The sequence below is a fragment of the Prenolepis imparis genome, unplaced genomic scaffold (assembly GCF_030444845.1).
Source record: "Prenolepis imparis isolate NDT839.2.m4 unplaced genomic scaffold, iyPreImpa1.0 SCAF_11, whole genome shotgun sequence".
NCBI classification, from domain to species: Eukaryota; Metazoa; Arthropoda; class Insecta; order Hymenoptera; family Formicidae; genus Prenolepis; species Prenolepis imparis.
The window spans coordinates 14839474-14911562 of NW_028141169.1; the positions used below are offsets into that span (position 1 = coordinate 14839474).

Genomic DNA, 72089 nt, shown 5'->3' on the forward strand with positions numbered 1-72089 from the left:
AAACTCGAGTTCAAGTTATCGGTACAATATTTTTTAATATATTGGAATATATAAAAATTATAAAAAAAATAATTTTTTAATAAAATATCACTTATTTTACAATTACACATACATTGTATGTGTCAAATGCAAAATAATTCCGTTAATAAATTAATGTATCCTGTAATAAATCAATATATATAGCAGCTATATATATATATGTGTGTGTGTGTGTGTGTGTGTGTGTGTGTGTGTGTGTGTGTGTGTGTGTGTGTGTGTGTGTGTGTGTGTGTGTGTATGTGTGTATGTATAGTACTGATTTAGAGAGATATTTTTATTGCTAGATTATTTTTATTTACAGAATTTTTTGCATTTATATACAACGTGTGTGTATAGTTGTAAAATTATTAAAATATTTTTAATATAAATTGCCTTGAAAAAAAATATTTTTAAATAATTTTTATATATTTCAATATATTATAAAAAAAAAGAAGAATTATTATATTGATAGACTTGAACTCGAGTTTTCTGGGTGATAGAATGAACATCTTTGCATTCAGCCATCATACGTTACTCGTAAATTCTTTCACGTTATAAGTATTTATGAAGCAGGTTATACAATAACATCAATAATCGAAAAGAAATCAAGATAACGATTGTCAGTCATATGTGTGTGTGTGTATATATATATATATAAAAACTTATATATTTTATATTTTATAAATATTTAAAAAGTGAATGCATATAATGTAGACAATGTACAAGATGTTCAGTCTATGCCATGCTATATAAAAGCTCAAGCTTCAATCGATAATTAATAATCCAATGAATATAATAATCAACAATTATTTTTATATAATATAATAGTATATTTGAATATATAAAAATATTAAAAATATTATTTTACAGATTATTGAAATTGAAAAAGAATATATATATATATATTTTTTTTTATTATATATATTTTCTATTTATAATAAAATTTCTTTCTTTTAAAATATTAAAAAGCTTTATTTAAAGCTTATTTATTAAAAAGCTTTATTAGAAAAAAATATCAAAATTATTACAGATAAGAGAAAGAAGCTATATAGGGTGTCCGGAAAATCGCTTACAGTATTTTGGAAAGGAATTGGGGACCCAAAATGAAGAAAAAAAAGCTATATAAACATAGGTCCGGAAATAAGTGAACATCTTATTCAATTTAAATATCTATTCATGTTTATCCTTGATTTTTAAAATAATGTAATCGTATTCACAAATATCAAAAAATTGAAAAAAAATTAAAAAATAAAACTAAAAATTAAAATTAAAAATTAAAAATTAAAAATAATTTTAAATTTAAAAAAAATTAAAAAAGAGGGATGCCAAACGGACTATAAATTACAATTTTTTTAACATAAAAGTGGCTATAACTCGGAAATGACTTATTTCCGGACCTCAGGTTAGCTTTTTTTCCTTCTTTTTGGGTCCTGAATCACTTCCCAAAGTATTGCAGGCGATTTTCTGGACACCCTGTATATAATTAAAAATAAATGTAATTTATATGTTACTTTTAATTATTTTTATATGTGTTATAGCCCGAACTATAACCAGTAGTTATTAGAAATTAGAATTTACTGAATATCTTTATAGAATACTGTAAAACATTTTTGCTTATAAAAGAGCGCTCTCGACAAACGCTCGTCGCGTGAAAACGCTAACGCAGCGAGACACGCGCGAAGCACCGGAAACCGCGAGATGCAAGCGAAGACCTGCGACTTCAACCTGCTTCGCTTGCAGTTAGAACAAAAACGCGTGAATATTACTAACCAATCAGAGACCTGTTTCCAAGGACCTTTCCCGAAAGAAATCCAAGAAACAAAGAGGATATAGGACGGAGAGCCCGCCCGCGAAGGCAGTCTCGAATACAATTCCTAAACATCAAGACGTGGTCGCTAATAAGAAACCAGAACATCAGAACGAGACTCACTAACAACGACCTGAATTATTGAGAGGAATACGAATATACGCTCATCGAATGTTACGCGAATATATATTTAAAGAAAGGACGAGAAATAAAGCGAAACCATATTCAATCCGAAATAAAAGTGTATTTTAAGAGAAAGAAAAGAGTACAACACTCCTAACTTCCTACGAAGTCCTGCACGACCCGAGGATCCTCATCCTTAATTCGGCGCAACCCCAGTGCCTTGTTCGAGGCACACAACAAAATTGGTGGCAGCGATGGGATCGCGCCGACGGACCGCCAGGACCAGCAGGAACCTGAAGACCTGAAAACAATACAAAAGTATTAGAAAAATCAGGCACGTCGAAATAATCGACGGACAACACAGAAAGCAGCATACTAAAAAATAAGACCCGCAATACACACATACACAACGTGTGGAAGCAGGCACGTCAGTTAGAAAAACAGCTGACGGAAATAAGCAGAAGTCACAGTGCAGTGAAAGTGAAGGACGGACAACGCAAGCAGTACGAAGAGCGATAAGCAAGCAGCTGAGAATCGAGTAGGATCGCCAACGTCCCAAGGACAACGCCGACCTGCGACAATCTCACGGACAACGCATCATCACCGAGCGACGACCTGCCGTATCAATCACGAGCACCGAGCCGCCAGCCGTTATCAGCCCACGAGCGATCGAGTTGCAGTAGCAGCAGCCAAGCCGTAGCGATAAAGAGCGTAACGATGCGAACCGTAATACTGTAAGTCCGATCCTTATAATATTTCTGCGTGAATGTCGGAAGGGAACAAGACATCCCCGAAACCGATAGCGAACAAATCTTGGCTACATAGCGACTCAGCCAAACGAGCGATTCAAGCGTTACCCTTAACTGTAGAAAGACTCGAGCGAGTTCGGAGAAAATTAGAGAACGAATATTCAAGCGAAAGCGAAAACGAATTACCCGCGAAAGTCATTGTTAAACGCGAGTTCCCCTTCGATAGTTTTGACGAAAGTATACTAAAGACGCGAACAGACGGTAATAACGAAAATATAAAAGAAATTAAAATACGCGCAAGCAAAACCCCTAGCAACGCGTCACAGAAAAGCGGATGGTCAACTACGTACGATAGTAGCGATTTTGACTCTAACGAAGATAACATGTCGGTAATGCACACCCCACCAAATGGTGCAGCGGACGTATCCGTGGGTGCTGTGGACCGCGAAATTGGTCGCCTACGCGAAACTATAGAGCGCGGAAACGTACATCGCGTAGAAGTCGACGTACACAGGACACCCGCCGAACATAGGACACCCGTCGAAAACAACGCGAACGAGGAAAATCCTATGATGCGCGACGTATTGCAAGGCCTACGAGATTTACAAATCGAAATGCGGACAGAAATAAATAAAATGTACGATTGGAGGTCACGAGGAGAGAGATCAGACGAGAGTCGTCAAAGCTCCCGCGAACGCGCACGCAAACGGGATGCAAATAGGCACCGCGATAATCGACATCTCCGTGAACACACCCGTAATCAAGATGCGGAAGAGAGATGCGACAGTCGGCAAGATCTACGCGAACTCACTCCCGAGCGAGACAGAAATAATCAACGTGATCACCGCGACTACCCTCGCAATCGAGACGCAGAAGATCGACGGAATCTACGCGAACACACACGCGAACAGGGAGCGGATAGGCGCTTAGACAATAGGCAGATTAGATCCCGCGAACGCGCTTATGATCGAGATTCGGACGAAGAGCACGAGCCTCGTATGGCTTACGGACGAACCGAGCGTGACATCCGAAATCGGCGGAATGCCTCACAACGGTACATGTCACTAAAGGAGGCGCGAATAATGATACCGGAGTTCGACGGCACAACGCGAACCCGATTACAAGAATTTCTAAACTCCTGTACGTACGCAATTAAAAATATTCACCCTGATGACGAGGAAGCGTTAATTCAAGGAATATTATTTACTAAATTACGGGGAAAAGCCATGCAAGATTTCGAGACACGAGACATTCAAACGTTCGAAGAATTGAAAGACCAACTAGAAAATTCTTATCAAAGTAAGCGGAGTACAGCGCATTTACAAATCGAGTTCAATTCGCTCAAGCAAAACTTTAACGAACCGGCACAGAGTTTCGGACAGCGCGTCGACAAACTTGCCAGGAAATTATATAGCTCAATGATTGAGGGAGAAAAGCGTTCGAGCACCTATAAGCGTGCTATTTTAGAAACCATACAAAGCCAAGCATTATTAAATTTCCAATTCGGGTTACGTAACGAATTGAAAATATTCGTGCGATCACAACGATACACAACACTCCAAGAAGCGATAACGGGCGCAACCGCAGAAGAAAAGTTAATAGGATCTAACGCATCGCGAATGACAAATGCATCACAAAGCAAAACTGGGCAACAACCGCGACAAGGTCAACATAAAACCACGCAATGTTATAAATGCGGAAAATCGGGACATTACGGACGCGATTGCCGCAGCAGTAAATACGCGCTCCCAAAACCGGACAAGCCCCCTCGCGCAAATACCGTAGAGAAATTCTGCAATTATTGCAAAAAACGCGGACATAATCGCGACGAGTGTTGGACTCTAAATGGAAGGCCGAAAACAAATACACCGGACCGCGATAAGGGAACCGATAATAAAAAATCGCGAAGCATAAATAAAATTGAGAACAGTAAGAAACCGAAATCGCGAAAAAGAGATACCGACTCCGAGTATAGCAGTGACGAGGAAGAACGGCAAGAAGAAAATAATAAAAAGACACGCGCGATAGAATATCAGGTGACTCACGTGCGACAGACGCCTCGTGGAGCAGCGAGCCTGAATTTAATAACTCTACCTATACGCGAAGTAAAGAACGGCAAGATTAACATGCTCTACGATTCTGGAGCTACTGTCTCTTTAATAAAAGTTAAACACCTGAAAGGTGAAACCGAGATATACAACGACAAAATTACTTTGATCGGCATAACCGGGCATAAAGCGCGAACAATAGGAAAATTCTACGCGACTATCGATTTAGGCAGCCGAAAAATCAAACACGCGATTTATGTCGTAAAGGACGACTTCCCAATGGAATATGAAGGGATCATAGGAATCGATTTTCTACAAAAGCAACAAGTCACGTGCGATTACAAAAAACAGGAGATTCAAATAGGAAACGCCGTATTAAAATTACGACCGTACAATAAAATTCAATTAAAACCGCGTAGCGAAACGATAATACAAGCGGCAACGAATCGTAATAAGATAGGCGTGATAAAGGCCGAAGAAACAGCACCGGGAATATATATCGGACGATGCCTGGTAGAACCAAAAAATTTTGTGTGCCCCGTCAGTATAATTAATACGACCGACGAGACCGTAGAGATTAGTACGCCGCTCGTAACCGTAGAAGACATATGTGAAGATAACGCACACAAAGTATACACGATACACACGGGCGACACTCATAACTCGTCAACGCGCGACGAACGAATCTGACAATTATTACGCACGGATCATCTAAACGTCGAAGAAAAACGCTCAGTACAACGGATATGCGAAGAATATAGCGATATATTTCATTTAAATGAAGAACCACTGACATGCACCGCGACGATAAAGCACGAGATAAACACGCGCGCCGACACCTCGCCCGTCAACGTAAGACCATACCGCCTTCCCGAGAAGCATAAAGCAGAAGTAAATAAGCAAGTGCAAGGAATGCTAAAAGACCAAATTATTAGAACAAGCATGAGTCAATGGAATGCTCCATTATTAGTAGTGCCGAAAAAAGCCGATGCGTCAGGAAAACAAAGACTCAGGGTAGTAGTAGACTTCCGGAAAGTTAACGATTTAACTATAGGCGACTCATTTCCTCTGCCTAATATTACCGATATATTGGACCAGTTAGGGAACGCCAAATATTTTACGACGCTTGATCTAGCATCAGGATATCACCAGATACCGATGGCTGAGCGCGATAAAAACAAAACCGCCTTTTCAACCCCCTATGGACACTACGAGTTCAACCGAATGCCGTTTGGATTAAAAAACGCGCCTGCGACCTTCCAACGATTAATGAATTCGGTACTAACAGGGATACAAGGGCTCAGATGTCTCGTTTATCTCGACGACATCGTAATATACGGATCCAGTTTGGAGGATCATAACAAAAGACTCGTGGAAGTACTACAGAGATTACGAAAACATAATTTAAAATTGCAACCGGAAAAGTGCGAATTTTTACGTAAAGAAGTAATATACTTAGGGCATATTATTTCCGAGAACGGCATATTACCCGATCCGTCGAAACTAGACGCGGTAAAAAATTTTCCGACGCCACAAAAAATAAAAGACATACAATCGTTTATCGGACTAGCGGGCTACTATCGCAAATTCATTGAAGATTTCTCGCGAATCGCGAAACCGTTAACAAAACTAACAAAAAAGACGGAAGTTTTTGTATGGGGAAACGAACAACAAATCGCGTTCGACACCCTAAAAGAAAAATTAATGACCGCGCCAGTGTTAAAATATCCGGACTTCATCGAAGAATTCAACGTGACCACCGATGCCTCCGACTACGCAATCGGAGCCGTGCTGTCACAGGGACCGGTAGGCAATGACCGACCTATCGCTTACGCCAGCCGAGTGTTATCTCGGGCAGAGCAAAATTATAATACGACCGAAAAAGAATTGTTAGCAATCGTATGGGCAGTTAAACATTTTCGACCATATGTCTATGGAACAAAATTTAAAATAATAACCGACCATAAACCTCTAATTTGGCTATTTAACGTCACGGACCCCGGATCAAGACTCATCCGCTGGAGATTAAAATTAGAAGAATACGATTACGAGATAATTCACAAGGCCGGACGAGCAAACGCGAACGCCGACGCGCTAAGTCGACACGTAACTCGAGATACAAGCGAGAGAAGAAAGAGAGAAATCTTCAAAGTAGAAGAAGAGGAAGAAGAGAGAGAAGAAAAACTCGCCGATAACGCAAGAGTATATACCGAAGAGGAGAAACAACAAATACTCTACGAATATCATGATGCACCCACAGGAGGACATCAGGGAATCGAACGCACAATAAAAAGAATTCGATTAAAACATAACTGGCCAGGATTAACAAGAGACGTCGAAAAATATATCTCGAAATGCGAATCCTGCCAGAAAAATAAATTATCGCGACGAGTAAAAGCACCCCTCATTATTACGGACACGCCGAGTAAACCATTCGAAAAATGCGCGTTAGATATAGTCGGACCGTTAACAATTACTAATAACGGAAATAAATATTTACTAACTTTCCAAGATAATTTAACAAAATTTAGCAAAGCGATACCGATCGCAAACCAAGAAGCTAACACGGTCGCGAAAGAATTCGCCACGAAAATAATTTTCGAATACGGAATTCCCGAAAAAATTCTAACCGACCAAGGAACAAATTTTGTAAGTGAAATATTTAAGAATACGTGCAAATTACTTAAAATCGATAAAATTCAGACAACAGCTTATCACCCCGAAAGCAACGGAGCATTAGAGCGTTCACACCGTACGTTAGCCGAATATTTAAGACACTATATAAATGCCGACCAAACAGACTGGGACGAGTGGATTCCCTACGCAATGTTTACGTATAACACGACCCCACACACGGCTACGGGGCATACACCTTTCGAATTAGTATACGGGCATCAAGCGGACCTACCGACAGCTCTAGCGAGACCGCCCAAACTAACGTATAGTTACGACGACTACTCGCAAGAATTAAAAGAAAGAATACGGGCGTCAAATCAACTCGCGAAAGAGAATATTAAAGAAGACAAAATAAAAGCCAAAGGGTACTACGATAAATCCGCGAAAGAAACAAAATTTAAGATAGGCGACAAAGTACTAGTATACGACGAGACGCTCCGACGGGGACGATCGAAAAAATTAGATGCACTATGGGCAGGACCTTACGTAATAATCGAAAAGAATTCCGACGTAAACTACACAATTAAAAAAGGAAGAAAAGCAGTGCGCATGCATACGAATAGACTAAAGCTATTTATAGAAAACTAATACTTACTGTTATATACTTACTGTGATCCGACAACAATATATACTATTTTGCGTTTCCCTTTAATTGCGCAACCGACCTATGATATTGTAAAAGTAATAAAATTCCCCACACCATCCTATAATAATGTATACAATTATATCAAAATAGATAATCAAATAATTGTTATAGATAAAGAAAAATTAACGTATGCGACAATGACGGAAAGCGAATTACGAAACTGTAATAAAATTAATACACAATATGTATGTAAACGCAATTCACCTGTACACCGCGTAGATTTAGACGCACCATGCGAAATTCAAATGTATACGCAGCGACAACATTATCAGAGCAAATGTAATGTAAGACACCATGTCTCGACCCACATGTTATGGATAGCATTACACCAAGAGCACACTTGGTTATACTCGACGGACGCCGAACAAACGATAACCATACAATGTGACGGTCAGCTCGAAAATAAAATAATAAGAAATACCGGCGAAATTACGCTAAACGGGAATTATAACTGTACGTAGCATTAGAAATAATCTTAACAAAAATAAGATAAGAAAGCGAAAAACTTCGTACCTCCGTTTTTCTTTTTTTTACGGGGGAGGAATGTTATAGCCCGAACTATAACCAGTAGTTATTAGAAATTAGAATTTACTGAATATCTTTATAGAATACTGTAAAACATTTTTGCTTATAAAAGAGCGCTCTCGACAAACGCTCGTCGCGTGAAAACGCTAACGCAGCGAGACACGCGCGAAGCACCGGAAACCGCGAGATGCAAGCGAAGACCTGCGACTTCAACCTGCTTCGCTTGCAGTTAGAACAAAAACGCGTGAATATTACTAACCAATCAGAGACCTGTTTCCAAGGACCTTTCCCGAAAGAAATCCAAGAAACAAAGAGGATATAGGACGGAGAGCCCGCCCGCGAAGGCAGTCTCGAATACAATTCCTAAACATCAAGACGTGGTCGCTAATAAGAAACCAGAACATCAGAACGAGACTCACTAACAACGACCTGAATTATTGAGAGGAATACGAATATACGCTCATCGAATGTTACGCGAATATATATTTAAAGAAAGGACGAGAAATAAAGCGAAACCATATTCAATCCGAAATAAAAGTGTATTTTAAGAGAAAGAAAAGAGTACAACACTCCTAACTTCCTACGAAGTCCTGCACGACCCGAGGATCCTCATCCTTAATTCGGCGCAACCCCAGTGCCTTGTTCGAGGCACACAACATATGTTACTTTTAATTATTTTCGTTTCATATATATGTATATATATATATATATATATTTATCTGTTTCTGAAATTCAATCATTTAGAGAGAGTTTATTTATTTATATAATTTATGTGTAAATTTCGCTCGTGTTGAGAGACAAGGATAGCACACGAATATTCGGTGTTGTGTGCTTACACGGATATTATACATATACGGTGCAAGAGAGACAAAGACGACGCAATCTTCTCTCCTTGTCACACGGTCAGTGTGCTACCACGCAATATTCCCCAGATTCAGCTGTTAGCTGCACCTTAGATACAAACCTAGTCATTTCGTACTTTTCATTTTATGCTTCAAAAAATTAATGTTTCTTCATGAAATTTGTTTTGACGTATTCTTTATATTGTTATAATTATGCGTACAACGTAAAATTTAACAATTTGACTCTTAAAAATTAATAATAAATACAATACGAATTCAGGCGCAGCTACACCTGATCCGTGGTTAGCTGTATGTTGCTTGTCTATTTTCGAATTTTTATTTTGTCCATTTTTTCCAAAAATTACTTTGTAGCCATAGAAATACGATGCTACGGATTACGAATATTGTAATAAAAATAAGATTTAAGGTGCAGTCCCATGGAGCAGCGTACCGGCGTACGGCGTAAAAGAGCTTGGCCAATCACAGGCTTTACGCTCGTTTTCGTTACGTCAGTACAAACATCGGCTGTCCCATGGAGTGTTTTACGCTGGCGTAATGATCAATAAGCCAATCACAGTAGCTTTTACAAAGTTTATTTTCAAAATGGATATTTAAGGTGTCTTGTGATTGGCTTATTGATCATTACGCCAGCGTAAATACGCTCCATGGGACAGCCGATAAAAAGATTTTAGCGCAACTTTTTAACATATATTTATATAAACAAAGTTAAAATTTAAGTGTGTATAATCTCGTTAAAATGTCAGGCTCGGAATTTGCATTAATTAATTTAATAAAATACTTGAAAATTTACAAATGTCCGAAAAATACACTATGCAAAGAAGCTATTCGACAAAAATTAGTTCAAATATATATAATTTATAAATTGATGAAAGCTGAAGAGAAGAAAAAAGACTCCCGAATTAATGGATGTAATGGATGTAATGGATTGTATGTAATGGATCAAATTTTATTTCTTTTACTATTTATTTAGTAATTTATGAAGAGAATACATAAAAATACATACTGTGCATTATCTAATGGATCATCGATGAAGTGCATAGGCCGGTATTCATAGTCGGTTCTTATATTTAAGAATGTCTTAAGTACAATCTTAAGATGTGATTAACCAATCACAGAGCCGTATTTGCATCTTAAGACATTACTTAAGACGGTCTTGAAATAAGAACGGACTATGAATACCGGCCATAATCTCATAAAAGCGGAAAATTTTCTGCTTCTTCGGTTGTGCACCGGATCCACTTGGAACATATGCATTTATTTGACGTTTGTAACGCACGTAACAGTCTCTTAGATACTTCCATCTCTTCATTGCATCATCCGCTGTCATGAGTCCTGTAATCATAAAATTAATTTGTATTCTTAAATAGATTGTAACTTGAACTTCGCAATTTTATTTATATAATTATCTTGTAAATATTTATATACAAACCTCCTAGCATATTTTCCACCTCTTTCCATAGTGCTTTTTTTCGCCTTTGTGCGTTCGTTTAAAGGAATTTGAAAATTCCATAGTGCTGATTTTGTTTGCACTATGTTTATTAAAGCTTCATCGCGATGATCTGTTGAGGACTGATGTTCATCGCAAGTGTCCTTAGGTTCTTTATTGCTGTTTGAAACTTTATTATTCATTGTTAAAATATGTGCATTGCTAGAAAGCTTCAAATATTATTACTACAAAACTTACTAATTGTTACAACGAAATCTTCATCGATGGATACAGCATGCATACTCTCATCATAATGTTGAAGACATTTATGATTAAATATTTCCTCCTGTACAGTAACAGCTAAAGTTTCTTCGCAATAACCACATTTTATGTTCTGAAATAAATATATTTTTTGTAAGGCCCTGCGCATAATAGAAAAAAAATATTAGGAATAGGAATAAATATTAAGCATTAGGCTTACTGTACAATACAAAAGTACAAGCAATAGGAACAGAAAATAGAAAATATTCATCAATAGAAGCAAGGAATATATATTGTTATCCCGTAATATTATGTTGATGCATGGATATTTTTATTCTCTCTCTGTTCTTATTGTCTATAGTTTGTATTGTGCAGTAGGCCTAATGCTTAATATTTATTCCTATTCCTAATATTTTCTCTATTGTACGCAGGTCCTAAATTAGTGTACCTCCTAATATATGTATTTATCATGTATTATACTTACTAAAAAATTATCGGTTTGCTTCTTTCCGCTCATTTTAATTTAGGTTAGGTAAACTAAACTTTGGTAAACACCGGAACGTCGCACAAATCAGCGTAAAATATGTGCTGGCGTAACGAAAACGAGCGTAAAGCCTGTGATTGGCCAAGCTCTTTTACGCCGTACGCCGGTACGCTGTACGCTGCTCCATGGGACTGCACCTTTATTCTTTATTTTTGTTTTTATATGAAAATTACGAATTCGTAATTCACGGCTCTCCGCTAAAGGTCTCCATCGTGTCTCCTGTCGACTCTTAAGCAAGGTTAGAAAATCTGTCATATGTGCAGTAGGAGATGTAGAAAAATGATCCATTAGAATATTTTTATTATTTAAATAATAAATTATTTTTTAAATAGAAATAAATTATTTTTTTATTTATTTTTATTTAAATAATATTCTAACAGAGCGTTCTTCTACAGTGCCTACTCCAGATATAACAGGTATTCTAACCTCGCTTTCGTTTCTGTTTTAATGTCATGTGTTTCTAATATTAAACACGTGTAAGTTTACGGGATATTGTCCCTTTTTACGACATGACGCATTGGATAGGCAATTTTCCTAACATAAAAGAATTCGAGTATTTTAGCAACATGAAACAAGTGGATGTTTCCTAACAGCATATCCAAAAGACGTTCAGAGGGCATCCAGAGGATATCCTAACATCCTTTGGATGTCCCTTGAACGTCTTTCGGATATGTGTGCTGTTAGGGTTGTATAAGACACATTTAAGTAAAAGTGAGTATTGCGGTTATATTTTCATAATTTATAGATAATAAAGAGTAAGTAATAGAGTATGCAACATAACTTTAATCATTTTTCAGTTAATCAATTTTCTTCTATTTACAGTGGACTTTTTGCTACAAATAATGCATGGTGTAAAACACATATATGTGCTGAGATAAATATGGTGCAATCACAGTATGAAACATTTTCACTTTATTTTCTTATGGTTTGTTAAACCTAAATTATTATAATAACAATTGTACAGGTAAGATTGCAGTACACACAAAGGATCTTCAAGTCACGATGCTTATTAATATTATATTATATTTATTTTCATTTTAGCAGAATACAACAATAGATGAATGATAATTTGCATCTTATCACAGATCCAAGTTGCATCGAATATCAAGAAGGAATCCATTACAAAACAGGAGAATCTTTTATGCGAGAGCTTAATATTATAGTCTCCGCTAATAGAATCTTGTGATCTGTAATGGAATGATCAACGCTTCTTCACTAGCTTGCAGTATCTGTGAAAGTGTCTGTTGAATCAATAATAATTTCATATATTTGACATGTTAGAAGATTGAATAGTATTTGTATTGCTATTTAATTACTGAATACATCAGCGAAGACAGTGCTTTAGCATGACACACCCAAATACAGAATTTTGTATATTATTTATATCACAAAAGAAAAATCTTATATATTTTTTTAACTGATTCATTACATTTATAATTACATTGGAATGTACATATATGTATATACTATTTGTCAGAAAAATAATATTGTATCAATGTGATAATTATATTTATACATTTTAATAATTATATTTAAATGTTTATGTACTATCTCAAATAATGCATATATGTAATTTAAATAAAGAATTAGCATAGATATATTATAAATTTGTATATTTGTTTATCGGTGTGTTTTGTATGGTATGCTGCCGTAAATAATTAAGAACTGTACTGTACTTTTTTTGTACTTAAAATCTCATGATGCACTGACATGTTAAGATTTTTAAGTGCGAAAGAGTACGGTACAATTCTTAATATTGTTTACGGGCAGTATACCATACGCAAAATACTGATATAAAAATATACAAATATTTAAATATACCTATTCTAGTAGAATTTTTAAATATGTATATGCATTATGCGAGACAGTACATAAACATTCATGTATAATTATTATAATATGATTATCATACTGATACAAGATTATTTCTCTGATAAATAGTGTATTCACATATATTCATTCCAATGTAATTGTAAATTGGTTAAGAATAAAATATTATAAAATTTTCTGTTATTACAGATAATATATAATATGCTGTATTTAGGTATGGCATGCTAAAGCATGCATTTTATATTGAACGACTTGTGCTGATACAGGTGTGATTCAACCCATTAAGTGTATGCAGTGATATACTAAAATCGTTGTTTCGATTGATTTTCTGAACTTAACGCATATACTTTTTCCTTTTTTTCTTTCTCTCCTTCTTTTTCACAATATATATATTGTATATTTATATTGAATAGTAATTGTTTATTTATTTTATCTTTATTTCTTCAAATATAAAATATATAATTATAAATGTAATAAACAGTTTGTTGTTATCACAATTTTATTTTAGTGATTTTAGTACAATAACTGATCTCTTGTAACAAAAATATAATGAATAATACGCAAAGACGCTAACGTGTTACAATCAAGAAGAAGGGAGGAGGTTTGCGCATGCGTCAAAACGAAAAGAATACTTGAGCTAGTGTTGCCAACTAAAACATTAATCAAAACTAAATTTAACACTCCCCCTCAACACGAGCATACTTATAAAATTATATTAGAGTTAGGCCCATGCCTTGTACGCAGGTGATATGATTATGTTTAACAGAACTTTTTGTCAAAATATCAGCATACATGTTCTCTGTCGGAGTATACTTAACATCTATTTCACCGTTTTCATATTTTTCGCGTACAAAATGATATTTTATATCTATATGCTTTGTACGGGAATGATGCACGGGGTTTTTCATTAACGCTTGGGCTCCTAGATTATCGCAGTGTATAATTATTTTATCTACTTTTAAACTAGCTACGTCTAATTCTTGCATCATGCCACGCAGGTACACAGCTTCTTTAGTTGCCTCTGTTAAGGACATGTACTCGGCCTCAGTACTAGATAATGCCGTCGTTTTTTGTTTCTTTGACCCCCAAGTTATTGCAGCATTTGCCATCACAAAGAAATAGCCTGATTGTGATCTTCTATCAGTTGAGTCCGAGGCCCAGTCTGAGTCTGCGTAGCCTAAGATTGGTTTTCCAGTTTTCTGAAAATGTAAACTTTGATTTGTTGTTCCTTGCAAGTACCTGAGTACATGCTTCGCAGCAAGCCAATGTCGTTTTTTGGGATTTTGATTGAATTGGCTCAAATAACTTACGGAGTAGGCCAAATCCGGACGCGTCGCTACTACTAAATACATTAAACTTCCGATTAACGATTGGTATTCATGTTTACTTACTTCAACGTCCTCTGTTATACTTATCTCGTTTGATAAATCAAGTTTCGGTATCAACGGGGTTGCTTTAGGTTTTGATTCTGACATACCGAAACATACGTAACAATAAATCCTGCGCATACTTTTGTTGTTTCATAAAAACCGATTTTGTGGATTGATTTTGAATAAACTCAATGCCCAAACAATAATGTAATAAGCCCAATTCTTTTGTTTGAAAATCTTGATTTAGGCATCGTACTAATTCATGATAAAGTTTTACATCACTTGTAGCAACCACCAAGTCATCTACATAAACTAAAACAAACAAAATATTTTGATTAGACCTTTTTACATAAAAACATTTGTCGCTGTTTAATGGATTCATGCCGTGATTCTTAAGTTTCGAATCTAATTTTTTGTGCCATTGTCGTCCAGACTGTTTTAATCCATAAATGGATTTCTTGAGTAAGCAAACTAAATTTTCTTCGCCAGGTTTCACAAAAGCTTCGGGTTGCTTCATATATACGCTTTCTTCTAACTCTCCGTTGATGTACGCCATTTCTATGTCTAATTGGTACAAAGTGAGATCTAATTCTACTGATAGAGCAACTAAGATTCTCAGCGAACTTAATCTTCCAACCGGAGAAAATGTCTCGACGAAATCAAGTCCGGGTCGTTGTGCGCAGCCTTTATCCACTAAACGGGCCTTTCTTCGACGGATCCATCTTGACGATATTTATTTCTCAATACCCAGCGCCAATCGATGGCTTTAGAGTTTTTAGGAAGTTTACAGAGCGTCCAAGTATTATTACGTACTAAAGCTTCGTAATCTTCAAACATAGCCCTTTTTCACTCTTGTTTTTGGGATCCAGATAATGCTTCTTGCACAGTGATATCTATTGCACTAAATGCCATCTGTACATTATGTTGTATAACGTCAGTTTCTGTGCTATCGGAATGTTCGACACAAGGTTGATAAATTTTTCGTGGTCTCCCCCTTTTTCCTGTTTTTAGTAGTTTTGGTCTACCGGAGCCACGTTTTGGCGTTATACAATTCTTCAAGTCTGAGTCCTCTTCTCTATTTGTGTCCATTTTAGGGCCAGTCTGTTCTTCATCTTCTGAGTCGTTTTCTTCTTGATTGCTTCCTATATTAGTTTGACTTGCATCGTCTTTAATGGGTTCATCTTGATTCATACTCTGTCTATCTTGATGCATCTCTTCGACATAATCTTCCTTTGCCATCGGAAACTGATCTGTTGTGGGAATAAGTTCATCTATCACTTTTATGTCTCTGTTTTTAATTACTTTTCTCGACTCAGGATCCCATAGCCGATATGCTTTAGCGTCAGTTGCGTATCCAAGAAAAATATGTTCTTTAGATTTGGGTTCAAGTTTTCCTCTTGTCGGAGCCTTATTTAAGACGTAAGCTTTGCATCCAAAAGTTTTAAAATGCGAGACATTTGATTTTCTCCCGAACCAGCTTTCATAAGGAATCATGTTACTCAATACTTTTGTTGGACATCGATTCCTGATATATGTAGCCGTTGAAACGGCTTCTGCCCAAAATTCGTTGGATAAATTTGCTTGGGACAACAAGCACCTCGCCATTTCTACGAGAGTCCTGTTCATTCTCTCGGCGACTCCATTCTGTTGTGGAGTATGAGGTACCGTATATTCACGCTTGATTCCTGCCTTTTCGAGTGCTTGATCGAACGAGTTTCCGCTATATTCAAGGCCGTTGTCGGAACGTAAAATTTTAATCTTGCAATCCTTCTGGTTTTCGACTAGCGATTTGTACTTCATAAAAGCTTCTTTAATTTCGTCCTTTGACTTTAAAAAATAAACTGTTGTCCATCTGGATTTATGATCGATGAAGGTGGCAAAATATCTAGCGCCACCTATACTTTTTGTTCTCATCGGGCCACAGAGATCAGATGAGACAATTTCCAATAACCTTTGACATTTGGTGTTTGACTACTTTGGAAATGGGTTGGCAGTTTGCTTATTTTGCACGCAAACTTTGCAAGAAAAATTCTGCTTAGAAAAATCAGGAGTGCCAAGGACTAATTTTTCGGACGATAACCTTTTTAAGTCGAATATGTTCAAATGACCATAGCGTTGATGCCACAATTTCATTTGTCCGACATTTGAACTGGCACTGCCGGCAAAATCCGAAATTGATTCTAAGAAATAGAGACCTTTATTTGTCTTGGCCTTTAATATTTTGTTGCCTCCTTGATTCAAAATTGTAGCAGCATTTTCTGTCAATAGAATTTTGCGCCCATTAGTTGTAGCCGATGCTGAAAAAAGGTTTGTGCTTAATTCAGGGACGTAAAGTGTATTTTCCAATTTTATTCGATGGGTTCGTGTCCCTTCTGCTAATGACAAATAGACGGTACCAATTCCCTTTATGACTGTTAATTTATCGTTTGCGAGTCTTACCTTTTGATCGATGACTTTTTGCAAATCGACAGACCTGTTGCGATCCTTGCACATGTGGGACGTCGCTCCGCTGTCGAGACACCATTTATCTGTCTCCTCTGACTTTGCGTTGAATGCATTTATGACATTTCCTTCATTTACTATATGCTTGCGATGAGTATCTTCATTGATGGCATAAGTAGTGATACTAGACGGGTTCTAACCCATGGGGCAATGAGGGAGGGGGCGAGGGGAACCCATGGCGCGGGGGAATGACGTCACGCGGGGAGGGGGAATGACGTCACGCGGGAGGCGTCCGCGATGTACGGGAGGGGGCCGCGGGGAGGGGGAAGCGTCCGCGATTTTAGGGTCCGCGAGGGGTCCGCGGGGAGGGGGAGGCGTCCGCGAGGTTAGGGTCCCCGAGGGGGCCGCGGGGAGGGGGAAGCGTCCGCGATTTAGGTGACGGGTCCGCGAGGGGTCCGCGGGGAGGGGGAGGCGTCCGCGAAAGACCGCATGAAGCTTTGTAGGTGAGGGGTCCGCGGGGAGAGAGGAACGCGAAGGAGAGCGCGAGGCGAACGTGAGAGAGATGTCGTGAGAGAGACGTTCGCGAAAGAGAGATAGCGGTAGCGAGATGATGCGGTGATGGAGAGCGCGAGGTGTTGCAGCGAGGCGTATATGCAAGAGCGAGAGAGATAGCGCGAGATGACGAGAGGTAGCGAGATGACGCGAAGGAGAGCGCGAGAGCTGATGCAGCGAAGGAGAGCACGAGGCGCACGCGAGAGAGATGACGCAAGCGAGGCGTATGTGCAAGAGCGAGAGAAAGATGTTGCGAGATGATGCGGCGATGGAGAGCGCGAGAGCTGATGCAGCGAAGGAGAGCGCGAGAGGCGGACGCGAGAGAGACTTTTTTTATAATATTTATAGTAATTTTAATTAATAAGATTTTAATAGGAGGAAAGGAGAGAGGACCTATTCTAAAATAAACTATATTTTTAATATTTAAAAAAATTTTTATTTATAACTGTGTGTGTGTATTTTACAAAATGTTTGTGTAAATTTAAAAAATTTAAAATATATAATATAAAATAAAATGTAATATAAAATATATAATCAAAAATAAAAGTATATAAAATATAAAATATAAAATATGAACTTTAAGTGGCTGGATAATGTTGTTGGGCGGCCGAATGCGAGATGCTGCGAGAAGCGGCGGCGACTGCTGGGCGGGGACTCCTGCATAACAGAAAATTTTTTATTAAATATATTATTTATTTTATTAATCATTTTATTATTTTAATAATTTATAATTGAAAAGAAATACTTACATGTATTGCACACTGGACACATATTCCGTGTGAACATTTGGTCCAGCGGGCTATTGCACTCGCTGCACCATCTCCCCAAAAGTTGTTCAAATCTCCCGGTCCTGTGAATGCGGACGACGTCAATCTCCACATACAGATCTCGCAATCTAATGAAACACCTTGTACACAACATGAGTCCATCCCATGGACAATAATAAATATGTATCGCACACATTCTAGTACTATCATCCATGGCGATGATGTCCGCTGTGCACAAGCTGTGCACTCTTGTATCGCGAGTAACGTCGTCGCACTCACTATCATAATCGGAATCGTTCGCGGGCTCAATTTCAACGTCCGAGCCCATTTCAACGTCTGATATATCATCAACGTCTGATATATCATCAATCACTATCATCTCATCATCATTCACCACATCATCATCATCCACCACATCTTCTCTATCTATCACAACTTCTCTACCCATTTTACATTCAAGACTATCAGAAACTTTATGATGGGACACATATTATAATGTTGCTCCCCTCTTGATTTTAATTCTACATCTCTCTTGTTCTAACTGGAGTATCATGTCTCAGCTAGCTCATCACTTTTTAAATCTCCAGAGAACGAAGAAATAGTTTTGTTAGCTATATCTTATTGGGAAAGAAATAATTAAACATAGATTAACAATAAAAAATATTTTATTTGTTACAACATCGTGAAGAATATCATTTACAGCACATGTTAATATTTCACAATCTATGAGTGATTCACTATCGCATCACTTTCGCGTATCGCTTTTACAGCATCACATACATTAGTAATATTATTGCGTTGTAAAATAGTTGCAAATTGTTTAAATTTTTCATTCACAAGATAAGTATTTTCACATAGCCAGAAATACACATGATCTATACATTTTTCAAACTCAAATAAATGTAATAGAGTCGATGGCTTCATATATAAAAAATTATTGGATAATGTTAATTTTACAATTTTTGAATCCGATATTTTAACAATTTCTATTGTTAGATCTCGAATCCGTAATGGAGTTTGAGATGATTGTAAAAATCGTTCAATGTCCGCACGTTTCCGCATTAGTGATATCCATGTTTCAATAGGCAATATTATGTTGCCTCGATTATCACCAAGAGCTAATTCCACATATGATACAGCTCCAACACTGATTCCTATTTCCAAATATTTATAGGATGTTGCGGTTAGAGCATATCTTCGCCCAAGTATACGAGTCGCACGCTGAATGCTATAAAAATAATTAGAACAATATTTCAAAAATTATTTAAAAATTATTATTTAAAAATCTTTATTTTGACAAAAAAAGAATCGAAACTTACTTGTCACTTGTATTCCTAGACATTTCTTGTATTGGAACGTAATAATTCATGCTGGCGGAGTACATTTTTAAAAGAACCTTTCACATAAGTGATTGATACAATATTAAATCATTATTACAAGTTTTTATTGATACAAAGCAATGGGGTGGGGATTATTGCTGACACAAAATTATTTTTAACCAATCATCAAAGCGCCGATGCACGGCTGCTATGACATCATCCTCAATGAAATATTAAATGTAAAATAATGCAACATATCCAAAATTTCAAGCGTCAATGTACGACTGCTATGACATCATCCTCAATGAAATATTAAATGTAAAATAATGCAACATATTCAAAATTTCAAGCGTCAATGTACAGCTGCTATGATATCATCCCCAGGTGTTCAAAACGTACGTAACAAAATCACAAGAAAATGCAACATAATTAAAATTTTCGAGCGCCAATGTACGACTGCTATGACATCATCCTCAATGAAATATTAAATATAAAATAATGCAACATATTCAAAATTTCAAGCGTCAATGTACGGCTGCTATGATATCATCCCCAGGTGTTCAAAACGTATGTAACAAATCACAAGAAAATGCAACATAATTAAAATTTTCGAGCGCCAATGTACAACCGCTCTCATCTTGAGATGAATCTCGCGAAATGTACAAAAATGTATCAATTTCAAGCGCCAATGTACGGCTGCTATGATATCATCCCCAGGTGTTCAAAACGTATGTAACAAAATCACAAGAAAATGCTACATAATTAAAATTTTCGAGCGCCAATGTACGGCCGCTTTCATCTTGAGATGAATCTCGCGAAATGTGTAAAAATGTATCAATTTCAAGGTCGATACATCATTCGTACGTAACAAAATCACAAAGTGCAACATACTCGAGTGCCAATGATCTCTACGATTAAATAAAAAGGATGGTAAAGAGGCATACTATGTTAGTATCATTGTCAGAGGTTCAGCAAGAGCATCTCAAAAATGGCACAATTGGAAGCAAGTTTGTTGGAGCAAGCCGCAAGGGTGAATTCGGTGGAAGAATATATTGTGTGGGAGCAGCAATGTGACGAATACATCGAATCACTGGAAGAACAAAGTCGAATAAAACGTCCACGATTACCGATCGGAGTTCGACAATCGCTTGTCTCCCAAATCGCACGTCTCGAAGGGTTGAAGAATTCGGTACGCAGACGTTTTGTACACGCAGGTGCCGGAAGCAGTTCGCGAGACATCGGACTCATATGGCGAGAGATTGATACGGCGTTCGAGAGCCGCATCTTGACTGGTGCGGTGATAAACAGCAACCACATCGAACCTCGTCAATTTCTAGAGGATGCCAAAGACATTGTGATCGTACACGTGCAAAAAGTGTTGCAAAAACACATTAGTGTAAAAGTGAACACTATATTTAATGGTGAGTTTGTGTCAGGCGATAAGCGCGCTAATAAAAGTGTCAACACTAAAAACTTTGAAATCTTTCGCACCTCCGATTTACATGATTGGTACAAACGCCGCGTTATCGAGCCCACACTAGCATCGCTAGAAGAATTTCAAGAACGTGATAGTGGTTGGGCATTGTCGCGAATAATCAATTTGAATATAAATATAAACAAGTATAATCCAATGCGTGCGGGATGTCACATTAAATTGCCGCGAGAAATAATGATGAAGAGAGCAGTGGTTAATGTGCAATCTAAAGACAATGCATGTTTTGCATGGGCAGTTGTCGCTGCTCTGCATCCAGTTGCAAAATATAGTGAGAGAACGTCGTCATATCCACACTATACGACGGAGTTGAAACTCCAGGACATTGAGTTTCCAGTGACTGTGAATCAAATCAAAAAGTTTGAACTATCAAACAACATTTCGATAAATGTGTACAGCATCGAAGAAAAGAACATTGTCTCGATACGTCTCAGTGAGCAGAAGAAAGACAGACACGTCAACTTGCTGTACGTGGAAGACAGCAACAACATTGGACATTTCGCATGGATCAAGAATCTCTCCCGGCTCGTGAGCTCACAACTGAGCAAAGACAAATGTAGAAAATATATCTGTGATCGGTATGTATATTTATTGCAAATTATATATTAAATAATCATAAAATAATTATATAGTGTTTATAATTGCTATTATCTTTTACAGATGCTTACACTATTTCCATTCGGAAGACAAGTTGCAATCACATACAGTAGACTGCGGAAAGATGAATGACTGCGCTATCCGATTACCGAGCGATAAGGACAAGTGGCTCGCGTTTAACAACTTTAATCGCAAAGAGCGACTTCCTTTTGTCGTATACGCAGACCTCGAATGTGTGCTGACAAAGACAAATAAGAAGGAAGAAGAAAAGAATTTATATCAACATCACGAAGTATTTAGTATAGCATATTATGTACATTGCTCATATGACGATTCATTATCCGAATATTATTCTCGTCGTAGTATAGATTGCGTTTCGTGGTTTTCCGAACAACTACAAAATTTGGCGCAACGCGTAAAGAATATTTTAGCAACTAACGTCCCCATGGTAAATTTAACATCAGACGAGCGGGAAAAATTTCATAGTGCAACGCATTATCATATATGTGAGAAACCATTCATGCAAGATGACGATACACGCGTATGCGATCATTGCCATCTGACCGGGCGGTACAGAGGTCCCGCGCACTCAAATTGTAATCTAAATTATAAAAATTCTTTTTGTATTCCAATTGTATTTCACAATTTATCCGGTTATGACTCACATTTCATAATTAAGGAAATAGCTACAGCGTTCGAAGGGGGAATCGAATTACTTCCAATAACTAAAGAAAAATATATATTATTTACAAAAAATGTTCAATTTGCAGAAGACAAATCCAGAAATATTAAATTACGTTTTATCGATTCATATAAATTTCTCACAACGTCTCGACAAATTGGCATCTTTTTTGAATAAAGATAAACTCAAAAATTTAAAATTAAAATTTCAAAATTTATCCACCGAAAATTTCGAATTATTAACACGGAAAGGTGTCTCCATACGAATACATTGACTGTTTTGAAAGGTTACATGATACATGTCTACCACCGCGCGAATTATTTTATAGTTCCTTGACCGGCAACACTGTATCCGAGAACGATTACGCGCACGCCGAAAACGTATGGGTGCGGTTCTCCATTCGAACGCTGGGCGAATATAGCGATCTGTATTTAAAAACTGACGTCTTGTTATTAGCTGACATTTTTGAAAATTTCCGGGATAAATGTATCGAGAGTTATGGGCTCGACCCCGCGTATTACTATACTCTCCCCGGGTATATGTGGGATGCCATGTTAAAACATACAAATATTACGTTCGAATTGCTTACCGATATCGACATGGTTATGTTTATAGAACGAGGTATACGCGGCGGTCTAAGTCAATGTTCAAACAGATATGCACACGCTAATAACAAGTACATGCAGTCGTACGATTCATCGAAACCATCTTCGTAAGTTACATCTAATGTATTTCGATGTAAATAATTTCTATGGATGGGCAATGTGTCAACCGTTGCCATATGCAGATTTTCGATGGGTCGATGACATGTCTAGTTTCAATTTCATCTATCGCGCTCGATTCGCCTACAGGCTACATCCTTGAAGTAGATTTAGAATATCCACAATGTCTTCACGATGCGCACACTGACCTATCGTTTTGCCCGACACGCGACAAGCCACCAGGCAAGCGAGAAGATAAGCTGCTCGCGACATTATATGATAAAAAGCGTTACGTGATACACTACCGCAACCTGCAGCAATGTATGCGTCACGGTCTTCAAGTTACAAAAATACATCGCATATTACAATTCGCACAATCTCCATGGCTTCGAAATTATACCGAACTTAATACACAATTTAGAATGAAAGCAAAAAATGATTTCGAAAAAAATTTATACAAATTGATGAATAATGCAGTATTCGGCAAAACGATGGAAAATGTGCGTAATCGTGTTGATGTAAAACTCATCACACAATGGGAAGGGAGATACGGTGCAGAGGCAATGATTGCGAAACCAAATTTTCACAGCAGAAGCATCTTTTCGGAAAATTTAATTGCCATAGAATTACGTAAACTCGAAGTAAAATTTTATAAACCAATCTATGTCGGTATGTGCATACTCGACATTTCGAAGACATGTTTATACGAATTTCATCACGAGTACATGTCACCGCTGTATCGTGACAGATGCCGGGTAATGTACACCGACACAGACAGCCTAATATATCACATCGAATGCGAAGATGTATATGAGAATATAAAGCGCGACGTAAGCAAATTTGATACGAGCGATTACACTGCGGACAATGCGTACGGTATACCGCTCGTGAATAAAAAGGTACCCGATCTAATGAAAGATGAAAACAACGGTGCGATTATGACCGAATTTGTAGGGCTTAGAGCAAAAATGTATGCCTTGCGAGTGGATGGCAAGAAAGATACCAAAAAAGTAAAAGGTGTCAAGAGTAACGTTGTCGCGAGAACGATAACGTTTGATGATTACACGCGGTGTTTGAATGAAGAGATTGAAATGACACGTAGTCAGTCATGTATAAGATCGAAATTGCATGAAGTATACATCATTCGCGAGACAAAAATTGCTTTAAGTCCTCACGATGACAAGCGGTATATCATACCTGAAACCACTGATACATTACCATGGGGACATTATAAAATACCTTTGTAAATAATATTTGTTGTAATATATTTTGTATAAATATGTATATTATATGTATATTTGTATTTATAAAATTATTAGAAAAATATATTGTAAAATAAACAGTGTACAAATATTTTAAATAAATGTTTATAATAAATTATTTTTATGAATCCATGAGTTGTGAGATTTATCCAGTCCCAACCATTTCACATAAACATCATCGCCTTTTTTCCGCAAAACCTTATCCACGAGATATAAATCGGGATTTGCAACATGATATAACTCGTACTCGTAGAATCCTCCGGCGACGGAATTTCCGCGCAAATCTTCAAGTATATATGTCGCAGGATTAGTTTTCTGCACGTTGATAATTTTAAATATTTCAGTAGTCCAATTTGGTGTAAAACCTTTTTCGAAGACGGTCTTGAATTTACTCACGCGTACCTGACAGCCTACTTTGAATCTTGCCGGAGCAGCAATTTTTATGTTACTGTATACCGTATTTAAAAGTTTTTCGGCAATCTCCGGAGTAACATCGATAGGTTTCATACCGATAGTGCGATGTTTTCGCGCATTGTACTCTGCAACGAGTCGGGACAGCGTGTCGATCCACTTGTAATTACCATTAAGTGTAAACATTTTCCACATATTTTTCTTTAAAGTACGATTAAATCGTTCCACTACTGAGGCTTTCATAACAGAATACGTCGAGTAATGATTGATGTTGTGTTTTTTTACGAGTTTCTGCACATTTGCATTGTAAAATTCTTTTCCTCTAACGGTTTGTATGTTTCTCGGACATCTCTTGCTATCTCGAATTATCTCAGCGATAGCGTCAGCTGTTTCGCGTCCGCTCTTATTCTTGAGCGGCAGGGCCCATGCATACTTGCTCAACACATCGATGACGGTGAGTATGTAATTGTATCCTTTGTTGACTCTTGCATAAGGACGCATCTCGACCACGTCAGCTTGCCACAGGTCGTCGTATCCATGTACTATGACACGTCTACGCGGAAAATTTCTTCTCGCTGGAGCGTGCAATTCCTCCACGAGTAGCTGCTTTTCAGAGGTGTTTGATCGAGGCATATTTGTAATAATGTGATATAATTTTCAAGTACAGTTCTTTATGCATCTTTTGATGTAGTCTGCGTTACAGCCATTTTATCCAGCGTTAATAATAGCGCCTGCATATTCCTTTCAAGCCTGATTATTTTTTTCTCAATTTCTTTCTGTTGATCTCTCAAAAGCTTGACACTCGCTTCGACATATCATTTGTTGGCTGCATCATTATCATCTTCCGGTTGCGCTACACGTCGTATCTTGCGCGATCTTGCATCATAGCCGGAGGTTGTTAGACACAGAGTATTATCGCGCACGTAATTTCTTAGTAATCCATCCCATTGATAATATGAATTATTATTCGACGTTCCAAGTGATAATCCAAATTTATTAATCGACATTTCGATACCACTAATATTGACAGACTGACTCGTATCGTGGATGTATAACTTATTTTATAATAATACCAGCTTCGTAAAGTTCCTCGATAATCGATAACATTTCATTGCTGTGGGCGTTGTTGCCGGCTTGACGTGAAGCTTCGAGCAATCGCAGACGATCTACCAACTCGTTGGGATCATTCCAATGCACATAATCAATCTTATTATTGTTTAAGATCATAGCACGCGGTATACCTTTTCCAGATTTTTAATCAGAGAATAATGGTGCGATTATATATTTATATTTGTATCCATTGTTACTTAATACAGGCTGATTCACATTACCATTTCGTCTGTGCGCATTTGTTCTTATTAATATACTTTTGTAGTTTTGCAAGTCATTCGCAGTATATATTTCATCGTCGGGAATTCTCTTGAAAACCAACTCGTAAAGACCTGCTATTCCAATGTATTTTGATCCATCGATAATTATATTATCATTTTTATCCACATCGAAATTTTTATTACCGAGCGTCGTTCCTTTGTTGATAAATTTAACACCGTATACGTAATCCATCTTGGAATTTTTATCTTGACTCAATATAGCTGCCACATATTTTTGAGCAAGTGGACCCAGGTGATTTCGCAATGAATTTTGACCATCGGATGTTTGTAATGAATGTTAAATTGATGTCACAAGCGATTCAGGTGAAGTCTCGAAAATTTCCTCGATAGATGTCTTATCATGCAATAATTGCCTTGGCTGTACATCTTGTATCGGAGTAGAAGTAGTTGCATCCAATAATTGTTGCATTCGCCTGCTTTTGATTCGCTTTGGAGTAGAAGTTATACCGCTCAATGATATATTTGATCGCTTTGTTTTAAACTCTTTTTTCTCTCCAAGCATACTCAATGGTTCAATCTTTTCTTCACCAGACTCAACACCGACTGTATTTTCAACAAGCTGTTTCAGAGGTTCAGAGATTGGTTTAAAATGCCTCTCCAATGCATCGTCCTCCTCCATTTTACCAGTTTTCAAGAAACGATATTTTTTACGGATTGAATCGCTCGTTTTCGCAATCTCTATCACAATCTTTTCACGATCGTTATTCATCATGTTGCAATTTAGACGTTGCTCGATCAATGCATCGAAAGCGACTAAGTGCTTTGCGGTATTGCAAATTCATTAAATCCTTTTCTGTATCGTCCATTAGTCAGCGGACTGTCCTTGTCAATCGCTGCGAATCCATATTTATGTTGCCAACATTTCTGACAAAATGCACGAAAATTATTGTAAGACATATCTGTATTTACGTGATCGTTGTACACATGTTTCAAGTTTGTCCCATCTTGTTTAAATAAAATTAATAAGTTTGCATTGTCACGTACAAGATGCTTGGGTATCTTGGCATACGTTTGACAAAGATAGAAACAGTCGACGCTCGAGTGTCGCCCCATTGCAAAGTACTCTCTTATCGTATCTTGCTTGTCACATGCCACGTCATCAAAGATAAAAATGGAATTCGGAAGCGCCTCACTCGGTGGAATGATAACGCTATATAACCAATTTCTTCTATCGGTGATAGCAAATTTTCCAAATATCGATATTTCGGTTGTTGAAGCGATTTCGAGTATACATACACGTTCTCGAAGCAAACGCCGTGCGGGCTTTCTATCAAACTAATCAACGCGTTAGTTTTACCACAATTCGAAGGACCGCAAATGATTCCGCGTATAGTATTCGGCAGTATGTTTCCATGTCTGCGTATTTCTTTATCCGACATCAACCGTGTTTTATCGTCGAAATTTGTAACTTTGATTATCATCGATTGCTGAACGAACCGCATGTTTTCTCTCGAATGAATGAATGAGTCATGGAGAGCCTATTTATAGCTGCGCGGAACCATGAATCACTCAGTATCGAAAAAATGTTTGTTCTGCTAACAAGTGCTTCCGATATTCACGGTTTAAGCGCCGAACAGCTGCAATTTGTATCAAAAGCATTTTTATTGCGATATGAAAATCACATCCACTACGTGTGGGACAAGCTCCGGAACACATAAAGGCTGATCCAGAGATTCAGACCTGTCGTCGATGTTTCAAACATTACAATCGACCGTAGCAGCAAACGCACATCGACGGTCCAGCGCCGATGATAAAGGAATGCAGCGAATGTCAACGAAAATAGGTAGTGGTCTCTTTAATCGCGCGATAAACGCGCTTCCGATCGAATTACATATTCCCGGCTATCAGTTTTGCGGTCCGGGGACTCATTTGGAAAAGCGATTGGCTAGAAGTGATCGAGGTATTAATCCATTGGATGCCGCGTGTCGCGAGCACGACATTGCATATTCTCAAAGCAACGCCCTCAGAGAACGACACGTTGCTGATAATATACTCGCTGCGAAAGTGCGAAAACGTATTACTGAGATTCAACTCTTGGTGAAAGAGCAGCCGCTACGACTGTTTGGACAGCTATGAAAGCAAAGACAAAATTCGGTATGGGGATGAATGTGCAAAAATCTTTGAAAAAGAAGAAGAAACGAATACTGCCTGTGGCGAAGCGTGGTGGTATCTTGCCAATTTTACCATTGTTGGGAGTTCTCGGTTCGTTGGCCGGTGGAGCAGCGGGAGTCGCAAAGGCTGTGAATGATAGCAAGGCTGCGCAACGTCAGCTTGAAGAAATGCAACGTCATAATCGCGCTATGGAAGGTCGTGGAGTTTATCTCGCTCCATACAAGCGTGGACAGGAATTCTCAACTAAGAAAAAAAAAACGTCAAAATAAAAACGCTAAAAATGCCTGTGGGTGTAACAACTAATGTACAATTAGAACAACTGGCAAGATGTATGCATATACCATTCTTTAGGGGTGTTTTCATGCGCAATAATTTACCGATAAACGGTGTGCGACAAAATGAGAGCGGTATCGTCAATTTGGACGACGTTGATGGTCCCGGTACTCATTGGGTAGCATATGTAAAGAGGGGAAATCGATCAATATATTTCGATAGTTTTGGTAATCTACGACCACCCAAAGAATTGGTGCAATATTTAAATGTTACGAAAATAGAATACAATCACACATCCTATCAGAATTATAATCAGAATAATTGTGGACAATTGTGTTTACGATTTCTTCAAACGGTTGATATAAAGCCTGTCAATCCATCATCACGATTCAGTTTGACAACATGTAGCTAACACTAACGATGACTGGCAAAAGTAGCGTTCTCGCTGTAAGCTACTTTCCAGCTATAGATTTATCGAATGGTGATTATGAGCTCGGTTTAACAGATTTTGAAACTTATCATACGATTCCGAATGTAAATTCTAAGAATAATAAATTTTACTTTGATAACGATGACAAGGAAATTACAATACCCGAAGGATCATACGAAATACAAGCTATAGATGAGTATCTGAGACGTGCAATTTCACAATATCCTTCCAATAAAGAGCAGAATGAAGATGCAATAGCGCTTCGCGCCAATCATAATACTCTAAAGAGCGAAATCAATTGCATCTATAGAATAAACTTTAATAAACCATACAATATAGGATCGTTGTTGGGATTCTCGTCGAATCGTATATTGCAACCTCACAAATGGCATGATTCGGATTTACCTATAAATATTATTAGCGTGAATTTCGTCGAATTTCGTTCGAATTTCCTCTGCTACATAGTACAACCAAGCATTCATGGACTGTGAAAACTGCTTCTCAGCTGGAAAAGCCGCGATATGTGATCTTTGCACTGCAGACTGGTAGAAATAATATTATGACAAAAGATGTTACTGTATTCGATCATTGTAAATTAGCCAACGTAAAGCTGTATCTAAACTCGGAATCTTATCCCTATGATGATTTAAATTTAGATTTTGAAAAAAATAGATTCGCCCTCTTGTTTGATATGTACTCTCGTTTTCGCAAATCTTATTACGGGTGTGATATTGAGAATGTACTAACTATCGCGAAATTTCTACATTGCGGTCCTCTAGCAGTTATTGATTGTTCGCGACAAAATGATTCTGTCAAAAATTCTACCGTGGACGTGAGAATAGAGTTTGAATGTAAGGAAGATGTATCGGCAAATACTACAGCCTATTGTCTCATCTTGCATGATCGTGTTGTCGAATATTGTCCGTTGTCCAACGTAGTTCGTAAAATTACATAATCAGCAATTATCCCCTCTTCCGATGTAATATAAATGATTGAGATTTTTAACAATCGACATCAGTCGTCCAACATTCTTGCAACAAAATGGTTGTACCGACGTTTGTGGATCTGCAAGGATTTATTCTCAATAAACGATTTATCGTGAAGGAAGCGGCGATTCTGAGAAGAGGATTCATTGTTTCACATTATTTTTTCGCATGCCCCGTACCATGGGGTGTGCTCATAAAATCGGAGAGACGTCAAGCCTCATGGTTGACTCGAAATCATCATGGATTGCAATGGGAAGATGGAAACGTTCCATACAGCATGGCTCAGCGTTTGATTACAACAGCTACCGCTGGTATGATACAAGAAGAAGAAGAGTCATCCTCTCTTGTGTACGTAAAAGGCCATGAAAAGTGAGAATGGTTGACCGATATAATGGACGATGCGAGAAACGGTTTCATTATTGAGACCTTGGATGCAAACTATGAAGATATTCCTACATTAAACAACTTAGATACTACCTATAGCCTACGTTGCGATAAACATGTAAAAAATTGCGCTTTAGAAAATGTATTTAAAATATTTAATTGGTGGTCAAATCATCGCAATGATTCGCCACACCCTTTTTTTGAATAAATTAATATTGAAATAATATTATCTTTGTTCGCTCATTTTCCTCATACGCATACAAGTATTATATGTCCACACGTGCTCGTATTAATTTCAGCATGTGACAGCATTCTTATGTTATAATTTTTTAAATGTAGTCGATTGAGGTTTGAATGTGGTTGATTGATGTTCGATCGAGGTACGAACATGGTTCGAAAGTGGTTCGAAGGTGGTTGATCGATGTATGTACGTGGTTCGATTGATGTTCGATCGAGGTTGATTGATGTTCGATCGAGGTTCGAAGGTGGTTCGAAGGTGGTTGATTGATGTTCGATCGAGGTTCGAAGGTGGTTCGAAGGTGGTTGATTGATGTTCGATCGAGGTTCGAAGGTGGTTCGAAGGTGGTTTGCATATTATAATTCGTTTTATGAACAGACGTTGACTTTAACTTTTATGCTAACTTTTGTCTTTTTATCAAAAGTAACTTTATATTTTATCCTATGTAACATATTTTATCTCCTACTTTTCCTACCGAGAGCGGGTCTGTCTCCGCGATGTTCGTCATAAAGTTTTTAGCGTTTGTGCTGTTAAGTATAGTAAAAAAGAGTGAAAAAAAAAAAAAAAAAAAAAATGCCTGGAGGTTTTCTGCGCCGTACGCTACCCGAAATAGTAAGTTGTACAATTTATTTAAAACTATTGTACAGAATGTTGCAATATGTTTAGATATATATTAAATATTCATATTTTTCAGATGATCTATAACATTGTGCAAAATTTATGGCCGCAACACATGGTGGAGCAAGGTTTAACTGAACGAGAATGGGTGAGAATGCTGTGGTGGGAACATCGACAAATGTTTGCAGAAATTTGGTGCGAAACTGCAGAGGCGCGGGAAATGGATGCCAATAACAATGGGCTATGGGAGAACATGTATGCTCTTCGGGAACTGTTTGGCCTAGAGCCATATCCACCAGAACCTGTGGTGGAAAATTGGAACTAGTAAGTATTTCTTTTTAATTATAAATTATTAAATTAATTAATAACAAATTTCTGTTATGCAGGAGTCCCCGCCCAACCGTCGCCTCCGCTTCGCGCAGCATCTAACATTCGGCCGCCTCAACATATCCAGACACTCTCGTTCAGACAGGCATTGCTCAACCATGTGTTGCTGTCGTAAATATTATATTTTTATATTATTGCATTATATTTTAGTAATTCAGAAATAGTATATATCGCTAGTGGTAAATATAAATTGGTAGACTTAAATTCGACGTAACTAGCAAAAGTTTATTCAATTATATTCACAACGTTTCCACAACCAAATGGTCGAAACGTTGTGAATATAATTGAATAAACTTTTGCTAGTTACGTCGAATTTCAGTCTACCAAATTATATTTTAGATTTTATATTAATTTATATTTTATATTACATTTTATTTTATATTATATATTTTAAATTTTTTAAATTTACACACACAAACATTTTGTAAAATACACACACACACAGTTATAAATAAAAATTATTTTAAATATTAAAAATATAGTTTATTTTAGAATAGGTCCTCTCTCCTTTCCTCCTATTAAAATCTTATTAATTAAAATTACTATAAATATTTTAAAAAAAGTCTCTCTCGCGTCCGCCTCTCGCGCTCTCCTTCGCTGCATCAGCTCTCGCGCTCTCTATCGCCGCATCATCTCGCAACATCTCTCTCTCGCTCTTGCATATACGCCTCGCTTGCGTCATCTCTCTCGCGTGCGCCTCGCGCTCTCCTTCGCTGCATCAGCTCTCGCGCTCTCCTTCGCATCATCTCGCTACCTCTCGTCATCTCGCGCTATCTCTCTCGCTCTTGCATATACGCCTCGCTGCAACACCTCGCGCTCTCCATCACCGCATCATCTCGCTACCGCTATCTCTCTTTCGCGAACGTCTCTCTCGCGACATCTCTCTGTCACGTTCGCCTCGCGCTCTCCTTCGCGTTCCTCTCTCCCCGCGGACCCCTCACCTACAAAGCTTCATGCGGTCTTTCGCGGACGCCTCCCCCTCCCCGCGGACTCCTCGCGGACCCGTCACCTAAATCGCGGACGATTCTCCCTCCCGCGGACCCCTCGCGGACCCTAACCTCGCGGACGCCTCCCCCTCCCCGCGGACCCCTCGCGGACCCGTCACCTAAATCGCAGACGCTTCCCCCTCCCCGCGGCCCCCTCGCGGACCCTAACCTCGCGGACGCTTCCCCCTCCCCGCGGCCCCCTCGCGGTACATCGCGGACGCCTCCCGCGTGACGTCATTCCCCCTCCCCGCGTGACGTCATTCCCCCCTCCCCGCGTGACGTCATCCCCCCTCCCCGCGTAAGGTCATTCCCCCGCGCCATGGGTTCCCCTCGCCCCTCACCCCCCTCATTGCCCCATGGATTAGAACCCGTCTAGTATCACTACTGGCATAAAATGCATCTTCGGCACATGCTGCTTCCTCATTTTTCTTCTTCCAGCATTATGAAATTTTGTGTCCTCGCTTGTGGCAATAATGACATTTAAACGGCTTGATTTCCTTTTCAGTTACAGTTTTAGAACCTTTGTCCGCTCTATGTCCTCCTTTGAACTTGGGTTTGTTATTGCTTGCGTGGAGGGCATTTTGCTGATTTTGCATCGACTCCTTTCCCTTTCTAGCCTGAAATTCTTCCAAAAGTTTTATTTTTAACATCTCAGGGTCAGGTAAAATATCTCTAGCCTCAATAGCGCATCTAAAATTTTCATAGTTATCGGGTACACTATATAGAAGCAATATTGTTACCAAGTCGTCTGCGATATTGATATCCATTTCTTTTAGTTTGTCGATGGTCCCGAAAAATTTGTTTAAATGTTCATCCATACCTTCCTCGCTGGACATTCTTGTAAAGATGAGCTGTTTCAGTAGCGTAGCCTTACGGGCAGGGCCTTTTGATTGGTACACATCTTCAAGTTTTACCCATACATCTCTTGACGTTTGACAATGCTTTATATGCCATAACTCTGACGGGCAAATGTTTAGAATAATGTCAGTTTTTGCCTTTTGGTCCGCCAATTCCCATGCCGGAACTTCTACTGCAGTCGCCGGGCGAGCCTTCATGCCATTCACATATAGCCATCGTTCATTACGTACGAGAACCGCTTCCATCTGCATGTATCGTAGTTGTCCTTTGACCATTCTCCATGTATCGTAGTTGTCCTTTGACAATCTCTCCACAAGTGTAAAATGCATAGACATTTTGCCGTCTTTACGAATTTCGTTCCGCGTGTTTGCTCTCTAACCTCACTTTTGTATCACAACTTGTTACAGTTGTAATTTACTACAATTTTATAGAGCAACAGAGCGAATATATATATTACGGGAGTCTGGGCCCATAACCTGTTGTTATCACAATTTTATTTTAGTGATTTTAGTACAATAACTGATCTCTTGTAACAAAAATATAATGAATAATACGCAAAGACGCTAACGTGTTACAATCAAGAAGAAGGGAGGAGGTTTGCGCATGCGTCAAAACGAAAAGAATACTTGAGCTAGTGTTGCCAACTAAAACATTAATCGAAACTAAATTTAACACAGTTACTAACAGATACAAAAGAACAATCATATATCATATTGTTACTATCGCATTGCTACATATTTACTAGTTTCTGTCCTAATTTTTTAAATTTATATTACTAAGTAAAAAATAAACTTTTTTTACAAGCTGATCGTGTAAAATAAGAGAGATATATATAATATAAACAATGTCTGACGATACGTATCAAATAAGAAATACATGTTGAATGAATTATCCCTAACAAAAAATTCTCTATCGTTTTGCGAATAACAATTCAAATTTCTGAATTATTAATTACAAAAGCGTCATGGAGATTTTAAATAATTAATAACTGAAATTTTTTCGTGTTTGTTTACAAAATAGTTGAAGACCAGTTTTATTCAGGACTTAATCTATATATATTTTATATTTGATACTATTGTGAAAGATACTCTGATGTATATATGTATATACTTATACATATATGTGTATAGTTATTTTAAAAATAAAATTAAAAGAGAACAAGTACCTTTAAAAAAGAACATTTATTATGAATATACACGTAAATTGCACATAAGTATATTATTGCACTATTACATATGTGTACTATTCTATTCTAATTTCTTTATATTTCTAAGTAATAGAAAATAGACTTTCTTACAAACTCACAGTTATATGTATCAAATAAAAAAAATTTTATCAGTAACATTAATTGTGACTATTACATTTGTACTATTGTTATGTTAACTTTACATCTCTACATCTATAAGTAAAAAAATAAACTTTCTTCTAAACTGATTATTTTTACATATTAAATATATATATATATATATATATAAATATGTATATACTGCACATACGTATATTGCACTACATATAGTATTATTTTTCTATCAGTCTTGTATCCAAATAAAAAAATTAACTTTTTTAAAACTGATTATTTTCATATACATAAATATCTGTATACGTACGTATACTGTTTTTTTATTGCACTATATGTTGTACTGTTTCTAACAGTCTTTATCTTTTGCAATAGTCTAATAGTCTTTCTAATAGAATTTTTAATTCTTTTTTTTTCATTATATCATTTAAATTTAAACGATACGTAGCATAACTGAATAAATTTTATATGAACAAACTAAACGTAATAGATGATATACGTATCATTAAACAATAAATCTTATATAAATTATAACATAAATCCGGTAACTACATAATTATGTTTAAATTTTCATTTGCTTTATCTTAATTAACGTTTTTGATTGTGTATCCACGTTTTAATCATAGGCACGCTTCGTTGTCCTAATAAGTCAGGATGCTTTTTAATTAATTTTCCAATTTCATTGGATGTGGGTAATTTGTTGTCAGTGGAATCTATGTAATGACCAAAAGCATTGATAACGATACGTTTTTCATTTTGTGTCCATTGCGACTAGATACTGGAAATATTAAAATATTATTAATTTATATAATTCTCTAGAGATTTACATATAATATTTAATCGACATTTTATAAAATATTTCAAAATTCATATCTACAGAGTATATGACAAAAAGTTTTGAATTAAAAATATACATGTAGATTAAGTCATCCAGAGCAAAAAGTTTTTTATTCTGTTTTGCAAACTATACAAATTTCAGAATAATTAATTAAGAAAGCCTTTATATAATATGGCCATTTTCAATAATTAATAACTAAAAATTTTTCGTGGCTTGCAAAAAATAATGATAGCTTTTGTTCAGGATGACCAAATCTACATGCATATTTTTTACTCAAAACTTTTCGTCACACATTTAGTTTCTTTTGATTCTATTTTATATTACGACAAATATAAATAAGACACTCAAGATGGCTATCGTTTAATTAGAGCTTTATTATACACAGTCTATTTTTGCGCGCTTCCACTCAGCAACCTAGTGCTGCCCACTACAATCTCTACATCCCTCCTTTCCTTTGGTTTAAAAAAACATTAACGGATAAAGTAATTTCTTCCCTTTTGATACAATAACGCAATGTGACAATCAGATAAAGGAAAAAGAAAAACAATGATCTTAATGGTCTAAATTGCACACGAATACTACATACGAGAGAAAATAAAAATAATCGTAGAATATAAAATAGAAAAAAAATTAAGTAAATAAAATCAATTAGTTTCCCTTTCCATCTATAACATATTCCTTCATCCAGAAAGGCTGTGTCTTCTTTCTCTGAGGTTTTAATTCTTGACTTGACTTCTTGGGAGTTTGATATGTTGATGGTATGTCTGTCTCGTGAGAAATATTGGTTCCTGGAGCTGGACTAGCAGAACGAGGGCCCACAGGAGTCTCGGAACTCGCGTCTGTACAAGAAACCACAGAAGACTTGGGGTTTGACTGACTCTGGGAGAGATCTGCTGAGGACTGCAATCAATTTCAGGATCTGGAATAGGGGAATCAAGTTTATGAAAAAATGATACGTTTCGTTCAAGTATAGAGCCTGTTGGCGTTTGAACTTTTACGGAAGAACCATGACGTGATATAACTGGCATTGGACTAGGATTATGGTGAGGGGTAACCTTGTTGGTTTTTTGCTGCTTCATGAGAGCGGTGTCTCCAGGAGCGATATTGCTTAGCGCAACATTTCTTGCACGATCAGCATAGAGCTTTCCTTTGTCCTTGATCCAAAGGTCTCTGTCTCGAAGATCTTCGTCCGCACTTCTTGATTTTCCTTGAAAAATACTCGGTAGCTTTGTCTTGATGGGTCTTGAATACATCAATTCTGCAGGTATCATATTGGTCACAGAGTGTGGAGTTGAATTATATGCTCTGAGATAGGTCCATAAAGCCTTTTGCCAGTCTTCTTTCTGTCCCTGTGCAATTCTTAGGCGTTTCCCGAGGGAACGGTTTCAACGTTCAATTTGGCCATTTGCTTGCGGCCAAAGGGCCATTACAGAGCGATGCATAATGTTTAGTGACAGGAGGAAATTCGTGAATTCTTTACTAAAAGAAGGGCCATTGTCGGAGACAACCACCTCAGGAAGATAGTATTTGTTGAAGATCTTTGTCATGAGCTTGATGGTTGCTTCGACTGTTGTATATTTTGTTATTTTGACTTCGACAAATCGGCTAAAATAGTCTATGACACAAAGTAAACTGTATCCTGAAGGAAAAGGTCCGACGTAGTCTATAGCTATTACTTCCCAAGGCCTGGAAGGCAGTGGCGTCCTAACCATTGGTACGGGATGTTCATCTCTAGCTTCCAACTGACAGCCAAAACAGGTCCTGACAAAGTTTTCAACATCTTGGGAAAGGCTTTTCCACCATATTCTTGACCGGAGCTGGAGCTTCATTGCAGGGATGCCTTTTTTTTTTTTTTTTTTTGCGCTGTGGAAACCTCATGGTACCACTCACCCCCGGGTAGGGGATGAGGGTTATATGGGATTCCTTGTCCCCCATCATCGATCCACGTGTGGATCGACGATGGGGTCCAAAACCTACCTCACGAAAACCACAGCGGGTGCCTTCGCTGGCGTTTATGGGGATGGCAAGGAACTGCCGAGCATGACTTCTTGCCATCCCCTGGCCCTACCTTCTCAGGAGAGCGTCCTCACCGAAAGGAGGATACTCTCCCCCGCGAATTGGTCGTGCGGTCCTTTCCCGGTTGTGACGCAGGGGGGCACCGCCCCCACGTCACGCCCACCCAAAGAGTTTGGGGGGCGGGGTCACGGCTCGAGTGATCCCGCTCGAGTCGCCACCCCCCGCCCCCGAAGCGGGGCTCCCTCTCCCTCCCTAAAGGGACGGGAGATTCGGCCGACGCTCCGGGGGCTCTTCTCCTGAGGGCTCCCCCCAGAAGGGGGGGAGTCCTCACCGCAGGCGCTCTGTGGCACCAGTGAGAGGGCCTCCGCTGCCGCGTCCCTTCCCGGGGGACCACGTGCAATGGGGCCCAGTGTGTTTCTGGGCCCCTGTGATCCCCCGTGCCCCCAGGTCGCGGTTCCCTCCCTTTACGGAATTCGACCATCGGCCTGGGGGCACCGCCGAGGCCCTCCCCTGGGGGAGGAACTCGGCAGGGGCGGGAGCGGATGCCGCCCGACTCCCGGCCGCAGGGCTTACGCCGTGCGGCCGCCAGCCGGGCGACACCCGCCCCCGCCCTCCTCCTTGGACTGCTCCGCCCTAACGGGCCACCGTACTTAACATGGGGCGAGGGGGGCACCGCGCCCCTCGCCCAACCATTCCGCCCTTTCGGGCCTCCTCCTCCACAACCGGGCGGGGGGGCACCGCGCCTCACGTCCAATCTCCCGTCTACTACTCCGCCCCCTCCGGGGGGCGTCTTCTTCTCCTGCGACGGGGGGGTCCGCCTCCGCGTCCCCGCCTTAGCGGGCCGCCCCGTCGCCGCCCCCTCTACCACGGGCACCTCTCTCTCGTGCCCTCTCGGCCACCGCCCCCTCGGGCCCGACCCGCCTCCGGCCACCACCACGGCGGTTTCCTCGCCCAGGCAGCCAGGAGGAGTCGTCCCTCCTCCCTGGATTCAGGGGAGAGAGGGAGTCTCCCCCCTCTTCCCCGTCACTCCCGCTCTCTTTCGGCCTCCTCCTTCTGCGTCATAACTTTGAAGCAGAAGGAGGAGACCGCCTCCCACGCTTCCTCGCTCCCGACCATCTTAGGAGCGATGGTCGGGAGCGACAGATCCTCCCCGATAATTTGGACAAGGACACGGCGCTCCTCTGCCCACGCCGGACAAAACTCCAGCGTGTGCTGTGCCGTGTCCCTGTCCTCCTCGCAGTGGTGGCACCTCGTGGTGCGCTCCTTCCCTATCTTACACAGGTATTCGCCGAAGCACCCATGTCCGGCGAACACCTGTGTAAGGTGGAACGACATCCTGCCGTGAGACTTATCCACCCACTCGTCTAACACCGGTCTCACGGCCCTGACGACTCTTCTTCCCGAGTTTGTTGGGGGGACATTTTCTAGGTAGTCCCCCCACTCCTCGATCATGCGTCGTCGGGCTTGCGTTCTGACGACGCCTCGGACCCTCTCAGTTACACTGAAGTTCATCCCACGGAGCTCCTTAATTCTTTCGTACACCCTTTTGTGGGTGCACGCCTGGAGCTCCATGGGAGGCAATCCCGCCAGGGCCGAGGCAGCTGTATGCGAAACTGTGCGGTATCCGCGGACGACGCGAATGGCCACTCTCCGCTGGATTTGGCGGAGGACGTCTTTAATACGTCGCGTGGCCATCGCCGCGTCCGCCCAAACTGGTGACCCGTAAAAGGGTCACTGAGTTTACCACGTTCGCATACAGCTTCCGTACCCGATCGTCTGGCCCGCCAAGGTTGGGCAGCAAGCGGCTAAGTGCCGCCGCTACCCCATTGGCTTTTACTGCCAGACGATCAAAATGGTCGCCAAAACGCCAAGTTCCGTCCAGCCAGAGTCCTAAGTATTTAATACTCTGCCCCAGCTGGACGGGGATGCCGTCCACGATAACATGGGCCCCTGGTGGCTTCCCCCGAGAACCATTATGAAAATAAATGGCCTCGGTTTTATGGGAGCCACCTTAAGGCCCAAGCCCTTAATAGAGCGCACCACACAGGCCACCGCCAGGTCCGCCATTCTCTTCGCGTCCCCCCAGTTATTCCCCCCGGCCAGGACTATAGTGTCGTCTGCATAGCAGACAGTCTGCTATGCAGACGACACTACAGCCGTGGGGGAGGGCAGAACGGAGCAAACTGTCGTATGTGATGTCCCACAGCAGTGGGCCCAAAACTGACCCCTGTGGGACACCACACGACACCGCCCTTCCGCGTTGAGTACCGGTTTTATCCCGGTACTCCAGGCTTCTGTCTCGGAAGTAGGCCTTTACGACCTCCACGAGGTATGGAGGGGCGCCATGATCTATGAGGGCGCCCCTCACCTTTCCCCAGGGCAGAGTGTTAAACGCGTTGGTGATATCCAACGCGATGGCTATCACCACCCTGCCCACGCTAGTTTCGGACTCCACGAGATGGCGGACGCATAAAATCGCGTCCGTTGTTGACCTGTTCTCGCGGAATCCGAACTGTTCCTCGTGGAGGTTCGGCCCCACTTCCCTCATCTGCCTGACGAGTCGGTCGGCAATAATTCGCTCAAAGAGCTTACTGACGTCATCGAGCAGGCAGATGGGCCTGTACGCGGAAGGCGCTCCGTCCGTTCTGCCCCCTTTAGGGATAAGAACCAGATAGGCCTTACCCCAGACTGGGGGGAACTCCCCTGCTTTTAAGCCGTATACAGCCGCTTGATCGGCTCCGACAGGTGCGTCAAGGCATACAGCCAGACCCTCCCGGGAATGCCATCTGGCCCCGGGGCTTTGTTACCCCGGGCTCTGAGCCTCTTGGCAATCCCGGCCAACTCGACACTGGACACTTCATACTCCTCCTCCCACGCGACGGGTTCCCTTATCTATAACTCGGGAACCCTATCGCACTGTGGGAAGAGGGTCGACAATATGTTATCTAACACATCTGTGTCCAGTGCCTCCGTCACAGGGGGCGTCCATCTTCGCAGTTTCTTCATCACTGCTTTGTATGGACGTCCCCAAGGGTCCGCATTGAGGTCCTGGAGTTGCTCGTCCCAGGACCTCGCCTTTGACTTTCTGATGGCGGCGCTCAGAGCATTACGTGATGTCCTGTAGTGCTCGAGCGCCTCTGCCATGCCCTCGTCGTTATCGCCGAGGCCGCGCCTCCTCATTCTCTTAAAGCGGCGTCTGGCTTGGACGGAGGTGCGTCTGAGATCCGCAATTTCCTCCAGTACGCCGCTCTCTGCAGCCTCGGCTTGGCTCGGGGCATTGAGATATCTCAAGCATCCCTTACTGTTTCCCCGAGCCATGCCACCTGGTTCTCAATCCCTTGCGGTGCCTCTGCACCGGGTCAGGTGGCTGAGAGCATGGCTGCCACCAGCCTGTCGGAGTCCAATTTGGCTAGGGCCCACCTTTTAGGTAGGTCCCCCCTTGGGTGCGGTTTAGCACCCCTCGGCGGGTGATGTCCACCCTCATCCGAATATATAAATGATCGGAGAGGGTCTCTTCGTCCATCACCCGCCAGTCACTAATCCTGTCCGCCGCAGAGGGAGATGCCCATGTTAAGTCAATAATGGACTCCCCCTGCGGCCTGACTAGGGTGCTGCTCGACCCCTGGTTGACAATGCAGAGGCCGAGAACCGCTGCCCAATCCTCCAAGACCCTGCCTTTATAGTCCGTTCGCCGGGAACCCCGGTGCGCCGATTTGGCATTGAAGTTCCCGGCGACCACAATGGGTTCGGGGAGTCTCCTCTGTACGATGAGTGATATCTCATCGAGGATATCCCCGAACGTGGCAGAGTCAACGCTGGGGGGGATGTAGCATCCTACTACCCACAGTGGGCCCCATTCCACGGCTGTATACGCTCGCCCGCTTCCAACTCTTATACATGGGGGGGAGTCTATCTCCCTCCTCCATGTAATCGCGACCGAGCCCGTATCATTACTTGCCCAACACGGATGGTCCGGTGGGACCCGATACGGCTCGGCCGCGATTCCAATCCCACATTTCCACTGCGCCAGGGTGTGCAGGAAAAGATCCTGAGCCCTGGCACAGTGGTTGAGATTCGCCTGGAGGAGGCCTATTTTCTTCGTCATTATAGACGTTGTTTAGGCCTCTTCCATGATTACCTCCACCAGCTCATTCTCATGAGCTGGGGGAGTGTCGACTCCCACCTTCTTCACCTGTTTAGAGGCGCCCCTTTCCCTTCGCTTTCGCTGGATTTTGGGCGCCTCTTTTTGTAGTCCTTGGGTGAGCCCGGGGGAGGTCAGACCATCCAGGAATCCCCCTTGGCTCCTCCTCTCTCTTCTCCCAGCGAACACTGAGCGGTCCCGGGGGAGGTCCAACCATCCCCGGAGCCCCCCCTGGTTCCTCCTCACTCTTTCTTCCGACCGCTGCTCTTGGCAGCCTTTCCTCTCTTCTTCGCGTGGCAGCTTTCGCTGCCAACGCGATGATTAGCTGGCAAGCCAGCCTCTACACATAAGACGCATCGCGTCTTTTCCTTGCATGCATTAGCCTTGTGGCCGGGGGAGCCGCAGTTGTGGCAGCAGCCACTTCTATCAATTGGGCTGCTGCACTGCTCCTTAACATGCCCTTTCTCCATGCAACGGAAGCATTGAAGAGGGCGCGCTTTAAGGGGCTCCACCCCGGCCACTACCCATCCTACTTTGACCTTGCCCACCGCGGCTACCTTGACCGCAGCCGCGACTGGGCATTGAAGCCAGAGTGTGCCCATGGCCCCCTTGTTAAAGCGGATTTGTCCCGCCTTAATTTCGGAGGCCTGGCACCCTCCTATCTTCACCACCTCCGCCTTCACCTCTTCCACGGTGGCCGATTCGTCGAGTCCGTGTAACCTTATTTCACCCCTCTTGCAGGGGCGGGTCACACGACCCCCTCTTTCCCTTCCAACGCCTCTCTAAGCTTCTGCGCAAAGAGATCCGCCTTTTGCGCTTTGCCTTCACCGGGGATCTCGTAGAGAATAGCCCCGGTGGCTGCTCTGCGGGCCTTCACGTCCTTGATGCCCAGCTCTTCAAGGTCCACCTTTTGGCGAGCCAAAGATATTGTCTCACCATATAGACCCTCGGGGCATGTGATCGTGATCGCCGCCGTCCGTGGAACTCTTCGCGCCCTCCTCGCGGCAACAGTCTTCGGGCCAGCCTTCCTCATAACCCTCTGACTCAGAGAGGGGGAGGCCTTCGGGGCCTTGCTGCCGTTTGCGGAGGAGGGTAATTTGGGCTGTGATGTTGTAGCCTTTATCTTCCTCGCCTCCTTCCTCCCCACTACCTTTACCCAGGATGACTCCTGGGGGTCCAAAGGCTGCGGGAGTGGAGGGGGATTTTTGGCGGCGGTGGGTACTGCAGTTTGAGCTTTTGGTTTGTGCTCAACCCTGCCCTGCTCCTTGACCTTAGAACTGCCACCCTTCTGGGTGGGGTTCTTATTCTTCTCCTTTTTCCCGGCACCTGTCCCAGGGACCGGTCCCTTCGGAGGCTCGGCGTACTGGCAACTGGTGTCCGAAGGGGTCTTCCGGCTCGGGGGAGGTCTCACCAAGGGCGCTTTAGTGCCCTTCTTCAGCTTCTCCCTCTTGTCCAGGAGGCTCTGGATTTTCGATGTTAGTTCATCGAACTTCTTCATGTCCTCCTCATCCGTAGAATTCCTGGAGGATAATCCTCCAGCCTCTTGGCGACTCCCTTTACAGGGAGTCTTATGGCTGGAGGTTGTATGATGACCTCCTCCATGTCAACCTCCATCTCCATTATTGGCGGGGGTGGAGGGATATTCCCCTTTTTTGCACTGGAGTTATCTTCAGTGCGTGGCGGTATCGTGGGTGGAAACCGGGGTTTTCTCCCGGGTACGATGCCCTCTCCTTCCCTAAGGCGCTTAGTTTCATCTTTAAGCATCAGAACCTCCGATCTTAGGATCCTGTTCTGCTGCTTCAGGCTCTCCACCTTCCCGATCTGGGGCTACGGGTATGGCCGCCATGTTCGTGGCCAGAGCGGTTAGCGCAGCCTGGAGATAACAGGCCACTTCTGAAACCTCCTTCCTCATTGTACCCTTCAGGTTCTTACTGAGGATGGCCCACTTTTTGAGGACTGTTACGTTTTCCAGTCCTCGGGCCGCAACATCGGTGGTCGGAGATTGGTGGATCTCATCCGCGAAATCGGCTACCTTTTGGTCAAGCCGTGACCAGGCCTGACAATGATTCATCGGCGTCGTGGGATCCAGCATGGACCTTTCCTCTCGAAGCTCCTTTTTGGCCAATTGAACTTGTCTCTTGGCCTTGAGCCTCTTAAAGCCGTGGTGACAGGGTGCCCCTGCTTTCATTTTTTAGGGAGGGGTTCTTCCTCCGTATTTTTACGTATACGTCCTCCTCCGTGGTGGTGATGACATCCACGAGTTCTTCGTGCTCCGCTCCTCTGTCCGAGTTCCCAGTTGGGTTCTCGCGAAGGTCCGCTACGGGGCACTATCTCCTCCTTTCTAATCAAGACCGATACCGGTCTGATGTCCTTTAAGTTAATCTTGGAGGACTTGAGTCCCGGCTTGGAACCTTTGGCCTCTTCCTCCCCCTTGCTCATGCTCCTTGTCTTGGTGTTTGTTTCGTTGCTGTTCATTTTTGTTTGTTCCCACTCCCTGCGGAGGCTCGACCGGCCGGCGTATCTCCCACCGGCCAGGGGACGACTCGAAACATGACCGGAATCGCCCCCCAAACCGGTGCCCCGGGGACTCCCGTGGGGCCGGCTTATGCCACAGGCCGGGGGGGATACCGCACCCCCGGCACAGGACTCCGAGCCCCTTACTCCCCCATGAGAGGTTTGACTCCCCCATGGGGTTTCGGGGGTCCCCCGCCTCCGACAACGGGGGCACCTCCGCAGGTGACGCCACTCGGGGGGCCCCACGGACGCTTCGGACAGGGTCGCCGCTCCTCGGCCCTGCCCTACACGCCGTGGCGACCAGCCGCCCCCCCCCCCGGTTACATCACTTCCGGCGAAAGGGACAACACCTCTCCCGGCCGGCCGGTTCGGAAGGGGAAACGGTTCCGACCGGCCAGGAGTGCATACTCTCACCGCTGGGACCCGCCTCGGAAACGTTCGAGCGGCCCCAGCGGCAGACCCGCGTGGCACCCTCCGGGCAATGCCCCTTGGGTAACCCCTCCGGGCAAGGCCCCTCGGGTAGTCACGGCTGGTCTCCTCCCCCTGCGGCCCCCGCCGCCGAAAAAAAAAGAAAAAAGAACCCGCCCCGCGACCCCGGGGGGAACACCTCCGGGAATAACCCCGAAAATACCCCCCCCCCCAGAGACACAGGACAGAACCCCGGCGGCCGAGCCCGCAGACTGCATGGCGGGAGGACAAGCGCCGAAGCGCCGTGCAATGTCCTCTCCTAACAGTGCCATGCCACCGGGCGTTTGAATTCCGGGCCGCAATCCCTTACCACATACGAGCCGAAGCTCTAACGGGGAAGTGGGCCCCGTCCCCCCGGACTGAAAGAAGCTCTCCTAGTCCGAGAGGAGTCCCCCGAAAACGGAGGGACGAGTGTACCCCATAACACGGGGTACGGACCACTCTTGGCACCCCTCGCAAGGTTGTCCCCTTGCGAAGGATGGGCCCCCCCACCACGCCAAGGTGGAGGTCCACGGGGGGGATTGCAGGGATGCCTAAGTGTCCTTCATGGGCAATTTCCAGGGCACGCTCGACCAAAACTTTTGGCAGAACTATTCTATTCCCGCGCATAAGAATGCCGTCTATTTCCATCAATTCAGCAGAAATGAGCTGGTAGAACCTGTATGTCTTCTCCCATCTGTCTGTTCTGAGGCTAGACATAATGTCTTGCAATGTTTGATCTTCTAGTGTGGCCTTAGCAATTTCAGGCAAGGATAAAGTTCTTGGAATTGTGATGTCCACAATGTCTGGTGCATCCTTTATATTTGTCCGAAAGTTTGATTCCAGTTAGTGAAAACAAGCGAGACAGTGGATCCGCAATATTAGATTTTCCAGGTCTATATTCGATCTCATAATCAAACTTTTGCATGCGTAGAACCCACCTGTTTATCCTAATGTTTGGAGGTTTAGCATAAGGGCCAAAAATTGCTTGCAGTGGTCGGTGATCAGTGATAAGCTTAAATCGATGTCCAATTAAATACCATTCAAATTTTTCACATCCGCACACAATTGCTAGGCCTTCCTTCTGTCTGGGAGTAGCGAAACTGCACATCCGATAAAGCCTGGCTGGCGAATTTGATGATTCTTGGTTCCTTATTGATGATTTGCAAAAGGACAGCTCCAAGGCCCACAGGCGAAGCATCACAAATGAGGATGGTTGGAGCTCCTTTCTGGAAAAAACTCAAGACTTTGGGTGAGACCATTTGTTGCTTCAAATGATTTATGTTGACTCGGTCCCCACTTAAAGGCTACATTTTTTCTTGTCAAACTTCTGAGAGGTTCATTCATGGTTGCAAAATCCGGTATGTATTTAGATACGAAAGTAATTAAACCCAGGAAGCTTTGTACCTCGGTCTTGGTCTGTGGTGGACGGAAGTTAGTAATAGCGGACTTAATATCATCAATTGGCTCTATTCCTGAAGGGCTTAGAATGTGACCAACGAATGTTACTCTCTTGGCTCCAAAAACAGACTTTTTTAAATTTAATGTCATTCCACAGTCTTGGATACGACGTAGGGCGGCCATGAGTCTTCGGTCATGTTCTTCTTTTGTAGAGCCCCAGATAATCCAGTCATCGAAATAAACCAAGACTCCTTCTAGGTTAGCTGCAACGTGAGTTTCCATCCTTTCTTGGAAATTCTCGGGCGCACATGTTAGACCAAACATAAGTCTTTTATATCTAAATAATCCTAGATGAGTTCTGAAAGTCGTTATTTCTCTAGAATTTTTAGCCAACATTATTTGATGGAAGGCGTTTCGAAAATCAAGCTTGGAGAACATCATTGGAGTCTTGTCTATTCTTGCCAACAACTCCTCAGGGATAGGGATTGGGAATCTTTGACGTTGAACTGCAGTGTTGGCGAGTCGCATATCAATGACTAATCTCCACTGTTTGGTTCCTTGAAGATCTTTCTTCGATACTATGTGCGCACATGAAACCCACGTTGTTGATTTTGTTGCAGGCTCAATTATATAATTGGCGAGATTTTCTTGAATTTCCTTCTCCACTATATTTTGCTGATGTAGTGGTATCACTCGCTCTTTCTGAATGACTGGTTTCACGCTCTTGTCAATATCAAGTTCCAGTTGAAAATCCTTTAAGAGACCGACTCCCTGAAACAGCTTAGGAAACATTTTAGGAATTTTCTGGTAATCCAAGTCAAACTTAAAGTCAACACTGTTGATAATCTTATGTTTACAAGTGCAATTATTGTTTACATTCGGTCCGACTTTAAGAAATCCGATCTCAATAGATGTTTTCTTGGACAAGATAGCAACTCCTTCTCCATCGTAGACTCTAAAGTTAGCGTCAACAAGCGTATTACCATTTTGTGCAGAGATGTCCACCCTAAAACTGCCTATTGTCCGCAACGTATGTTCTCCATACGCACAGATTGATCTTCTTTCAGCACGGGAACTCTTAACTATAATACCTTTCGTTTTTAGTTCCTCCCATAGCTTCTTTGGAATGACATTTACATTTGCTCCTGAATCAGGCAGTACAAAGATTAGACAATTACCGACGGTCAATGGGATTAAATCTTCCGCGTTCTTGATGTCCTTACTAATACGAAAAATGATTGCTTGATTAATCTGTGATTCGCTTTGTTTATAGGTCGATTTTGTTTTTTGTTTGCTGGGTACTTTGAAAGACGTATTTGTCTCTATTTCTTCCGCTGTAGAATCTTCATCTTCGTCGTCAATTTGAAGTGTAAAAGCATAGCTTGGTTTAGCTTTATCTTCACTCTTGGAGTCATAATTTAGATATTTTAATGAATACTGAGGTGGCAATTTTGTGGCTCCTTCATCTGATTCCGAATCTTCAGAATTACTTTCGGACTCCTCTTCATCTAAGTTCCTTACTTCCTTGTTTTGATGCTTCTTTTTGAATTTCTTTTGTTTGGAGTCGTTCTGATGTCCCTTTTCTTTTTTCTTTGAAGATTTCAATTTCAGGCAAGCAGCTGCGATGTTGTTCATCCCACTACAAAATGAGCATTTCCGCTTTGCAATTTGGATCAAATCTAACATGACCATATTCATTGCATCCGTAACATCTCTTTCCGCCGATAGAGAGTCTGTTTACACCTTCTGATAGATTAGTTTCCGTACTGACGGCTGGGGTGGTATGAGAAAGTATCCGCTCGTGTAATCTAGCCATGTCTTGAGTCCTTGCAAGCGTTAGTCCGTTTTCTGAAAGAGCTTCCTTATTCAGATCCTTTCTGACTTCATTTCATGGGCAAACTCGATGAAATTGATCACGTACTTCTCTGTTCGTATCCGCGAAATTACAATAAGCTGCCTGTCCCTTTAATCTGGCGAGAAATGAATCTACTAACTCACCAGGATTTAATTTCATGCTTCGAAATTTGTCAGTCTCATATAATTCATTGACTTTAGGACTAAAATAATTTGAGAGGATTGTAATGCAATCCTCATATACATCAGGTGCTGATGCTGGAGGTGTTTGAGTAATATCTATTTCACCTTTGATACTGTAGAAGATGTCTTGAACGTCTTGGCCGGCCTTATGAAGGAGGCGTGCTCTCTTGTTAATCGAGGTATTAAGGTCCTACAGCATAGCACTGGAATGATCGTAGCCACTTTTTCCATCTCAGTCCAAGCGTATTTTGGTCGCCGTGCACATCGAATTGTCCTAATCCTTCTTTGTCCGACATCGTGGTGATGGTACGAAGTGTGGTTATGTCGTCTTCTAATTACTAATGACACTATTTTCCATCCACTCATTCGATTTCTAAAACTTTTATCCTCGTCGCCAATGTAGTTTCTTTTGTTTTGATTCTATTTTATATTACGACAAATGTAAATAAGGCACTCAAGATGGCTATCGTTTAATTAGAGCTTTATTATACACAGTCTATTTTTGCGCGCTTCCACTCAGCAACCTAGTGCTGCCCACTACAATCTCTACAACACACCTTAATATAAATATAATATAATAATATAAATATAATATAATAATATAAATATAATATACATATATAAATATAATAATATAAATATAAATATAAATAAATATATATAAATTAAATATATAAATGTATACAGAATAGATTTTTGGACATTTTAATCAATCGACTGGAATATTTCAGAGCTCTTAAGTTTAAGACAAAAATGTTTCAAGTAAAAGTTATTTGATGTTATTTGATCATCTAATAGTGATCTTTATTTGACTTTGAAGTCTAATCGAAGTCCAGAAGATTATTTCAAGGTCAATTTAATTTTTTAATATAATCACTATAATTTTTTTATTTAAATCGATTCCTTGCAATATTTGGGATAAAAAGTTATATGAGTGAGATGACTAGAAAGTGAATAGATTACGAGATATTTGTACTTTATTGTGACTTAACTTTACATAAACTATGAAATATCTTGTAAAATATTTATTTTCCGCTATTCTTATCTCGATAATTTTATGCACAAAATGAGAAAAATCAATTGATGTAAAGAAAACACATAGTTGTTTTTAAGAAAAAATATGTAGCTGCTAGTTGCAAATTACATATTTTTTCCTAAAAACAGCTATGCATTTTCTTTTCACCAATTGATATAAATAAAATATAAAATCAAATCTGTAATCATAATCAAATTTATGCATTTATGTGTATAATTATTGCAAAATAATTTTTTATTTACTTTTTTTTCTTTGTTGAAAATCCTGTAATTGACGGTTCTGATCAATTTTTCCTTTATATTTATCACATTTTGATCATTTTGCATATTATCACCTAAATGACTAGTATCCGACAATGTATGAGGTTCATCAACATCTTCATCTACATTTACATTAACAGAAATTTACATTATATTTACATTAAATTTACATTACATTTATATTAACAGAATTTATGAATCTGACAGGTATTATAATCTATACCGATAGGATGTTATATTTAAATTTAAGAATTAAACTGGCATTTTTAAGAGCGGTACGCGGATTTCGGGTCGTTGATTCCAACGAAATATTAAATATTGTTGGAATTAAATACTTGTGCACGGGGCACGAATTTTTACTTGGTATACTGCCAAGACTTTTTCCGGAATAATCTCGACTCGAGATGTTTAATTCCGATTATCCCCCCCCCCTAAACGATATTTAATATTTTGTTGGAATCAACGCACCGAAATCCGCGTATCGCTCTTAAAAATGCCAGTTTAATTCTTAAATTTATATTTAATATATAGAAGAGCGTTTTAAAAATTTCTTAATGTTTAATTTACGCCGGCTGAAAAAAGGCGTTATTTATAATATAGTTATATAAAAGGGGAAAGAAAGAAGTATTGTTTCGAAGGGTCTGAATAGCTTAGAGGTAAGAGCAGTCGCCCGGCAAGCGAAAGACTCGGGTTCGATTCCCGATTCAGCGACTTTCGGACCAATATTTTTCTCGTATATTTCTTTAGGGGGGGTCAGGGGGGATAATCGGAATTAAAAATCTCGAGTCGAGATTATTCCGGAAAAAGTCTTGACAGTATACCAAGTAAAAATTCGTGCCCCGTGCACAAGTATTTAATTCCAACGATATTTAATATTTCGTTGGAATAAACGCACCGAAATCCGCGCACCGCTCTTAAAAATGCCAGTTTAATTCTTAAATTTATATTTAATATATAGAAGAGCGTTTTAAAAATTTCTTAATGTTATATTTAAAACCGTTTTAATTTTATCTTTAGATGTAAACGCCGTTTTATTGGCTACACACACATAGCATCTAAAGATAGCTTAAAGCAGCCTTAAATGTAAGATTAAATTATGAATGCGTGCTCTTCTACATCAAAAAAATCTATATCTTAAATTCTAAATTAGATCCATCCATTCTTTAATCATTACTAGACTAAAATGTGATTAAAAGAATCAATATTATTTATGAAAGTGTTACGTCCGGCGGACTCCACGATTCCTTTCTTTCCCACGACCAAGGCGAAGTTTGTTGTTAGGTAAATAAAAAAGGAAGAAAAGAGATAATAATAATCTAAGCTGCACGTATATAATAAAACGAAAGTGCCCAGCGAAACGGACAGCTGCAGATATCGTGAGCGACCGATAAATATTACAAAATCGGTAAATACAAAAGACCAGGCGGAAAGATGCCGAAAGCGGATTCTTGCCGACACTCTCGCGAATAATAAGTTAAAATCACAAATCGGGAAAACACAACGACGGCGAGAACGCAAATCCTTCCCTGGTAAGATTAGGGGAAAACAAATAATGAAAACGAAAGTGTGCAAAATAAGATAGCACACCTGCGGGTATTCTCGCGAGGAAGCGGCGAAAAATATAAAGATTAAAAAGATGCCACACGCATCGACTCTCAGCAAACAAGCTCTAAGCCGCACGTGAGGGCAATAAAGCGAGAACCCGCCGATAAAAGCGGCACTAACAAACGCCAAATATCGCGATATAGGAAAAACTAACAACAAACACCGCCGCCGATATCGAAATCTCGAGACATCCCCGTTTTGGAAAGCGAGCTCCGATTCGCAGACACCTGCACTAAACTTTTGATTCGTCGATCCTTGCAACGCTCTCCATAGAAAGGGAAAGTAAAAATATTAAAAACGCGATTATGAATTTCTATTCGCAGGATTTTGTCAAAAGGCGGAACGGAGGGCGTGAATCAAAAACCGGGGTATAAACGCGAACTTTTCTGCGGAGCGACACTTATCGTTCTTCCGTGTAATCCGTGCTTTCCTTTCTTTCTTTCCAAATTTTAATAAACTAAGCGAACAAAGAAATAAATAAGAAAAAAAGTAGTGATAGTATGAGAGTTCTAACCCAGATCCTCTAAGGGGGGGTGAAGGGCGAGGGAAACCTACGGCGCGGAGGAATGACGTCACGCGGGGAGGGGGAATGACGTCACGCGGGGAGGGGAAATCGTCCGCGATGTATCGTGAGGTGTCCGCGGGGACGGGTGAGGCGTCCGCGAGGTTATGGTCCGCGAGGGGTCCGCGGGGAGGGGGGAGGCGTCCACGATGTTAGGGTCCGCGAGGGGGCCGCGGGGAAGGGAAAGCGTTCGCTAGGGTCCGCGGGGAGGGGAAAGCGTCCGCGATTTAGGGGGCGGGTCCGCGAGCGGTCTGCGGGGTGAGGGGAATCCGCGAAAGACCGCGTGAAGCTTTGTAGGTGAGGGGTCCGCGGGGAAAGAGGAATCCGCGAAAGACCGCATGAAGCTTTATGGGTGAGGGGTCCGCGGGGAGAGAGGAACGCGAAGGAGAGCGCGAGGCGCACGCGAGAGAGAGAGATGACGCACGCGAAGGAGAGAGATAGCGGTTGCGAGATAGTGCGAGATGGAGAGGTAGCACAGCGAGGAGATGACGCGAAGGAGAGCGCGAGGCGCACGCGAGCGAGATATCGCAAGAGCGAGAGAGATAGCGGTCACGAGAAGGAGAGAGATATCGCGAGGCGAGATAGCGCATCTTAATCAAAAATAAAATATACATTTTAAAAATAATAACAATTTTAATATGTATCAAGTGTATTATACATTTGTGTGTGTGTTATTAAAATTAAAAAATTTAAATTTAAAATATATACATATAATAAAAAATATATGATTATTAATAATATGATATAAAATATAAAAATAATATAATATGAATATAAGAATATGAATATAAGAATATGGGCGGCTGCGAGGTGGTGAGGTGGTCGGGTGGTGGCAGCCGGGTGGGACTCCTACATAACAGAAAATTTTTTATTAAATATATTATTATTTATTTTATCAATCATTTTATTATTTTAATAATTTATAATTGAAAAGAAATACTTACAACAATTATTCCTCCTCAGAGGATTCTCTATGCTCAGCATAGTAAAATCTACAAACGCTCGACTCGAATTGGTGATAACGATTTTTCGGATCAGCATCAAATTTCATAGCCCATAGTTGATAATTTAGAGCATCAGTATGAGATTTTTTCAAACCTATTTCACACCCATGTATCATCTGCACGATTGAATTAACCGGAGTGTTTGTCGATACTGCCGGAACATTCATATCTACGCTTAAGAAACGTTTGCGTAGCGATCTTTTTAAGTCTTGGAGTTGCACGATTCGAGCTTTCCGCGACTGCAAATTTCCAATTAATAATTTCTTGGGGTTGATTTTCATTCCGAAAATTCTCATTAGTTCTTGTGGGCATTATCCTTCTAACAAGTCGATACATCCGCAATCTGGCTCCCACATACAGTAAAACTTTTTATCAATTTCATGTGGATGCATTCCTCCGATTAAATCATGTTCTTTCAGCTCAGCAGCCTTCTCGAACACAAGTTGTTCCAGTAATTCAATGTATTCCTCCAGAGTTAACATCTTTACAGCACTTCCAGAATTATATATTTTATGTTTAATGCTTTCACACAACACTTGAGTACAAGTCTGCTACTCTATGACACGATACATATATTATAATGTCGCTCCCCTCTTGATTTTTAATTCTACATCTCTCTTGTTCTAACTGGAGTATCATGTCTCGGCTAGCTCATCACTTTTTAAATCTCCAGAGAACGAAGAAATAGTTTTGTCAGCTATATCTTATTGGGAAAGAAATAATTAAACACAGATTAACAATAAAAATACTTTATTTGTTACAAGCATCGTGAAGAATATCATTTACAGCACAAGTTAATAATTCACAATCAATAAGTGATTCGTTGTCAAACATAGGGCTATCACGTATCGCCTTTGCAGCATTGCTCGCATCGCGGATATTATCACGTTGTAAAATATTTACAAATTGATTAAATTTTTCTGTAACACTATGCGTATTTTCACACAGCCAGAAATACATATGATCTATACATTTTTCGAAATTGAATAAATATTGTAACGTTGACGGTTTCATATACAAAGTATTAGAAGATAATGTGATTTTTATAATTTTTGAAGTAGACCTGTTAACCACTTCAAGTATCAGATCACAAATCCGTAGCGGAGTTTCAGTTAGTCGCTCAATATCAGCTTGTTTCTGCATTAGCGATTTCCATGTTTCAATAGGCAATATTATTTGATTGCCTCGATTATCGCCAATAGTCAATTCCACATAAGATATGACTCCAACACAAATTCCTATTTCCAAATATTTGTATGACGTAGCAGTCAGGGCGTATCTTCTTCCAAGTATACGGACCGCACGATGAGAGAAAGCGCTATAAAAATTGTGATTATTTAAAAATCATTATTTAAAAATCATTATTTGACAAAAAAGAATCGAAACTTACTTGTCACATTTCTTCTTGCACAAAACATCACTCTCCTGAATTCTCGAAGCGTAATAATTCATGCTTCCGGCAGAGTACATTTTAAAAGAACCTTTCAAATAAGTGATTGATACAATACTAAATCATTATTACAAGGTTTATTGAAACAATGCAATGGGGTGGGGATTATTGCTGACGCAATATTATTTTTAACCAATCATCAAAGCGCCGCTGCAAGGCCGCGATGACATCATCCTCAACGAAAAATTAGATGTAAAATAATGCAACATATCCAAAATTTCAAGCGCCAATGCACGGCTGCTATGACATCATCCGTACGTGACAAAATCACAATTATCCGATTTGCAATATGTATCACGAGCGCCAATGTACGGCTGCTATGACATCACCCTCAACGAAATATTAGATGTAAAATAATGCAACATATCCAAAATTTCAAGCGCCAATGTACGGCTACTATGATATCATCCTCAGGTGTTCAAAACGTACGTAACAAAATCACAAGAAAATGCAACATATCCAAAATTTCAAGATCAATGTACGGCTGCTATGACATCATCCGTAGGTGGCAAAATCTTAAATTTCAAGCGCCAATGTACGGCTGCTATGATATCATCCCCAGGTGTTCAAAACGTACGTAACAAAATCACAAGAAAATGCAACATAATTAAAATTTTCGAGCGCCAATGTACGGCCGCTCTCATCTTGAGATGAATCTCGCGAAATGTGCAAAAATGTATCAATTTCAAGGTCGATGCATCATTCGTACGTAACAAAATCACAAAATTAAGTGCAACATACTTGAGTGCCAATGATCTCTACAATCAAATAAAAATGGTTGTAAGGAGGCATACTATGTTAGTATCATTGTCAGAGGTTCAGCAAGAGCATCTCAAAAATGACGCTAGAAGAAGCAAGTTTGTTGGAGCAAGCCAGAAGGGTGAATTCGGTGGAAGAATATATTGTGTGGGAGCAGCAATATGACGAATACATCGAATCACTGGAAGAATAAAGTCGAATAAAACGTCCACGATTACCGATCGGAGTTCGACAATCGCTTGTCTCCCAAATCGTGCGTCTCGAAGGGTTGAAGAATTCGAAATTATATCGAACTTAATACACAATTTAGACCGCAAGCAAAAAATGATTTTGGAAAAAATTTATATAAATTGATGAATAATGCAGTATTCGACAAAACGATGGAAAATGTGCGTAATCGTGTCGATGTAAAACTCATCACACATTGGGATGGGCGATATGGTGCAGAGGCAATGATTGCGAAACCAAATTTTCACAGCAGAAGTATCTTTTCGGAAAATCTAATCGCTGTCGAATTACGCAAACTCGAGGTAAAATTTTATAAACCAATCTATGTCGGCATGTGCATACTCGATATCTCCAAAACGTGTTTATACGAATTTCATCACGAGTACATGTCACCGCTGTATCGTGACAGATGCCGGGTAATGTACACCGACACAGACAGCCTAATATATCACATCGAATGCGAAGATGTATATGAGAATATGAAGCGCGATGTGAGCAAATTTGATACGAGCGATTACACTGCGGACAATGCGTACGGTATACCGCTCGTGAATAAAAAGGTACCCGGTCTAATGAAAGATGAAAACAACGGTGCGATTATGACCGAATTTGTAGGGCTTAGAGCAAAAATGTATGCCTTGCGAGTGGATGGCAAGAAAGATACCAAAAAAGTAAAAGGTGTCAAGAGTAACGTTGTCGCGAGAACGCTAACGTTTGATGATTACACGAGGTGTTTGAATGAATAGATTGAAATGACACGTAGTCAGTCATGTATAAGATCGAAATTGCATGAAGTATACACCATTCGCGAGAAGAAAATTGCTCTAAGTCCTCACGATGACAAGCGGTATATCATACCTGAAACCACTGATACATTACCATAGGGACATTATAAAATACCATTGTAAATAATAGATATATATATATGTAAAAACTATATTATATGTATATTATATGTATATTTGTATTTATTTATAAAATTATTAGATAAATATTTTAATATATTGTAAAATAAACAGTGTACAGATATTTTAAATAAATGTTTATAATACATTATTTTTATGTATCCATGAGTTGTGTGATTTATCCAGTCCCAACCATTTCACATAAACGTCATCACCTTTTTTCCGCAAAACCTTTTCCACGAGATAGACGTCGGGATTTGCAACATGATGTAACTCGTACTCGTAGAATCCTCCAGCGACGGGATTTCCGCGCGAATCTTCAAGTATATATGTCGCGGGATTAGTTTTCTGTACTTTGGCAATTTTAAATATTTCGGTAGTCCAATTTGGCGTAAAACCTTTTTCAAAGATGGTCTTGAATTTACTCACGCGTACCGAATCGTCTAATTTGAATCTTGCCGGAGCAGCAATTTTTACGTTACTATGCACCGTATTTAAAAGTTTTTCGGCGATCGCAGGCGTATCATCGATACGTATCATACAGATAGTGCGATGTTTTCGCGTGTTATACTCTGCAACGAGTCGGGGCAGCGCGTCGATCCACTTGTAATTGCCATTAAGCGTAAACATTTTCCACATATTGTTCTTTAAAGTACGGTTGAATCGTTCCACCACTGAGGCTTTCATAACAGAATACGTTGAGTAATGATTGATGTTGTGTTTTTTTATGAGTTTCTGTACATTCGCATTGTAAAATTCTTTTCCTCTATCGGTTTGAAAATTTTTTGGGCATCTTTCATCATCTCGAATTATCTTGGCGATAGCGTCAGCTGTTTCGCTTCCGCTTTTATTCTTGAGCGGTACGGCCCATGCATACTTGCTCAACACATCGATGACGGTGAGTATGTAATTGTATCCTTTGATGACTCTTGCATAAGGACGCATCTCGACCACGTCAGCTTGCCACAGGTCGTCGTATCCACGTACTATGACGCGTCTACGCGGAAAATTTCTTCTCGCTGGAGCGTGCAATTCCTCCACGAGTAGCTGCTTTTCAGAGGTGTTTGATCGAGGCATATTTGTAATAATGTGATATCATTTCACGTACAGTTCTTTATGTATCTTTTGATGTAGTCTGCGTTACAACCATTTTATCCAGCGTGAATAATAGCGCCTGCATATTCCTTTCAAGCCTGATTATTTTTTTCTCAATTTCTTTCTGTTGATCTCTCAAAAGCTTGACACTCGCTTCTGCATATCGTTTGTTGGCTGCATCATTATCATCTTCCGGTTGCGCTATACGTCGTATCTTGCCCGACCTTGCGTCATAGCCGGAGGCTGTTAGACACAGAGTGTTATCGCGCACGTAATTTCTTAGTAATCCATTCCATTGATAATATGAATTATTATTCGACGTTCCAAGTGATAATCCAAATTTATTAATCGACATTTCAATACCACTAATATTGACAGTCTGACTCGTATCGTGGATGTATAGCTTATTTTATAATAATACCAGCTTCGTAAAGTTCCTCGATAATCGACAATATTTCATTGCCATGAGCATTGTTGCCGGCTTGACGTGAAGCTTCGAGCAATTGCAGACGATTTATCAACTCGTTGGGATCATTCCAATGCACGTAATCAATCTTATTATTGTTTAAGGTCATAGCACGCAATATACCTTTTCCAGATTTTTTATTAGAGAATAATGGTGCGATTATATATTTATATTTGTGTCCCTTGTTACCTAATACTGGCTGATTCACATTACCATTTCGTCTGTGCGCATTTGTTCTTATTAATATACTTTTGTAGTTCTGCAAGTCATTCGCAGTATATATTTCATCGTCGGGAATTCTCTTGAAAACCAACTCGTAAAGACCTACTGTTCCAACGTATTTTGATCCATCGATAATTATATTATCATTTTTATCCACATCGAAATTTTTATTACCGAGCGTCATTCCTTTATCGATAAATTTAACACCGTATACGTAATCCATCTTGGAATTTTTATCTTGACTCAATATAGCTGCCACATATTTTTGAGCAAGTGGACCCAGGTGATTTCGCAATGAATTTTGACCATCCGATGTTTGTAATGAATGTTGAATTGATGTCACAAGCGATTCAGGTGGTCTCGAAAATTTCCTCGATAGACGTCTTATCATGCAATAATTGCCTTGGTTATACATCTTGTATCGGAGTGGAAGTAGTTGCATCCAATTATTGTCGCCTGCTTTTTATTCGCTTTGGAGTAGAAGTTATACCGCTCAATGATATATTTGATCTTTGTTCGTTGATCTTGACGTTGAGCTTTGTTTTAGCCTCTTTTCTTTCCAAGCATACTCGATGGTTCAATTTTTCTTCACCAGACTCAACATCGACTGTATTTTCAACAAGCTGTTTCAGAGGTTCGGAGATTGGTTTAAAATGCCTCTCCAATGCATCGTCCTCCTCCTTTTTACCAGTTTTCAAGAAACGATATTTTTTACGGATTGAATCGCTCGTTTTCGCAATCTCTCTCACAATCTTTTCACGATCGTTATTCATCATGTTGCAATTTAGACGTTGCTCGATCGATGCATCGAAAGCGACTAATTGCTTTGCGGTATTGCAAATTCATTAAATCCCTTTCTGTATCGTCCATTAGTCAGCGGACTGTCCTTGTCAATCGCCGCGAATCCATATTTATGTTGCCAACATTTCTGACAAAAAGCGCAAATATTATCGTAAGACATATCTGTATTTATGTGATCGTTGTGCACATGATTCAAGTTTGTCCCATCTTGTTTAAATAAAATTAATAAGTTTGCATTGTCACGTATAAGATGCTTGGGTATCTTGGCATACGTTTGACAAAGATAGAAACAGTCGACGCTCGAGTGTCGTCCCATTGCAAAGTACTCTCTTATCGTATCTTGCTTGTCGCACGCCACGTCATCAAAGATAAAAATGGAATTCGGATGGACTGACATCGCTATTATTAGAGAATGTAAAATAACCAATTTCTTCTATCGGTGATAGTAAATTTTCCAAATATTGATATTTCGGTTGTTGAAGCGATTTCGAGTATACGTACACGTTCTCGAAGCAAACGCCGTGCGGGCTTTCTATCAAACTAATCAACGCGTTAGTTTTACCACAATTTGAAGGACCGCAGATGATACCGCGTATAGTATTTGGCAGCATGTTTCCATGTCTACGTATTTCTTTATCCGACATCAACCGTGTTTTATCGTCGAAATTTGCAACTTTGATTATCGTCGCTTGCCGAACGAACCGCATGTTTGCTCTCGAATCAGACGAATGAGTCATAACGGGTCTATTTATAGCGATGCATCGGGTGAAAACAGCTCAGTATTGAAAATGTTGCTCTATCTGTCGGTTAAGACTGATATTCTCGAGCTTACTGTTGAACAGTTGAAGTTTATTCCCAAGATTGTTTTACTGCAAAACTTTGGTGATTACGTGGAACTATTGTGAGCCAAGCTTCCCGAATATATAAAAGCTGATTCGGAGGTTCAATAATATCGTCGATGCAAGCGACATTATAATTTGCCGTGGCAACGAACACATATCGACGGTCCAGCGCCGTTGAAAAAAAATTGTGGCGAATGTCGGCGAGAATTGTAAAGGGTAGTGGTCTGTTTAATCGTGTTATAAACGCACTTCCTATCGAATTACATATTCCCGGTTATCAGTTTTGCGGTCCGGGGACTCATTTGGAAAAGCGATTAGCTAGAGGTGATCGAGGTATTAATCCATTGGATGCCGCGTGTCGCGAGCACGACATTGCGTATTCTCGAAGCAACGCCCTCAGAGAACGACACGTTGCTGATAATATACTAGCTGCAAAAGCACGAAAACGTATTACTGCGAGAGATTCGACTCTTGGTGAAAGAGCAGCCGCTACGACTGTTTGGGCAGCTATGAAAGCAAAGACAAAATTTGGTATGGGGATGAAGGTGCAAAAATCTTTGAAAAAGAAGAAGAAACGAATACTGTCTGTGGCGAAGCGTGGTGGTATCTTGCCAATTTTACCATTGTTGGGAGTTCTCGGTTCGTTGGCCGGTGGAGCAGCGGGAGTCGCAAAGGCTGTGAATGATAGCAAGGCTGTGTAACGTCAGCTTGAAGAAATGCAACGTCATAATCGCGCTATGGAAGGTCGTGGAGTTTATGTCGCTCCATACAAGCGTGGACAGGGATTCTCAACTTAGAAAAAAAAACGTCAAAAAACCGCTAAAAATGCCTGTGGGTGTAACAACTAATGTGCAATTAGAACAACTGGCAAGACGTAAGCGTATACCTTTCTTTAGAGGTGTTTTTATGCGCAATAATTTACCGATAAGCGGTATACGACAAAATAAGAGCAGTATCGTCAATTTGGATGACGTTGATGGTCCCGGTACTCATTGGGTAGCATATGTAAAGAGGAGAAATCGATCAATATATTTCGATAGTTTTGGTAATCTACGACTACCCAAAGAATTGGTGCAATATTTAAATGTTACGAAAATAGAATACAATCACACATCCTATCAAAATTATAATCAGAATAATTGTGGACAATTGTGTCTAAAATTTCTTCAAACGACTGATATAAAGCCTGTCAATCCATCATCACGATTCAGTTTGACAACATGTCGCTAACACTAACGTTGACTGGAAAAAGTGTTCTCGCTGTAAGCTACTTTCCAACTATAGATTTATCTGATGGTGATTACGAGTTCGGTTTAACAGACTTTAAAACTTATCTTCCGATACCAAATGTGAATTCTAAGAATAATTAATTTTACTTTGATAACGATGACAAGGAAATTACGATACCCGAGGGATCATACGAATTACAAGCTATAGATGAATATCTGAGACGTGCAATTTCACAATATCCTTCCAATAAAGAGCAGAATGAAGATGCAATAGTGCTTCGCGCCAATCATAATATTCTAAAGAGCGAAATCAAATGCATCTATAGAATAAACTTTAATAAACCATACAATATAGGATCGCTATTGGGATTTTCGTCGAATCGTATATTGCAACCTCAAAAATGGCATGATTCGGATTTACCTATAAATAGTATTAGTGTGAATATTATTCGTATAGAATGTAGCGTCACCACTGGTGCGTACAGTAATGACAAGCGCGTACACACGATACATGAATTTTCACCGAGCGTGCCGCCAGGATATAAGATATCGGAAACGCCTGCACATATCATTTATCTCCCGATCGTCGTACGGAGCATTACTGATTTAACGATACGTATTGTTGATCAAGAAGGACGATTGTTGGATTTTCGAGGAGAGGAAATTACTGTAAGATTGCACGTTCGGGGTCGACAAAATTAGCGTGTGATGCTTGTGCTAAATGATACGGAGCACGTGAGAGACAATATTTTTACGAGGGACATTACGAGGGACAGTACTTTTGCGAGAGCAGCTGCGGCGGCGGCAGTGAGCGATAATAATCAGAGATCTCGTTACACTAAAAAGAAACTCAGCGCATTGAATCGCGAATTTTTAAAATCATTGTGATTCATCGTACGAAAAGATGATTGACATTTTGAATATTGGTGGTGAGCCAGTCTTTGATGTTCGTATCGTCAAGGTTGAGATACATACATACAATCCATATGCCAACACATCGCTTGGACATAGCGACGAGATACGGATACCTACGAGGGTTGTCTGAAAAGTTTCCGACCTAACAAAGATACAAGACATTTTTTCTTCAAATTAATTTTTATTTTTCTACATAGTCTCCTTGTAAGTCTATACACTTCTCCCAGCGATGCTCCCATCTCTTCAACCCGTCCAAATAGTACTCGGCGTCTTTCTCTGCAAAATAGTTGTTTACGAAGGTGATGGCCTCCTCATTCGACGAAAATCTCTGTCCTCCGAGCGCAACTTTTAGCATAGGGAACAAAAAAAGTCGCTTGGGGCTAGATCTAGTGAGTAAGGAGGGTGGTCAAGCAGTTCAAACCGTAATTCGTGGATTTTCGTCATGGCAACCGCTGAGGTGTGAGACGACGCATTGTCTTGGTGAAACAAAATTTTTTTTTTCTGCAAATGTGGCCGTTTTCCGCAATTTCTGCCTTCAGCTTGTCAAGTACTGATGCGTAGTATGCTCCTGTAATGGTTTTTCCTTTTTGAAGATAATCGATTAAGATAACTCCATGACTATCCCAAAAAACAGTTGCCATCACTTTCCCAGCCGAAGGAACAACCTTTGCTTTTTTTGGAGCTGATTCCCCCTTCGCAGTCCACTGTTTTGACTGTGTTTTTGTTTCTGGAGTATAATGGTGTATCCAAGTTTCATCTACAGTAATTAATCGGCGCCAAAACTCTGATTTATTGCGCCTAAACTGCGCCAACAGAGCGTTGGAAATGTTCATTCGAACACGTTTTTGGTCCAAAGTGAGCAAACGCGGCACCCAACGCGCGGACAGCTTTCTCATGCCTAAATCTTGATTCAATATGTGACAAACACGTTCTTTGGACATGTTCATAGCCTCTGCTATCTCTCTAACTTTAATTCGACGGTTGTCTAGCACCATTTGGTGAACTTGAGCGATATTATCGTCAGTGGTTGCAGTTTTTGGACGTCCCGAACGTTCATCGTCACCCAAGCTGGTACGGCCACGTTTAAATTCAGCAGCCCAAAATTTCACGGTGGTAAATGATGGTGCAGAGTCCCCGTACACAGCATCCAACTCGTCTTTGATTTGCGTAGGCGTATTGCCTTTCAAAAACAAATATTTAATGACAGCTCGATACTCGATTTTTTCCATTTTCACAAAAACACATCGACTCACTCAAATGATTGTCAAACAACAACTGCGCGTCCAAAATGGCTGAAATTTTGGTGAGTACCTTTCAAAGCATGCGCAAACACATTCCCCAACTTTTGTTTACGAGTGCTGCCATCTTCATGTTGAGGTCGGAAACTTATCAGACAACCCTCGTATACACTACCAGGATTTGTACGTTACCGTGCGAAAGCTTTTTGTATGTTCAGGGAAAGTTGATGATATCTAAAATAGATGCAAATGAAATGATGATATTAACAAATAATTGTGTTGCGTTCATGTTTGATGAAATTCGATATGAACTCGATGGTGTGGAGATTGATCGCAACAGAAACGTTGGAATAACTTCAACGATGAAAAATTATGTTTCTTTAACAACCGAGAGAAGTAAAATCTTGAAGAATGCTGGATGGGATATGACACATAATGGGTCATGTAACAAAATTTGTATGTTCAACTTTTGCGTGCCGCTCAACATGCTATTGGGATTTTGCGAAGATTACAAGCGAGTTGTGATTAATGCTCGCCACGAATTAATTTTGATACGTTCACGCAAAGACAACAATTGTCTGTATGGACCTGCGGAAGCTGCTATTGAATTACTCAAGATACAATGGCGTATGCCCCATGTACTATTGAATGAGGTCAATAAACTGTCCTTGCTACGAGCATTGGAAAGCGGGCGATTCTTAAACATGAGTTTTCGCGCTTGGGATCTATACGAATTTCCTCTGCTACATAGTACAACCAAGCATTCATGGACTGTGAAAACTGCTTCTCAGCTGGAAAAGCCGCGATATGTGATCTTTGCACTGCAGACTGGTAGAAAAAATATTATGACAAAAGATGTTACTGTATTCGATCATTGTAAATTAACCAACGTTAAACTCTATCTAAACTCGGAATCTTATCCCTACGATGATTTAAATTTAGATTATGAAAAAAACAGATTCGCCCTCTTGTTTGATATGTACTCTCGTTTTCGCAAATCTTATTACGGGTGTGATATTGAGAATGTACTAACTATCGCAAAATTTCTACATTGCGGTCCTCTAGCAGTTATTGATTGCTCGCGACAAAATGAATCTGTCAAAAATTCTACCGTGGACGTGAGAATAGAGTTTGAATGTAAGGAAGATGTACTGGCAAATATTACAGCCTATTGTCTCATCTTGCACGATCGTGTTGCAGTGATGCAATATTTCACGCGCGACAGCCACTTCGCGACAGCCATCTTGCAGTGGAGGGGGTAGGTCGGCAGCGCAGAGCGCACCGAAAAGATGAGAATCCTTGTCCTTCGAACATATGTAGAAGAGGACAGGTATATCTTTTGTCCTTTATTTTCTTTTGATAGAATAGAGCTACGAATTTCGAGCGAATCCGGAATACTGGCGATAGCGAGTAGGCGATGCGACCCAATATGCAAAAAGAAAATATAAAATATAAAAAATATGTTTAATATTATAAAATAATATTAATAAAATTAATATATTTTAAACATAAATTAAGTAACTTATATTTAAAATTTTAATTTAAAATAATTATTAATTAATAATAATTATAATTAATAATTATAAGTATATTTTATATATAAAAATCCACTCTTGGCCAATATATACGCCTTTCTATTAAAAAAGATTTTTTATCTTTAAAGAAATAATTGTAATAAAATAATATTTTAATTTATAAATATTGTTTAAGATTTTATTCTTTTTATTCCCTATTTATTTTGTACTAATGTACGACGTACATATTGTTGCTCAACGGAAACCGCGAGAAGGTGGTGATTTCTTCCGTCAAAAAATTTAAAATATTGTATATTGGGAAATGTATTTCAATCATTATATTCGGCTTCCCGACGAGCCGTGTTTACCTTTTTTGCGCGTGTTGATCGTTTTACCGCGCGTCTCGTCTTGTCAAGCAGCTCTCCAATCAGCTGTTTGACACAATAACAATCTAGCGACAGGTTTTTGACATTTATGTCTTCGAAATTCGTCGAGTCAGCTGTAGACCGTTTTACTATAAACATCTCTCGTTTTCGAGCAATTAGCTCTTGATCAGTATATATATTTCGCTTTAACAAATAGTATAAAGTAACGAAAAATGTGTGTTGAATTAACGAAGCCCCGAAAAGCTCGTAAGCGAAGTTTTGCAGAAACTTAGCTTACAGACGACCGATACAAATCTTGGGTATGTAAAGTATCATCTGATAGTAGTCTTTATTTTATTGCAGTATATGCAATAAAGCTTTTTCGTGCAATTCAACATACATATTAAGACATGCTGACTCCGCGTATCATCAAAATAATATTAAAAAGAATACATTATCATCTGATAATAATAGTAATGATAATGTTGAGATACCAATAAAAAAATCGCGTAAATCAATATTTAAAAAAGAATGGTTAGATATTGAAGAATTTAAACTTTGGTTGCGTGAAGTGCCACATGACGAAAGTTTATTTTTTTGTTTGATTTGCGATAAATCTATCGCTAGTAGTTTATCGCAAATCCATCGTCATGCAGAATCCAAAACACATATAAATATATATAAAAAATATCTAGAAAAAAATCAATCAAATTTAGAAGATTTAAATATGCAAAATAAATCTCTTTTGCCATTTAATGAGCGTAAAAAATCCGCGGAAATTAGATATGCAGCATTAATTGCTGATAAAAACATTTCTCATCAAAATGCAACAGAGATTCTTACATTTTTTCAACAAATAGGAGAAGATCCTGACGTATTGAAAAGCATGAGCATGAGTCGAACGAAATGTAAAAGCATTATTACAAACGTTTTGTGTCCGATTGAGACGGATCGTGTCGTCAATAAAATTCAAAATACGAAGTTTTCAGTTTTTATTGACGAAACATCAGACATATCTAATAATAAATGGATGACTTTTTTGTCCGATACGTTGATTCGGAGACATTAGATGTTCGCTCGCAATTAGTCAAATTAATCGATATTGATGCCAAAGATTCAAGCGCAGAAAAGTTGTTTCAGGCATTTAAATGTGAAATGTGGAAACTGCAGATACCATTTCCAAATATTGTTGCCTTATCGTGCGATAACGCATCTGTTATGACAGGGAAATATTAATCGTTCAAAAAAAAGTTGGAAGAACTATGTCCACGTTTACTAACTTTAACATGCACATAACCTTGCCACTCCGCTGCATTAGCAGCGCATACTGCATGTAATAAAATACCTGCGTATTGCAATGAATTTATAAAAAAAATTTCTAATTATTTGAACAGCAGCCCAAAACGTACAGCAATTTTCAAAGAATTTTGTAAATGTTTCCAAGAAACAAATCGCAAAATATTAAAATTATGTGATACACGCTGGCTGTCTCATTATTTATGTGTCGAACGACTTCTTGAATCTTGGGATAAAATTAAATATTTTCTTACCGAAATGGTTGTAAGGGAAAAAAAAAATTCTGGAGAATATCTACTGTCTATGATGAACAACGTAAAACTAAAAGCTTATTTTCTTTTTTTAAAATATACTTTAAATTTCTTTAATGCATTTAATGCATTTTTTCAAGCATTAGAAACCAGAATTCATTTATTACAACCAAAATCCAAAAAATTTTTTTTCCAAATCTGCAAAAATTTTTTAAAAGAAGAGCATTTACAACCATTTTCTGAAAATATTGCATTCTCTCTAAAGGAGAATCAAAAAGATCTTAATGAAGTTACTTTGGGTTCAGAATGTGAGGAATATCTTAACGAATTACTACTGGTAGGTCACGTAGACATTGTTAAAATTATTCGAGAAAATTGTTTAACATTTTAAGTGACTGCTGCACAAGAAATTCATAAAAGATTACCAATAAATGACACATTTTTATCACAATTAATAGTTTTTCAACCATTTGTAAGCTTATTTTATAATAGAGAAACATCATTCAATAATGTTTCTTTCGTCATTAAAACTATTAGCGGTTTTGATGAAGATGCTTTAAAAAAAGAATGGATTGCATTAGCATCAAATTTTACAATGGAAGAAAAACAAAGCCTCACTAAATTAAATTTTGATAATGCTTGGAAAGAAATTTTACAACGTCGAGACACCAATAATAATGCTAAATATCCTAATTTAAAAAATGTTATAAATACTATTAGATCGCTTCCAAATTCTAATGCCGATCCGGAGAGAATGTTTTCTCTTTTAAATAATGTAAAAACAAAAAACGTAATAAATTTTCGTCGGCTTCTGTTAATGCTATTTGTGTATTTAAATCTGCATTAAAGACGAGGGGAGAAACAGCTATAAACATGCAAGTTAATGAAAAACATTTGTTTCTTATGTCGGCGGACAAATTATATGCTACTGCTGTAAAAAAAATAAAAATATTTTAAAGCTACATGCTGCAGACGCTGAAGTTGCCGACATACCTGGTCCCTCGTCTTATTAATAATACATTTTATTTAAAAGACGTCATGCTTATAAGCATGTAAGAAAATTGTGTATATAAATATATAATAAATATATATATAAATAAATATATATATACGTATACAATTATATGCATATATGTATATAATATATATAATAATATATATATATGCATACAATGTAAACATATATGTATATATATATACACACACACACATACACATAATATATTTATATGACGAAGTATATTGGGATGCAATTCACTTTTTATTAATTAATTATATATAGAATTGACTTTTTATTTCTTTTTTATTTATTTTATTAATTTTTTTATTAATTTTGTTTTATTTTAATTACTTATTTATTTATTTTTATTATTTTATAATTTTAATATTTTTTTAATAATGACATTTCCCAATATACAATATTTTAAATTTTTTGACGGAAGAAACCACCACCTTCTCGCGGTTTCCGTTGAGCAACAATATGTACGTCGTACATTAGTACAAAATAAATAGGGAATAAAAAGAATAAAATCTTAAACAATATTTATAAATTAAATTATTATTTTATTACAATTATTTCTTTAAAGATAAAAAATCTTTTTTAACAGAAAGGCGTATATATTGGCCAAGAGTGGATTTTTATATATAAAATATCCTTATAATTATTAATTATAATTATTATTAATTAATAATTATTTTAAATTAAAATTTTAAATATAAGTTACTTAATTTATGTTTAAAATATATTAATTTTATTAATATTATTTTATAATATTAAATATATTTTTTATATTTTATATTTTCTTTTTGCATATTGGGTCGCATCGCCTACTCGCTATCGCCAGTATTCCGGATTCGCTCGAAATTCGTAGCTCTATTCTATCAAAAGAAAATAAAGGACAAAAGATATACCTGTCCTCTTCTACATATGTTCGAAGGACAAGGGTTCTCATCTTTTCGGTGCGCTCTGCGCTGCCGACCTACCCCCTCCACTGCAAGATGGCTGTCGCGAAGTGGCTGTCGCGCGTGAAATCTTGCATCACTGCATGCGGCAAGATTTCTTTGTTCTTTCGTGCTGAGAGATCTAAAAAGAGAGAGGTAGATGTGTGGGCACGGATCTCTCACTCTACTCTCTTTTCATTGGTTGAATTTTGTTTAAGGAGAAGGGATACAGTACCGTATTCTACAACTTAGGACCATCATTCTAACCTTATTGCTATACGTGTGTATTGTGTACATAAACGTGTGCATAAACGGGTATAATAGCATAGAAGTTTATTATATTCGTTATAAATAATTAATAATAATGGTTTTTAGAATATGTACTTCATTATTTAATTGAGAAATATATATGAAATTTTGAAATGCCTCATGGCTCCGTAGCTCTATGAGCCGCTACTACCCACACATCGTCTTGTCTCTTTCTACGTCTGTTAACACGGTTTCGGTAAAGCCCCTCGCACAATGCCAGGCAACAGGCAATAGGAACAGGAAATAGAAAATATCTACCAATAAAAGCAGGGAATAATATCTATTCCCTGCTCTTATTGGTGGATATTTTTTATTTCCTGTTCCTATTGCGTGTTGCCTGGCATTGGGCGAGGGGCTTAACATGCTCCATTCAGTACTATATATCGATGTATGCAATGTATAAGACCTAATAATGAATATACGGACAGATAAGTATATAGTGATTACTTTGGGGACTTTAGATATATATATCGATTACTTTGGGGACTTTAGATATATATATCGATTACTTTGAGGACTTTAGACATAATATCTATTCCCTGCTCTTATTGGTGGATATTTTCTATTTCCTGTTCCTATTGCCTGTTGCCTGGCATTGTGCGAGGGGCTTTACCGAAACCGTGTTGACAGATGTAGAAAAAGACAAGACGATGTGTGGGTAGTAGCGGCTCATGGAGCTACGGGGCCATGAGGCATTTCAAAATTTCATATATATTTCTCAATTAAATAATGAAGTACATATTCTAAAAACCATTATTATTAATTATTTATAACGAATATAATAAATTTCTATGCTATTATACTCGTTTATGCACACGTTTATGTACACAATACACACGTATAGCAATAAGGTTAGAATGATGGTCCTAAGTTGTAGAATACGGTACTGTATTCCTTCTCCTTAAACAAAATTCAACCAATGAAAAGAGAGTAGAGTGAGAGATCCGTGCCTACACATCTACCTCTCTCTTTTTAGATCTCTCAGCACGAAAGAACAAAGAAATCTTGCCGCATGTTCCATCCAGTACTATATATCGATGATTGCATACATTGGAAATACACGATTATACACATTAAATACAACTGTTATTTTAATTGAAAAAAAAGGTCCCCAAAATAATCGATCTGCGTACATATTTATAAAACAGATATTTTTCTTAGGATATATATATTAATTTTTAATTAATTCTATTTTTATATATACATATATACAGGATGTCCTACTTTTAATTTTGCAAACAGAGAAAATCCAATCTTTGGATCTCTTTAAAATAAATAAAATTTAACAAATTAAATATATATTAAGAAATATAAATACATTGGCTATGAGAGACGTACGCAGATGTTAGGCACATTATAGCGAAAATTAATTTTTCACTAGAACTTTGATAATGTGCACGAGGCACGAAAATTTTACTTGGTACATTGCCAAGACTTATATTTGGAATTAATTCTCAATTCGAGAATTTCTAATTCCTACATTCCCCAATGGCCCCTCTAAAGAGATATAGGCGAAAAAAATATCGGACTGAAGTCGCTAAATCGGGAATTAATTATTAGGTCTTAAACATTGCATGCATTAGAAATACACGGTTATACACATTAAATACAACTGTTATTTTAAATGGGGGAAAAAAAAAAAAAAAGAAAAAAGAAAAAAAAGGTCCCCAAAATTTTCGATTTGTGTATATATGTATATATATAAAGAATAAAGATTATAATAGAGAAAGAAAACACGCATGGATATTCTGTATATCTTAATCTTCTTTTCGATGTATAATCTATTTGCAAAAGTATAATAATTTTAACATTAACACCTTATAAGATTTTTTGCTAAATAGGTTCCCAAAGTAATCCTTGTTTATATACATTACTTTGGGGACAGTCCTTGAAGTAATCTTTTTGTATATAAAATAATGAGGACGGTCCTCAAAGTAAACACTTGTCCCCAAAGTAATCAGAATATATATGTTTTTGTCCCCAAAATAACCGATCTGCGTATATATATATATATATATATATATATATATATATATATATGTCAAGCGCATAGTTTGAGACACCCCATTTTTTTGCGTTAATTGTGTAATATTGTCACAGTAACATGTCCAAAGTTATTAAATTTTCTATAAGACAATAATTTTAAAATTACATAACTTTTTAGTATACAATGCATACTTTGGGGACCTTAATATATATATATATAATAAACGAATATTTCAAGGACAGTCCTTGAATCATACAATTCACATATACGACGGTCATTTTTATCCTGTCCTTAAAGCATGCGTTTAAATTTGAGGTCTTCCTTATGTTAACCGCATACTTTGAGGACTATTATATATATACGTGTATATAATAAACGAATACTTTGGGGACAGTTCCCGAAATATACAATTTACATACATATGATAAAATATTTACATTGTCCCCAAAACATGCGTTTAAAAAGGTATACTTTATAGTAACCGCATACTTTGAGGACTATTATATATATAGTATATAATAAACGAATACATTTTGGAAGGAGTTCTTGAATTATACATTTTACATATAAGATGGAAATTTTTACCTTGTCCTCAAAGCATGCGTTAAATTTGAGATTTTCTTTATAATAATCGCATATCTTGAAAACTTTTTTTATATTATTAAAACTAAATTATCTATATTTGTTAGTTTAATATTATATTATAAATAACAAATGATGAATTATTATATTTTGCATTTATAAATAAGGAATATGTTTTGAGTATCGTTTTAGATTCTTTGAACAAATAAAATATTTTGAATAATACTTTATTTTACTAAAAAATCAAGGATTAATGAAGTGCAAGTTGCACATATTCCTTTTTTATGTAAATGCAAAATATAATAATTCATTTGCTGTTTATAATAAAACATCAAACTAACAAATATAAATAATTTTAATGGTATAAAAAGAAAAGTCCTCTAACAATAAGTATATGATTATTATAAAAAAGATCTTAAATTTCAGGCATGCTTCGAGGACAAGATAAAAATTTCTATTGTATATGTGAAATGTATAATTCAGGAACTCTTCCCGAAATATTCGTTTATTATGTACGAGGTATCTGATAAAGATTGGACCAACGCTCATGAATGTGTAGATTGCAGTAAACTAAACAGAAATCTTTTATTATGCAACTTTTGAAATAATTATTGCAATATTAATTAAAGGGGTGAAAATGAGCACACATTTTGCGTGGCTAAATCATGAAGTACATGACCGGCAGGAATGGTGTCCTGCGATATGTGTGTATATATGTATATGTCGTGAGCATATAACAGGGACAAAATCTCAAGCGTATGC

The 72089-nt window shown here is 39.3% G+C and overlaps 3 protein-coding genes and 2 pseudogenes across 4 annotated transcripts; 1 reads left to right on the plus strand and 4 right to left on the minus strand.

Moving 5' to 3' along the window:
* Positions 1-10434: 10434 nt before the first annotated feature.
* On the minus strand, positions 10435-11659 carry LOC145943205 (uncharacterized; annotated as a pseudogene). Its single transcript, XR_014426491.1, has 4 exons — positions 11627-11659; positions 11140-11275; positions 10885-11071; positions 10435-10787 (listed from the first exon to the last, which is right to left on the minus strand). The product of XR_014426491.1 is annotated as an uncharacterized LOC145943205 (transcript).
* Positions 11660-14226: 2567 nt separating this feature from the next.
* Positions 14227-14991, minus strand: LOC145943206 (uncharacterized; annotated as a pseudogene).
* A 5963-nt stretch (positions 14992-20954) lies between these two features.
* On the plus strand, positions 20955-31868 carry LOC145943207 (uncharacterized). Its single transcript, XM_083050689.1, has 3 exons — positions 20955-22036; positions 28966-29054; positions 31732-31868. Exons 1-3 carry the CDS (start codon positions 20955-20957, stop codon positions 31866-31868), a joined length of 1308 nt encoding a protein of 435 aa, XP_082906815.1.
* Positions 31869-38948: 7080 nt separating this feature from the next.
* LOC145943208 (uncharacterized) lies at positions 38949-39497 on the minus strand. The gene has a single exon (XM_083050690.1). It carries the CDS (start codon positions 39495-39497, stop codon positions 38949-38951), a length of 549 nt encoding a protein of 182 aa, XP_082906816.1.
* Positions 39498-42308: 2811 nt separating this feature from the next.
* On the minus strand, positions 42309-42668 carry LOC145943209 (uncharacterized). Its single transcript, XM_083050691.1, has one exon. It carries the CDS (start codon positions 42666-42668, stop codon positions 42309-42311), a length of 360 nt encoding a protein of 119 aa, XP_082906817.1.
* Between the last annotated feature and the right edge of the window lie 29421 nt (positions 42669-72089).

Coding starts and splice junctions, on each gene's coding strand:
- LOC145943208 (XM_083050690.1), bottom strand. CDS start 39,497: ATGGAGCTCCAGGCGTGCACCCACAAAAGGGTGTACGAAAGAATTAAG.
- LOC145943209 (XM_083050691.1), bottom strand. CDS start 42,668: ATGGGCACACTCTGGCTTCAATGCCCAGTCGCGGCTGCGGTCAAGGTA.
- LOC145943207 (XM_083050689.1), top strand. CDS start 20,955: ATGGCACAATTGGAAGCAAGTTTGTTGGAGCAAGCCGCAAGGGTGAAT. Junction 22,037..28,965: donor AGAAAATATATCTGTGATCG/GTATGTATATTT, acceptor ACCATTCTTTAG/GGGTGTTTTCATGCGCAATA. Junction 29,055..31,731: donor GGACGACGTTGATGGTCCCG/GTACTCATTGGG, acceptor AAATGTTTGCAG/AAATTTGGTGCGAAACTGCA.